The sequence below is a fragment of the Arvicanthis niloticus genome, chromosome 15 (genome assembly GCF_011762505.2).
Source record: "Arvicanthis niloticus isolate mArvNil1 chromosome 15, mArvNil1.pat.X, whole genome shotgun sequence".
NCBI classification, from domain to species: domain Eukaryota; kingdom Metazoa; phylum Chordata; class Mammalia; order Rodentia; family Muridae; genus Arvicanthis; species Arvicanthis niloticus.
The window spans coordinates 47,778,882-47,850,970 of NC_047672.1; the positions used below are offsets into that span (position 1 = coordinate 47,778,882).

The following is a 72,089-nucleotide window of genomic DNA, read 5'->3' on the forward strand; positions in this document are numbered from 1 at the left end:
ACATCTGTGGCAAAGAAATGTTCCTTGATGAGGGATTGAGAATTATCTGTGATTTATTTGTGAATATAAGGACAAATGTTTCTAAAGTAGTTAGGGATTATGTTGGTTTAGTAAAGTGGCAGTTGTAGGTTTTCCAGGGTACTTCCTGCTCTTCCAGGGAACATAATTTGGATCCCAGGCACCCAACACCTTCTTCTCTACTCTGTAGGCATACACACACACACACACACACACACACACACACACACACACACACTGAAAATTCAAAAGGACTTGCAAATAAAATTCAGGAACATATTAGGAAGCTCATATATCAAACAATTGGGCTTCATAACAGAGATAAAAGATTAGTTCAGCATATGCAAATCAATAAATATAATATACCCTATAAGTAAATTGAAAGTAATAAATCACACAAGTATCTCAATAGATTCCCAGAAGGCATTTAACAAAGTTTAACATACCTTCATGATAAGTTCTGAACATAGTAGGAATAGATGAAGTATACCTCAAAATAATAATGCTATACATGACAAACTTATAGCCTGAGCTATAATTAATGCATAAAACATCATTTTATTTAATATCAGAAAGACAAGGATTCCCACTCACCTGTTTTCCTCAGTATTGCACTTAGAGTCTTGCTATGGGCATAGGACTAGAGAGAGAGAGAAAAAAAAAAAAGATAAAAATAGGAAAGGAAGAAGTCCATCTATCCTGGTTTGCAGACAAGATTTTGTACTTGAAATGTCCTATAGTCCCTACCATGATATGTCTTAGATCTTATTAACTCTTTCAGTAAAATTGTAGGATAACATCAATATACAAAACCCAGTAGCTTATGTATATTATACACTAACAGTGAGCTCACAGAGAGAGAATTGCTGCGGTGGAAGGCAGGAAATGCAAGAGGAGTCAGAAGGACAGTAAGGATTCTTGTTTTCATTAATATAGATGGTGAGGTGGATGAGAAGCTCCAAAAACAAGAATGCTGAATCAAAATCCAGCCCTTTGAGCCAGAAATCTCTACATTTTACCCGGCACTCCTGAAGATGGTCACAAGCAAATGCATCATTTGTTCCTGTCCTAGTGGCAGTAATTTTTTTTCTTTAGCCCTTGAAGCTGAGTTGAGAGATAAACTATCAAGAAAAAAAGGTTGAAGGTATGGAATTCTATATCAAGTTGTTACAGGGTTTACATTTATCCCTGGACCTACAAATATCATTTACAGTTCATTCTTGATCCCTTTTTCAAGAAAATAAAAAGAATGCAGACATAATGATGATCATTATTACTTTAGTGACCCCCTCACTCTAGTAATAGGCGTGGTGGTTTGAATATGATTGGTCCATAGGAACTGGTACTGTCAAGAGTTGTGGCCTTATTGGAGGAAGTGTGTCACCATGGGGGTGAGCTTGAAGCTCTACCAAGTGCTGAAAAGTCAGTTTTCTCTTTGCTGCACTCAGATAAAGATACAGAACTCTGGTTTCTCCTGCACCATGCATGCCTGGAGGTTGTCACATTGCCACCTTGATGATAATGGACTGAACCTCTCAAACTGTAAGCCAGGCCCAATTAAATATTGCCCTCTATAAGAGTTGCCTTGGTCATGGTGTCTCTTTCCAGCAATGGAAACCCTAAGTAAAAGGGTTTGCTTGGATGAGTTTTTGAGAGAAGAGAAAATAAGACAGGATGATCAAGTCATCAAAAAAATTAAAATTTTGAAATTGCAACAAACCTTTCACTAGGAAACAGGAATATTGCCATAGCCTGTAGATGAATGATTACTAGACAGAAGAGGACTGCAAGGAGGCCAACAGCCTAGAGATGTCAAAGCTAAAACAAGACCAAAAACTTATATATAACCCTGCTCCTCCCTGCTGAACTACTGGCTGCTTATGGGTTCTGGGGACGAGGTAGTCATTGGGTTTGGTTGTGTCCTGTTTGTTGTGGTTAAGCCTAGCAGGCTCCTATGGTCAGGTCCAAATCCACAATTATCCAAAGAATAATAAATCTGAGTGGGTCACAAAGCAAATTGGAAAAGGCACAAATGTGAAAAAGGAAGGGGAGAGGTGACGTTTGATGGGTGGGAGGGAGAGAGGAGATGGTAGGGTGTGAATAACCAGGATATATCCTATGCATATATGAAATCATCAACAAATTTAGTAAGAATTACATCCGTTCCAAAAGATGCTTATGAAACACACTTGAGGCAGAAATGGCTTACCTGAAAAGTCAAGTACTTTAACATAAACAACAAATGTTTTTCTCCCTGGAATTCTTCAGTATAAGAAACGGCATTTCAGTTCACTGGTGATACTGGTATTATTAATACCATTAATACCACTGGTGAATGTTTGTGTTAAAGATGGGTGGATAGTGATAGTACCATGGATTCACTTCATTTGAAAATGACCAAGTATGTATAGGCCTGTTGTATCATTTCGCATTGTTAGGTAGCATTTCTTAAAACGTAAGAATTGATTTCCAGTACGCATTTTACCTGTTACCCTTCTTCCCCCAATCTCTAAGTATGAGTGCTAAATACTGCATCAAATGGTTAAAAAGCTGGACTGGAGGAATGGATGGAATGTTCAACACTTGCTGCTCTTACAGAGGCCCCACGTACGACTTCGTGGGCACTGGACACATATGATACACATATAAGAAATCGGGCTTATAAACATTTACATTAAAAATTATTAAAAAGCCAATGGCCTATGATCTAAATTTAGATATGGAAGAGTTGCTACACCCGGATTAAACTCTGGAACTCTGGACTATCTGTCCTCTAAGGTTATAGCCAGAGAAGGACAAGATAACTAAATGAAGCTGCCTAGCACTTACCTCTTCCATTAAAAAAAAAAAAATCAAATAACTGTTGGTATAGCAGCAAGCGTTTTGAAGGGCATGGTAGTAGAAATATACTAGAAATGTACACGAGGGAAAGGATCCTTGTAGAATTCTGAAACCTGAAGTAACAAGGGCCCAGCAGTTGCAGCCATGTCTTCACAGTCTGAGCAGATTCTAGGTGTTAGTCTCTCAGTCTTCACAGATTTGCCGCCCACTATGGTAAGTAACTTAAAATCTGCACAAGAGCCATGCTTTGGAAAAAAATCTCACATCCTCATCTCTCACTGATCAGCCATGGCATGGTGATCGGCTAGACAGTCACTCTAGAAACGGCCTTTGTTTCCATCAAGATGTTGTTGGGGACAGAGAGTGCCATGTGTTTTCATTTTTGGGACTCACTTATTCTACTGCATTGAACCAGAGGGAAGCAGCCTTATAAACCCAACATGGTACAGATGAGTGACTATGACTCAAGTCCAGCAATAAAAGGGTAGGCATGGCAACTGGGAGAGAAACTGAAGACCCCCATACTCGGGAGACCCTTTCTCAAGTCTTAGATCAAGACCACCCAAAGATCACAAGAAACCATACCTGGATGCAATCAGCAGAGGCTTTATTAGGGAAGTAAGCCAGCGGTCAAAACTACAAGCTCTTTAGCTCCAAGAGCAAGGTTTTGGCCTAGACTGGTGGGTTAAAGGGTCTTTTATAGCATGGGGTGGGGGAAGGAAGGCATTTTCGTGCGCTTACACATGAATGGTTGCATTTTCGCGTGGTTACACATGATTGGTTGTTTTACAAATTTTGAACATAGCACTGGGAAGACCAAGGGAGGGGTAACCAAGAACAGTGGAACATTTCAGAGGAATCTAGCCCAAATAATCTAGAGTCATGTGAAATCACTCTGCACACTCATTCTTCTCAAAAATGTGGTTTTTACCATGCTATTGTGTCCTATCCTGCTATTTACCAACTATTTCAGATTAACTATCTTTGCTTCTTCCTGCTATAGCCCCACCTAGGTGGCAGCATCTTTTATCTGTGGTCAGGAATGCCTTCCTGCCTTGGGCCTCTCCCACCCAGGTGGGAGAGGCTTGAGGAATGTAATCCAGCAAGTGTCCTTCACCTGGAATGTGAAGGCCTGAAATCTTATTTTCAGTTCCACGTTCTGTAAGGCGAAAAATCTACACATATTTCATAAAATGGCCTTTATAATTTTTCACTCTACAAAACAGTGTCACATTCAAGGTCCAAAAAAAACTGCCTTCAATGGTGTGGGCAGCTTCAATGGAGATTCTTGCAAATGCCAGGTCTAAAGGCTGCCATTCATAGAGTCAGTGTCATCCCCCTCCTTCCTGTGCTGTCCTCAAGGACCAATTGCTGAGAGGGTAATCAAGGAACAGTGTGACTCCAGCTACCCTGCTAAGTGGGATTTGACAACTCTGAAGCCTTTGCCTCAACCTTCCTGTTTATAGCCAAAGGGAACCTCACAAGGGAGTAGTTCTCAGCCTTTCAAAAAAAAAAAAAATCAGATATTTACATTACAATTAAGAACAGTAGCAAAATATTACACTTAGGAAGTGGCAACAAAATAATTTCATGGTTGATGTCACTACGACGTGAGGAACTGTATTAAAGAGTTGGAACCTTAGGAAGGTTGAGAACCACTGAGGGCCTAAAGGAACTTGGCATAGGTCTGGCAGCAGTCTCAGGCCTGAGCAGCCACTGAAGAGGAAGAAAACAACAAAAACTTGTGAGTAGCCATAAAAGTACGGAGGGTCTGGGAGAGTGTGTCAAGGGTCCTCTTTAGCTTAATAATGACTAAGCAGGCTAGCACTGCTCAGGGCAAGGTGCAGGGAAAGTGCTAATCGCTGGGGCCTGTTTCCTGTCTCTCAAAAACTCTGGTTGCCTCACATTTTGCTGTCTCTCTCCTAGTCTCCTAGCAGTTGGTCACAACTGATGGCAGAAGCCAGAGGTCACCAGCAAGTACTGATTGCTATGAAACGTTTCCACACCGCAGCTCTAATGCCTATGGGAGTGCTTTTTTTTTCTGCCACATCTTCTTGAATTAGGACCCTCAGAATGCATGCTCACGCATATGTATCTTAAACTGAGCATGTGCAGGAATTTACCATCCCAAAGGGCCCCTCCCCCATGGGGATTCCTAATAAAGGCCTCAGGTTTTCTTTGTTGGGGAGAGCATCCTATTTTTGGAAGTTGTGCTCTACTGCCTTCAGGTAATGCCATACGTCTTCATTCTATGTTAGCCGTGACGTTTGGCTTGCCACTTAAAGTTATGAGCCCATTGGGTTCCCTTAGAAAACCACATTGTCTGACAATGCATGGCTGTCTTGCCTGGGCATGGTACAAAGAAGGGGGCCCTGAAGTTTCTGCCACTTTTTTTCTTCCATACCTATTGGCCTATGTCATGCCTTCTTGGTGGAACCCTTCAGGTGAGCAGTTCCTCCCAGTGCCAGAGACCCTGCTGGGAGCATCAAGTATGCCTGTGGAGTGACTGGAGAGATGTTCAGCCTAAGTTCATGTCTTGGTCTCACAGAGCATCAGTTTAGTTCTTAGCACCCAAGCTGGATGGCTCACAACTACCTATAACTCCAGCTCCAGGGAACCCAATGCCATCTTCTACTCCACATTCTAGTTCATACACATTCATAGACATATACGTAAGAAAAACAATACTTGAGTGAATTCTGTTGGCCTGCCATTGCTATCTTAGAAGTGGGATACAAGGAGAGCAAACCCACCCATTGCTATCTGTAGCACATCTGTAAAAATTGCTAAAGACGCCAAGGAAAATGGGTCTTTCCAACCTTGCCACAGTAAGTGCCATGCCCAGGATCATTAATCACAGCCAAAGTTGCTATTAAGAGGCCACACTGTAGTGTCCAGAGCAAATTAAAACCAACATTGCATGACACACTGACGCCTGAAGACACATCTTCAAGACAAAACTGCTTACTAAGAAGGCCACACCGTAAGTGGTAAGGCATTGCACAAATCTCAGCATGTCTCATGAAAACATCTTTTAAAAATGATGCCTTCAAAATAACATAATTCTCTAGTGATGTATTGCAAAGACTCTGAAATGGATGAAATGACTGGTGAAGAATGTACCCGCTGCATGTGGTGGAGCGCACCTGTCAGCCTAGCAGGCTTGCAAGGCCAGACTGTGATATAAAGCAAGTTTGAAACCATCCTTGGTGAGAAAGCAAGATATTGCTTAAGTAAATAAATCAAGGCTTAGTGAGATGTCTCAGTGAGTAAAGGGACTTGCCACCAAGCCTGATGACCTTAGTTTGACCCTTAAAGCTCACATGATGGATAGACAACACTAATTCCACTAGCTGTGAATAAAAAATAAATAAACCAATAATGACCAAATAAAGAAACCAACTGAGATCTCAATGATATCTAAAAGAATGCAAGTAGGCAGTTATAAAAAACAAACAGGCAAAACAAGAAAAATAAAGCTGCGGATATGGCTCAGGGAGAATTGAACCAGAGGACCCGGGTTCAATTCTCAGGGGACCACAGTGGTCTGTAACTTCAGTTCCATGCAATCCATTGCTCTCCTCTGCCATCCACAGCCTCCAGGCACTAAAATAGTGCACAGCCATGCATGCAGACAAAAACAGTATACACTTATAAGAAATTTAGAAAAAAAATAGGAAGACAATTCATACAGGGTTTGAATGAGTGGAGTGAGATTTTTAAAAGAGGAAAAAAAAAAAAAAAACCTCAGTAGAAGTCACAAAAGTGAAGAATTTAACAAGCCAAATAAAAATACTGTTATTTTTATATCTGGAACAACATACTACAAGAATAAAGGATATCTGAACTTGATGAAATAGTCCTTTGAAATAGTCCAACCAGTGAGGGGTGGAGAGGAAGTGCAGAGGGGGAGGGGGAGGGGGAGGGGGAGGGGGGAGGGGGAGGGGGAGGGGGGAGGGGGAGGGGGAGGGGAGAGGGAGAGGGGAGAGGGAGAGGGAGAGGGAGAGGGGAGAGGGAGAGGGAGAGGGAGAGGGAGAGGGAGAGGGAGAGGGAGAGGGAGGAGAGGGAGAGAGAGGGAGAGAGGGAGAGGGAGAGGGAGAGCGCCTATAATCTATAATCCAGGATATTGTTAATAACTATAGTCACCTTCCCTTCCTTTGCTGAGTTCTGGGCATTAAGGTGCTGATCTTCAAAGTATGAGAAGAGGAAAATGATGGGAGTTAATGCTGTTCTGTTGATCTCTACAGAAAACCAGAGAACTTGAGGAGTTAGCCATTGGTAGAGAGCTTACCCAACTTGCATAAAAGCCCTGGCTTTCATCAGCTGCCCTGCATAAACTCAGTATGGCAATACTCTACTGAAACTAGCCCTGAGGGCAGAGGCAGAAGAATCAGAAGTCCAATGCCATCCTTAGCTCCATACAGCATTTAAGCCCAGCCTCTTGTACATTAGACCCAGTCTGAAAAGACCAAACAAACCCAAAACAGCTACAACAACAACCCTTTTCTCAGTACACCTGTCCCTCCTCTCCCTCTCCTCCCCATCTCTCCCACTGTCTAATATTTATGCTTAAGTGGAAGCAGGAAGTAACTTTTTCTTTACAAGCCTCCATGCCTTTCTTAAGAAAGCCTAACTTTGCTTCTTAAACCACAGAACAGAAGGGGACGGATGGTTGGGAACTTCCAGACACCGTTCTACAGTCTTCATGTACATTACTTCATATTGATTTTCCCGACACTGTGACTAAACACTGATAGTGTTTTCATTGTGTAGACACATAAAGTCTTAGGAGATGGGCTTTTTAGTACATGGAGAACAAGAAGAGAATTAAGTCCCTGCTCTGTGATGGTTAATTATAAGGACCTGAAGCCATGCAGTTCCACTGGATGGTGGATACTTTATTCGTAAACCGATGAAGCTATTTATAGCACTGGATTTTTATAAAGGTTATATAATATAGATGAAAGCACTTTGTAACCAAAATGGGATGGTGCTGCCATCCCTTGGAAACCCAGACTTTAGCCTTAGGTCTAGACTGAGGAATTTAAAGGAAGGAAACCAACATAGACTGTAAGGAAGGACTGATGAGGATTCATTGCTGGCTTCCTGCCACACAGGATTGGAGTATATGAGGGAAACAGCCATTCTTCCTGTGACACAGGTGCTGTTCTTTCTGCCCTTTCTTACTTTTTTATTAACATGGTTCTACTTTTAACAGGTGTTTTTGTCTGAATCAAGTCCTCTGGGTGGACTTCTTGGCATGGAACGCATAGACTGTGCCTGCAAAGAAGCATGTGTCAGAGAACATCTGTTCCAGCTGTTAGGATCATTACACTGTCATCAATAACCATTGACTGAAATCTCATGACGCTGAAAAGATTCCCAGGTGACCGCCTTATGTCCAGGTGTTTGGCTGTTGATGTGCCAGATGCCTGGGGTTGAGTACTGGCATGTGCCTGGAGGTCAGAGGATAAATTGCAAGACATAGTCTTCTCCCTCCACTTGTGGGTTTTGGGGAGGACTCAGGACATGAGGCTTGGATCCAGACACCCTGGATACAGGCACCTCATTGCCCTCCTGCCTTTTTTTTTTTTTTTTTTTTTTTTAAGAAATAAATTTCATGTAGTCCTTCATGATTATTAGATACTCTGGTAACATAATAAGATTAATATAGGTGATCTTCTAAAGGAAACAGGGAGATGATTAATAAGTACTAAGACAGCCATATGAAGCCCAATACTTTTTATGCTAACTTAAAAAAAAATCTGTAGATGCTGTCACCTCCCTCACTAGTATGTGGTACCTTGTAATGAAAGCAAGCCTCAGACAGAGTGCTATACACAAATTCTATCCAAAAGGAGACGTGAAACATTGTTCAAGCAGAACTTTGTGGAAGTCCTAAAACATTGTCTAGATGCATGGAATCATTCTGAAAGGAGTCATACTGCTAGCAGAATACTTAAAAAACAGTGTTTAAAAAAATCAATTTGGTTGATATGTAAATGTTTATTTTTTTTAAATTTCATTCAGTATATTTTGATCACATTTTCTCCTCCTCCAACTCATCTTAGATTCTCCCTCCCTACCCAACCCAATGTTGGCTCTTTCTTTTTCTTTCCTCTCAACAAAACAACAACAGCAAAAAAAACAAAACAAAAACAAAACAAAACAAAAAACAAAGACCCTTCCTCCACACACAAAAAGATAATCTCCAAACAAAATTTAAAGCAAACAGGCAAAACACTAATAAGGCAAAAAAGAAAGAAAGAAAGAAAGAAAGAAAGAAAGAAAGAAAGAAAGAAAGAAAGAAAGAAAGAAAGAAAGGGAAAAAAGAGGAAAGGAAAGGAAAGGAAAGGAAAAGAGAAAGAGAAAGAGAAAGAGAAAGAGAAAGAGAAAGAGAAAGAGAAAGAGAAAGAGAAAGAGAAAGAGAAGAAACCCCATGCATTTGTTTTGTGTTGGCCTGCTACTGGGCATGAGGCCTACCTTGGAATGTGGTTGATGTATCCAGTGACACTCCACTGCTGAACACTGATACACTGATCTTCCCTTTGCCAGCAGGTGTCAGATACAAACAGCTTCTTGATTAGGGGTGCCACTTTTCGTCCATTTCCCGGTCTCTGTGCTGAGAGCCTGTCTGGCTGGTACCTGTGTGGGGCTTGTGTGTGCTGCCACAGTTTCTATGAGTTCATCAGTACCATCAGCAACACTGTGTCTGGAAAACACTCTTTCCTTGCTGTCATTTATCACCTATGATTTATAATCGTTTGATCTCCTCTTTCTCATACATTTCTAAGCCTTGATTCTTGGAAAGGAAGAGTTGGCTTTTTGATGTGATAGTGAGGCACTTATCTTAAACACTTACCACTTCCACAGAATATTAACATAACCCTTTATGTTAATTAATATAAAATCTGTAGTCAGATTTTACATTGTGACATTGAAGAAGTACTTGTGTATTCAACTATCCAAGTTAACAGCCCTTACTGTACAGATTAAAGATTTATGAATCTTCAAACCAAAATATTTTAAAGTACACAGAAATGATAATTAACATCAAGAAACAATGTGGCAAGGCAGAGGGTCATTTTCGAGAAGGAAGAAGTCTGTTTTAAAGACTCTTAGTTCTGAGCAACACAAAACAGCTATTGCTATTTAGGTAGAAATAGGTGATTTAAGTAGAAAATAAATTTGCTAGAGGATATTTGGTAACTCAAAGGACTCCTGGGGATCTAGGTCTAGAAATCTACAAACAGAAACTACAATTGGAAAATTAGTACAGGGGTCTATAATTGGCCCTGAAGCTATTCACAGACTGTTTAGTAGCCTATAAAAGTGATTGAAAGACGATAACAGGGTTATATTTGTAAATAATGAAAGCCAGATGCCACAACACCCGTACCCCTCACTATTGTCCTAAGAACTTAGCTCCATCCACTCCACTCCTGTAGCTGGAGCTTTTCTAAGTTATCATCTTCTCTCTGGTGTGGGGAGCAAATAAAGTCCTGAATGAGTGTGTACTGTTAAAATGGGCGTGTCCACGTTAAGAACCACAATGCTTCAGACCCAGGGGAATAGCTAGACCTTCAGCAAGTCAGGCTCAGAGGACTGGAAAGCCTTCCTCTGGTTCAAGTACAGATGGTTAAGAGCTATTGACCTTTAACTAAAATTAGTGTTTACAGAAATTATCAACCACAGGTTCCCCTTCTGGGATGACTACAACCAGAAACTATTCACCAACAGAGACCTCAGTTAACTAACTGGACTACTCCAGCACACAATCAGTATACAGTAGGTCTACTTCTTGTTCAGAGTTATATAATAAATGCCCCAACTTTTGAGGCTCCTGTGCATTTCCATCAGAGCACATGCCCTGCCTGAACCCAGCTTTTCTACTTGTCTGTCCTTTCTTCATTCCCTTGCCACCCACAGCAGGTCAAGTCTGAGAGCCAGGCAACTGAATAGTTTTTGTCATTTCAGCTTCAGCCACTAAACTCCTACGGTAGGAGTTTCTCCAAAGTACTCTCAGATGGTGGCATAAAGCAAATAAATGAAAAATGTTTAAAGTGCCCACAAAAGGCAAGTTGAATTGGAAGTAAATATGGAGGAATTGTTGAGGCAGGGAGACCCAAAATTATAGATTTGGTAGTCTGGTTAGGAAGGAGGATTAAGTCTACAGCCAATCATTTTACTCCATATGTGAAAGCTGAATCCAAGAGACTGGTTCAATCCTATAGATATAGCAGCTGTCACAACCACTTTAATAAATTGCACTTATTAAACGAAAATGATGAGATCCACACTTTATTGATGTTACCAAAAAATCTGGAGAACTCCAGGTAGAGCACCATTTGTTCCCAGGGAAATTGGGGTTCCTTCTTTGGGTTCTCAGTTTTGTTAACAGAAGGATTTAAAAGTGCATTCTGAAGCCCAACTACAATTTTATTAAAGTCAGAGAGAAAACAGGGCAAGCAGGTTGGTAGCTACTAGGAGGAAAGAAATGGCGAAGACAAACAGAGAAAGCCAGGCCACTTAAGTTAAGGGGACATATTCGGGAATGGAGGCCAGCAATAGCTCATGGCAATACTCAATTCCATGGAAAAAAGGGGGACCGCTTCAGAGAAACAGTGAAAAATCCCAAACCTGAGAGAAAACATGTGTAGACTTTTGGCAGTATCTGAAAATAAAAGAAGAGAGAAAACTCCTAACTCAGAAAAGCAGCTAAGCCACAAGGCAGAGCTCAGGGAGCAGTGAGATGGCTGGGGAAGAAAAGCACATTAGCTCACTAAGAGGATAATTATTCCTCCCATCGCCTTAGCACACAGTTTTCCTGAGGGATGGTCCTCTGACCAGATTATAGGCAGGCCCAGCTCCACTGACTCCTAAGGGAGGAGACAATGGCATGAAATGTTCCAACATTTGGAGCAGATCAGAATGTCAGGTCTCCAACCAAGGTCAGATGCAGATTCCATTCTTTTGACCAGGAGGAAACAGCTTTCCCTTAATGGGGCTCAACAGAGCGCTGGTGTCCTCAGTGATCTCCAAGGCAACCATAACATGAAGAGACATGGAAAAAAATACACAGATAACACTAATATAAATTAAGTGTTGAGAACTAGTGAGGGCAAGTAGGATTTGATCCCTTCGTGTTAAAAACATTAAAACACTAACTCTCTATCAGGAACTAAGCTGATATAACAGTGAGAAAAACTGGACAGGTGGGGGGCTACATTTGAGGAAATGAAAGCAGGCCGGGGAGTGTGTGGGAGTTTAAACTGGAGGTCGAAAGCACACAATTTGTATTTATATAAGGCTCTCTCTCTCTCTCTCTCTCTCTCTCTCTCTCTCTCTCTCTCTCTCTCTCTTCCTCCTCCCTCCCCCCCCCTTGCTTCAAGCCATCAGGCAAGCTAGGCAAGCACTCTACCACTGAGATAACACCCACATGCCCCTATTTAAGGATTTTGAGCTTTATCTGAAAGGATAAGCCATTTAAAGGTTGTAAGGTATTTTTAAAGCACACATTCTCCCTAAATCCACAGAAGAACCTTGTCGGATAGATGTTATCAGTATTTGTTTACACATGAGAGGACTAGGGTTTTGAAATGGTTTGACCTATATGAGGGGCTGCAATCAGTCGGAAATGGAATCAGAATGCAGGCAGGGACTTTTCGGAAGGAAAGGGCTTCTTGGAAAGGAAAGGGGGCTTCATGCTTCTTGCCTGGCCTTATTCTCTTCGGGCTTCACTCAAAACCTGTTGTGTTAGCAACTATATTGTTATGCCTCTTAAGTCATTGTCCGCCTTAATGCTAATGCGAGTCTCCATCCATCCCCTCAAGCATCCGGATGCCCTGATCCTGATCTTTAAATTTCCACTTGTACAAGTCCTCAATTGAATTGAAACCATTTTCTCCTCTCCATTGCAAGACGAATTTATAGCGGTCCGTACACTTACGGCGACTGTTTTAAACAAAGCCCTCCTTAACAACGTGTTCTTACACGTGTTGAATATTTTTAAAATTAATTCTGTGCATGGAGGGACACACTGTTTCCTTGTATATTCACAGTCTTGTGAGAAAGGTTTTGTTACCGTTTCATAGATGGAGAAACCAATTTCTACCCCTAAGACTGCTGCTCCACAGCACCTGTGAAATGCGGCGCTCATGTGTATGACTATGTTAATTCAAGTGCCATAAGAGTGCGAATTTAAATCATCTGTAGTGTTTGAAGGTCCGCTTAGGGCCAGGGAAAGCTAGGACTGTAGGTAGAATAAAGATGCTCAGGATGGGGATTAATAGAGGACTTAATTAGAAAAGCAGGCTGAGGCAAAGAGAGAAAGGCTTTGAAGGTTTGGGTCAGCATATGCAAAGCCATATATTATACCACCTATATGAAAGAGCAGCAACGCCTTCTACATATTTTTATAGTCCACTTGCAATTATCCCACTCTAGCTGGCCCAGTTTCGGTCCACCCCTAAGCGGTGACCTTGCTGCTTTCGGGGCTTGATCATCGGTGGTCTTCCGATTCCCTGCTCTTGCTGCTAATCCCGAGTGTGAGTTCAGCCAAACCCAGGTTAGAGCTGCCCGCCTTCCCGCAGCGTTGGGAGCACTTGCCTCCCTGAAGCTCGGGGCTGGGCGTGGAGAGACGCTAGGAGGCTGGACCAGGGAAAGGAGGAAGCGCGCGGCGCGCGTTGACCCTGACGGCGATCCGTAGCGCCGGGAGTCAGCGGCGGAAACATGGCGGCCGTGTCGGTAATAGAGAAAGTTTCTACCGAGGCCGTGTGGTGCTAGTGCGGGAGGCTTCGGGCTCACGTTCCCAGGCCACCTCTAGGTTCTGGCTCGGAGGCTCCGAACCCCTTTGCTTTGTGAGCTTCTCAACGGACGGAGAGAGGCTCGGTGGCGACCGCCGACTCAGGTATGGGGCATTGGAGGGCCGCGCGGCGGCGGAGGGCTGGGGCGCCGCCCAGGGTCCCGCTGACCCGGCCAGGCCCCGCCCCGTCGGGCTCCTGGTGGGAACGATGCCAGTTTGGGACTGGCGACCGCGAAGAGAGGGCTTCTCGGTGTCCCTCATCACCCCGACCCGGGAGTCGCGTTGGGTCGCCTTGTCCCAGAGCTAAGGGGTAGCAGACAGCCAGGGTCCCGGCCCCACTTCTCCATCTCTCCCCATGTGGTGGCCTAACGGGAGAAAAGTTACTAGAGCTGCTCAAAAGTGAGGCACTTAGGAGTCCGAGTTGCCATTCTTATGGCTAAGAGGTGGGCTCAAAGAGTTATTAGCAGGAACTCCGAGAAACAAAACTGCAGTTCTCCAACTCTTGACTGCCCAGTGTTGTTCTTTCAGGTTTTGACGCTTCCCCTACATGGAACAGAAATAGATTTCCACTGAAAGATTATGAAAGCGATACATTGTGTCTTGAAGTCCATTGCCTTAGATAGGACACGGGGAGGGCACTTTTCTGTTTTGGAAGAAATTTGGTGAATTACGTGAAGGCTGGAGTAAAGCCAAGAGCAAACAAGCCAAAAATTCCTGGAATCTCCCTTAACTACTAGTACTAGCTGTAGCATATTAGAAATTTGTTTATTTTATCTGCATTTCTTATGTGGTTGTTTCTATATTAGTCTCCCCCCCTCCCCCCTTAACAAATTGAAAGTTAACTTGACTCGGCTAGGTTGCCACTCACTGAGCATGCATTGTGAAAGACAGATCTCCCCAGAGACTTTGTGACCTAGTGAAGAATGCAGACATTAAACAAATACATGGTGAAGAAAAAGAGTAGTTTTCCTTTTCTGTTTCAGAGGGAATGGTCAAGAGGCTGTTCTCCTAAGAAAATAATTGAAAGCCTGAAGAGATTGACAGATAAAGAGCAGATAGGGGCAGGAGGAGGAGGAAAAGGAATGTGTCCAGAGAGGGCATGGCACTTATGTAGTTCCTAATTGAAGTATCAGTGTGCTTGGAATAAAAGTGAGAGGAACAGTGTTAACAGATGGGACAGTTACTCCTGTCCAGTGTGTAGTACTTTATAAAGGCACTGAAGGGGTTTAGACTGTAACACTGTGATGGGTGGAAAGCCATTAGAGACTTTTGCATAGTGGAACACAACACGGTAAAATTTATTCTTAAAAACACACTTTATGTAAGAAGGGCAGGAGTTGATAGGGAAGAAAAAACAACAACAAAGGAAACCATTCAAGAATGAGGTCATTGTCGCCAAAATTTAGGTGGTGATTTTGGATTTAGGGAGTAAGAAGTAGAAGAAATTTGAAAGAGATTTTTGAAAAGAAAAATCATGAACTGGTGAGGATTAAATCAGGGGTGAAAAGGGTTAAAATAGTAGGTAGGATTGAAGGTTGGGGTACTACTGTGGTCAAACCCAGCACCTCCCAAATACTACATATGCTTTCTGAGTTATAGCCCCAGCCTGAGATTTCTTTTTAATGGACTTCAGCAGTGATTTGCTGATTGGCTCCATTCTGCTTTTATTTGCCTCTGGAGTTTTCCATCAAATCATTAGGGAAGGCAGCTCAAGTAAAAACAATTAGAATGCTTTTTAAATGTGTTTTCATTTCTAGTTAAAGCTATTTTTAAAAGTCAGAATGGGTAAAACTAAGGCCCTTAAGAATGTGGCTGCATAGCATTCCGTGATACAGCTGTATTTGTGTCTTTCAACATTACATAGTCTATGGGAGCAATTTAGATTGCTCACAGCCTAGGGTTGGGATTAAGTTATCAGAGCATGGGTTGAAAGTGAACAACTTTCAAGAGAATCATGGAGAAACCACTGACTTGTGAAAAAAATATGGATTCTTAGACTTTAGAAGCCAAGGGAAGTTTCAGAAGGTGATAGTATTCATCAGTATGAAGGCTTGTAAAGAAAACATGCAGGATCCTGTAAGGGTTCCATCATAGTCAGGAACTTGCAGATCATTCCAGAAGTTACCAGAACAGTTGCACTGAGGGAATCCCACCGTTCAGCATTTTGAAGCGAGTGTCTGAGAACTTAATCAAACATTAGCTGTCAAGAGGGAAGAATGCTGAATGTGGTAGACGACATGGGAGAGCAAAGACTTTGTTGTCATTGTTTCTTTACTCTTTGGTAGTTTTAAAAACCGACCCACAAATGCTTACATACTAATGAGTAAAGGAGAAGTGAGAGTTTGGAGAGAGAATGACATTCTGGAACAGGAAGGATTTATACCAGGAAGGGGACTCTCTTTGACAGGCATGCAGAGACGCAGAGAGAGATGGATTTGTGCTATTGGAAACTTAAGGAAGTTTTTTTTTTTTTTTTTTTTTTCCCCCATAGGAAGCAGTCATATGGTTAAAATGCATTGAAATGTGGGTGTCAAGACATTTGAGAAAAAAGAGAGGTTTGCAGGGTCACAGATGAGGAAAGAGTGTTGACCAGGACACAGAAGGGTGTTTCATGAGTGTGGAGTGGTCCTTTTAGTGGGGTGTGGGAATTTTTCTCCCTCTAGTAGTACTTATTCTGAGCCTATATTCTACCATCAGTATTTTAAAGATCTCTCTCCCTCTCTCCCTCTGTGTGCTATAGGAGTAATATTTCATGAAACTTTTTTGTAGTCCATATTTTATCTGTTTGTTACACTTATGTAAAATATCTACTATAAACAACAACAGAATACTAGACATTTTTACTCCACATGGCAAGAAGTGCTTACATGGAAACATAATAGAGGAAAGTTACTTTGGGTACCTAATGAATATATTTAGAAATAAAAATATGTTTTGGAACATAAGAAAGTAGAAATAGAAATAGCACTTGAAATATGCTTGAAGTCCTGCTATTATTCCAGAAACATTCCTCCCCAGCCAAATGCTAGGTAGGGGTTAATTCTAAGTTATCTCATGTTTCTGTTGAGAATGTCCTTTATCGTGCCTCTGTTAAGAAAGTTTAAATAAACTGATCCCTGTGTGTGTTTTGGTGATGTGATTCAAGACTAATGCCTTGTGCATTTTAGGGAAGCACTCTAGCGTTGATATGCAGCCCTGGACCACAAACTATTTCTTTTCTGAGTATATGAGTTTTGGAGTATTGTAAGGTTATAAGCTATTGCAATAGATCTGTTCTTACAGTATACTGGAAACATTGAAGAACTACCTACTGGATGGATCAGTACTTGTGTGTGTGTGTGTGTGTGTGTGTGTGTGTGTGTGTGTGTGTGTGTTGTGCTCATGCTCAATATGTATGCATGCTTGTAGTGGTCAGAGAACGACTTATAGGAGTTGGTTCTTGTCTTCCACCATACCGCCATTTGAGCCTCAGTGATGGGACTCATGTAGTCAGGCTTCACACATGAGCCATCTCATTGACCCCCACAGTATATTTTTTTTAACTATTATTGTATTTTTAAGTCAAAGTCTTAACTTTGGCCTGGTAAGCATTCTAGTATTTGGGTTTTCAGAAAGAAGTTCAGCAATTGATTTACTAAATAGATAGTGTTTAGATGTGAAAAGTGAGTGATTATCCAATTAATTCATTTTGGTAGTAGTGAAAGTACAAGAATTATGGCTTAGCTTTTTGGACTGAATTACCATATAGAGTTAAATTTTACGTCTAGTTAAGTTTATTAGCTAAATAATGTAAAGACTGAAATTTTATAGCATTTTAGAATGCTCTTGTAAAAAGATGTGGAAGATTACAATAGTAATAATGGCTACTGCCTTCGTGCACTAGTGCTTTCCAATTAGAAGTAATAATGAAGTCCTTCATTTCATTTAAAAGTTGAGTGACATTTCATTGTGTCAAAGCCAAGTGCTTATGATCTAAGCCAAACTCAATATTCAAATAGGAATAGATTAGACAAGTTTAGCGTTAATACTGACAGAAACTTCGCTGATCCTTCATGATGCAGTTTTATCAATATAAATAGAAGTCATGGCATTTTCCTTTGTGTAACTTGGAGAGTGTGTAAGCCAGAAAAAATTATGATTAAGATATATGCAATTAGTCTTTGAACTGGATTTCAGAAGAACCTCTAGTTTTCTCTGATTAACTTATTTAGTATAAAGATGGTACAAAATAGTATATACAATTAACTGTGAAATATCTTTTCTTCTCTTTAGGTCACTATAAAGAAAACTTCTGAGAAAATGTTAGAATAGGCATTACCAACACATTGGATTTATTGGATGAAATACAAGAAGTTAATTTTTGTGACCCGTGGGAACCCCTCCAGTGCCAGAGTACATGTGTAAATCACTGCGTTACTGCTTCAGTCATTGTCTCTATCTAGCAATGACGAGGCTGGAAGAAGTAAATAGAGAAGTGAACATGCATTCCTCCGTGCGGTATCTCGGCTATATAGCCAGAATCAACTTACTGGTGGCTATATGTTTAGGCCTTTATGTAAGATGGGAAAAAACAGCAAATTCCTTAATTTTGGTGATTTTTATTCTCGGCCTCTTTGTTCTTGGGATTGCCAGCATACTCTACTATTACTTTTCAATGGAAGCAGCAAGTTTAAGTCTCTCCAATCTCTGGTTTGGATTTCTGCTCGGCCTTCTGTGTTTTCTTGATAATTCATCTTTTAAAAGTGATGTGAAAGAAGAAACAACCAAATACTTGCTTCTCACATCTATAGTATTAAGGATATTATGTGCTTTAGTGGAGAGAATTTCTGGTTATGTCCGCCATCGGCCTACTTTGCTAAGCACAGTGGAGTTTCTAGAACTTGTTGGGTTTGCCATTGCCAGCACAACTATGTTGGTGGAGAAGTCTCTGAGTGTTATTTTGCTTGTCATGGCTTTGGCCATGCTCATTATCGACCTGAGAATGAAGTCTTTTCTAGCTATTCCAAACTTAATCATTTTTTCAGTATTGTTATTTTTTTCTTCATTGGAAACTCCCCAAAATCCAATTGCTTTTGCATGTTTTTTTATATGCCTGATAACTGATCCTTTTCTTGACATTTATTTTAGTGGACTTTCAGTAACTGAAAGATGGAAACCATTTCTATACCGTGGAAGAATTTGCAGGAGACTTTCGGTGGTTTTCACTGGAATGATTGAGCTTGCATTCTTCATTCTTTCAGCATTTAAACTTAGAGACACTCATCTCTGGTATTTCGTGATACCAGGTTTTTCCATTTTTGGAATTTTCTGGATGATTTGCCATATTATTTTTCTTTTAACTCTTTGGGGATTTCATACCAAATTAAATGACTGCCATAAAGTGTATATCAACCACAGGCCAGATAACAATAGCCTTGATAGAATCATGGCATCCAAAGGAATGCGTCATTTTTGCTTAATTTCAGAGCAGTTAGTTTTTTTTAGTCTTCTTGCAACAGCAATTTTGGGAGCAGTCTCCTGGCAGGTAAGCTCATGGATTTTTGTTTATTTTCTTATGTCAGTGCCAATGATACCTGATAAGATCCTAGCTAGAGGTTCTGAATACTGAAGATCTCAGGATATCTATGCCCTTAAAAGCAATTATTTCTGTAATGAGAGGAAGAGACTAGCATGAAAAGAATTTAATCATAAACTGTTTATATTGTGACAAACTGTATAATTTGAGTACTTCAGGCTGGGATGCGGGCATACAAGAGCAACTCTTCTTGCTTTGTACCAATTTGTTGCTGCTTCTTGTATTATAGATATAAGTGTTAAAAGAAGATATAAAGACTTGCCTGGGCATGGTGCTTCTTTTCAGTGTGGGCTGCCTCAAGGAGCCTGTGTGGGAGTCAACTCAGTGGTGAAAACTTCTTTGCTGTTGCCCCGGGGCAGCTTCCTCATCCTGCCAGCTTGCTGTAGCTAGGGACTTTCAGAGTTAGATGATGTCTGACTTTAGCAAGACCTTCCCCCTCTTCCTCTTCTTTCTGGGTTGGCAACTTTCCCAGTCAGAACTACTTTTTCTTTGCCAAGTCAGCCTCATTCATGCAGGGTTGCTTTCCAGGTCATGAAATTCTGTTAACCAAGTACTTTCTTGGCCACTAAATTTTTCTGCTCTGCATATATCAGTGGATTTCAAGTAAAGTATATGTACCAATGGGAGTACACACAAGCTTTCTAAGGAATCTCTCAGCAAAGATAATGTTAGAACAGTCAATCTCCAGGTTATAACTTTCAGTGGGAGTGTTTCCTAAAGTTGACCTATTTGAGAAAATCACTTAAGTTGACCCTTAAGTGGTATCTCATTTGGGTTTTTATTTATAGGTGCCTAATGAAAGTTGTGTCTTTTTGTACATTCTTACACTTCAACATATTTTTCAATATTCCTTCAGATTTCTTATTTGACCCCTAGGTTATTTTTATCTTTATTGTGGGAAATCCTAATATTTGTGGATTTTCCAACATCAGTCTTGTTGATTTTTGATTTATCTTTATAGTTGGAGGACACAATTTGTATGAATTTAGCTTTTTAACAAAGACTTGTTTATGATCTAAAAAAAGATTACAGTGCTATTTGGCATACTATAAATACCAGCCAAGTCAAGCTGGGTAGGGATGTTGTTCTTATATCAATATCCTTCATGGTTTCTATCTAATTATATCAGTCCCGAGAGATATTAAAATGTATATTTCCTCATTTACAAGGTTAGTGTGCGTGTGTGTGTGTGTGTGTGTGTGTGTGTGTGTGTGTGTAGGTAGGTAGGTAGCTATAGATGTAGCTGTACATGCTGTACATGGGTGTTAGAATCCTTAGAGCTGGGCTTGTGGACACCTGATAATAGGTTTTAGAACTGTTTGTTACTTGATTTTACCATGATAGATGGCATACTTTAGTAGTTTCAATAAAAACCCTATTACCTGCCTGCAAAGCTTAAACTATTAACTATAGAAAAAGTGTACCAAGCTGGGCAGTGGTGGTGCACGCCTTTAATCCCAGCACTTGGGAGGCAGAGGCAGGTGGATTTCTGAGTTCAAGGACAGCCAGAGCTATTCAGAAAAACTATGTCTCGACACCCCCCGCCCCTCCCCCCCAAAAATCTTGAAAAAGTGTGCCAAACCTTGTTCTTAGTATCTGAACCTTTGAGTCAAGTTAAGTTTGTTAAAGTTCTGAAGACTGGCATTCAGTGATTGGGGAAGAGGTTAGGATTATGCTTTGTTAAAAGTCTTAAGGGATAACGTGGGCAGTCTGCATCAGCAATATACCTGTTAAATGCTTGTTTTTTAAAAATATTTTATTTATTTATTTTATATATATGATGAGTACACTGTAGCTGTCTTCAGACACACCAGAAGAGGGCACCAGATCTCATTACAGATGGTTGAAAGCCACCATGTGGTTTCTGGGAATTGAACTCAGGACCTCTGGAAGAACAAGCAGTGCTCTTAGCCGCTGAGCCATCTCTCCAGCCCCTGTTAAATGCTTGTTAACTTAGCTCTTCAAAACTAATGTAAATCCACCTGAATGGATTTACATTTCCCAACTGGCCGCTACTTGATAACTGTTGTATGTGATGTTGACATTGTGCCTTACAGAAAATTAGACTTTTCAGCATAGTTTTCACTTAATTGATCATAGAAAGATTCCAAACCCTTTACTCTGCCCAGTATTCTGTGAAGTGTAACTATACTTAGAGCAAGAAGAGGAGGAAGAGGAAGAAAAGGAAGAAGAAATACTGAAAGATATATCTTTCAGTATATCTATATCTGTCTATGAAACCTTTGTCTCTAAAGCTCACATGCCTTTAAACCTCAATGTGTGAGCTCTCCTTGGACTTCTGCTGAAGAGCAAATGTAACATTCATATGAAACATAATTTGGGAAACACCTACTGGTTCCACACAAGTTCCAGATATTTTGAATGATTTCGAATCAGAAAATTACACAGTGAAAGGGAAACAATTAAGGTCTTCATTGAGGTAAAACTATTTTGGAGAGAGTGACATTGTCAATCCAATTACATTCTCAGCTATTACAAATTATTTAAGTTGGATTTTAACAGATTTTTAAACTGAACTATTTTTACTTAACATTTCTAAATATAGCCGGCGGTGGTGCCGTACGCCTTTAATCCCAGCACTTGGGAGGCAGAGGCAGGCGGATTTCTGAGTTTGAGGCCAGCCTGGTCTACAGAGTGAGTTCCAGGACAGCCAGGGCTACACAGAGAAACCCTGTCACGAAAAACAAACAAACAAACAAAAATTCTAAATATTGTTCCTAATATTCTTATTCTCTCTCTCTCTCTCTCTCTCTCTCTCTCTCTCTCTCTCTCTCTCTCTCTCTCTCTCTCTCCCACACACACACACTCCACATGTCTGTAAGAATAATACTCAAGTGTTAAACTTTTTTCTTATGTTTCATTATTCTGTCCTTCAATTGATATCTACTGGAAAGTTTTTCACTGGTTGGGTGGGGACAGACCTAATCCAAAAAGCAAAGTAAGAAGTTAAAGTCAGCAGATCAGTTTGTCATCTACTTTCAGGGTACATAAATATAGAGATGGCATAACTAACTCCTCAGTTATTTTTCTTTTATGACTTTTTAAAATTGTAACTAAGAAATTGTCATAAACTCCATTTAAGTAGGTTTGCTTTTAGTTTTCCACTCTAATGTTGCCAGACGGAGTCAAGAGTTTCATTTCAAGTTACTTTTATTAAAGAGTTGGAATTTCATATTAGCTACTTTTCCTTTAAATAAGTCAACTAGAAAGGCACAGTATCATAGCATAGCTAGTGTTGCTGTTATGGTAATTGATAATTCACAGAAGGCTAAAAGGGAGACTGCATCTCACTTAAAATTCACTCCATTATTAGAAATGTTTAGACATGCTCTCTGGAATATTTCACTTAAGCTTTCATATGCCATTCCTTGCTAACCACTGCCATTTGAAGATTCCATGGGGATTTGATGCAGCTTTTTGTGGAAGCCCTTTTCACACAAACTAGAAAAGCCACAACACTGTTAATTTCACTGTAGGTGAAAGAGGGACCAGTCCTGAATCTGACGGAGTCTTAGTATAAGCCTTGCATTCAAAGAAGAGAGGTCTGTCTGTAGGATGACTTCACTTCTAGCAAAATGGAAGGACCAGCCTATCGTCTCTTAGCATGGGGAACAGGGAGCTTCCAATCTGCTACTGAATTAAAAGTGCACAGTATTTACATTTTTTTTTTTTGTTTCACTTATTTGCCTCAGTTTAGTCTAGGTTACAAAGGGGACATTATTTTTGTTTAAATTCAAAATTTTATCATGTTTTCTAGAACACTAAAACGGTATGAGCTATGTGTTCCTGTGGCAGTAGCACACAGTAGGAAATTTATAAAGAAATGCCATTTATTTTTGCACAGTTAAGATTGGGAAGCCCTGTTTCAATAGTAGAAGTTGGGGGGCGGTGTGAAAGGGAAGGGTTTAGAAACATCGTTCACAGCTTTGAATCCTCACATAAGAATCATCAATTCATCTGTGAAAGTCTATTGTAAGTTTTGTATCCGTACACTTCCAATTAGACCTCATTTCCTAAGATTGCTGTATTGAGGATTAAGTTTCCAGAGTATGCTTTGAGGGAACATTTTGAACCCACTTCAAAACAGTAGGTGTTCTTTCCCCACTAACCCACCCCAAACAATGGTCAGAATAGTGTTTTCTTCGTAAAGCATGAGTAGATACAGTTCCCAGCAGATAACTTCTGAGCAGTGCACTGTGAGCATCATAGCATACGCTTTCACAAATCTAAGTTACACGTCAGTCACTCTGTCTGGCCTGTTGATGCAGTCAGCAAACACAAAATGTGGGGCTGTTGCTGGTCAATGTGGCCTACCACTGTAGGTGAAAGAGAGACAGTCCTAAGTAATATGCAGTAAACCTTTTGATATGTAGGAAGTACAGGTAAATATGTGGAGCACTAACACTCCTTTACTCTTGGCTGTGTGCTGCTCTATGTAATTATAGGACTGACAGTGCAGGTTTGTTTACATACAGCACAAAAATGCATTACACTGTGTTACAAGATAGGAAGAAATGTTCAGTTTTGTTTACATGCACACAATTGGTGTATATGGTCAATAATTTACTGAAATGTTACATTGTGCATAACTCATTTCTTCTTCACCTGATTTTCCATCCTTTAAATGAGTGCCATGTGTGATAGTGTATGCTGTTAATCAGGGTAGAGGTGGGTGGACCTCCATGTGTTAGAGGCCAGCCTTTCTAAATGACAGTCAAGCTAAAACTACATCCTGAGACCCTGTTTCAAAAAACAACATGCAAAACAACTCACCAATCAATGAGGAAAAAAAAACCTACTAGATTATCTTCTCCATTTTAATAAGACCTGCCCTTTAAAAATTGTTCTGGGTGTGCTACCTCTGTTCTCTGTACTGTGTATGTATAAGTGTATTGAATTCTTGCAGCTGTTGGAGGTAGCTATCATTACTGTTCTCCTTCTGGGTCAGAAATGCTCTTGAGAGATTAGGAAGCTTGGCCATTGTAACAGGTTTGAATCTAGGAAGCCTTCACTCAGCCTTTACTCTCTAACAGACCATTGTACTTAGTTTCCCATGCTTTCACACTTGGCAAGACTATAGAATCACTTCATCTAACCACTTTTGCTGGTTATAGAGAAACCAATATAAGTAAGTAGATTTGCTTGAGATTATTCTGTAACTGCATTTTCACTCTTATAAAGGCTGTGGCTTTATATTTTGTGGTTTTATCTCGTTTGAGAGCACTCAGTCACAGGATAGATTTCTAATGCTTCTGTTAGGAATTTGATGATTGTACATCAAGTCTCCTATGTAATAATTAGACATTTAGATAAAAAGTAGTTTTCTAGCCGGACAGTGGTGGCACACATCCCAGCACTTGGGAGGCAGAGGCAGGCGGATTTCTCAGTTCGAGGCCAGCCTGGTCTACAGAGTGAGTTCCAGGCCAGCCAGGACTACACAGAGAAACCCTGTCTCCAAAAAAAAAAAAAAAAAAAAAAAAAAAAAAGTAGTTTTCTAGATTTCTGTTCTTCTGCTTCTTAAGACTTCTGAATTTTGTTTAGGGCTAGAGAGATACGGCTTTGCTATTAAAAAGTGGTTACTATGTAACCATGAAAACAAGAGTTCTGATCCTAGCTTAACAAATACAGTGTCTCTCAAACCCTATGAGTCCAGCTTCAAGGAATCTGACTTTCTGGCCTTTGAACACATAGGTGCATGTAATCACACACACATGTATACATACACTCACATGGACACACGTATACATAAACTAATGTATTAAAAAGATAAATCTTTTGTGTAGTTATTTTTAATGCCACAAGCACAAGCACTTTAATCCAATAAGAGCAAAGTCTTTTGAAATTGTGACATGTATTACATAAGAATTATGTATAAATTATACAGCAATTATATAAAGTGCAGTATATTTACACTGAAAGGGTTTCTGATACCATTAAGGTGGCAAATGGGTATGTAAATATATATTCAAATTAATGGCCTTCCAGAAATGTTATGTATTACTTTTTTTAGTAAAACAGACCTATATGTACATGCAAATATATATTTATGATTAAAATACTAAAAAAAAATTATGTGTGTGTTTTGTTTGCATACATGTCTGTGTACTGTGTGTGTATCTAGTTCCTGTAGAGGTCTGAGGAAGGTATTAGATCCCATGAAGCTGGAGTTACAAAACATTGTGAACTGTTTTGTGGGTGCTGGAAATCAGACTAGGGTCCTATGTAAGAACAAGTGTCCTCAACTGCCCAGTCACTTTCCCAACCTCTATGTTTGTGACTATATACATATATATATACGTAGTATATAATATATATTTTATATATATGTATATAATGAAGTATGGAAATAGTCTAATAGACTATTTGAAGTGATATAATCATTTATACAATTCATATTTTACAATGTTCATAATTGATTAAATAATCACTAAATGATTATAATTTACTATAATCTATATTATACAATTGATAAACTACAATGTACCAAATTGGTCAGTGTGTCTGTTTTTTTATTATGAATACATTTTCTCCTTTTGATATGATGAGCAACTCCTTAGTGCTGGCATTTGTTCCTGCATATAGGCTTACTATTTATGCAGCAGCAAGAATCTGGAATCATGCCCATATTAAAAAGATACAGTAAGTGAGTACTTCCCCCCCCTCATTTTTTAATATTTAATTTTGGCCTGACACTATTACGGAGGCTATGGAGTGCTCACAAAAAGGGACTTATCATAACTACCCTCCGAAAGACCCAACAAGCAGCTGAGTCAGATGCAGATATTTACACCCAACCAGTGGACAGAAGCTGCTGACCCCTGTGGTTGAATTAGGGAAAAGCTGGAAGAAGCTGAGGAGGAGGGGGACCCTATAGGAGGACCAGCAGTCTCAATTAACCTGGACCCCCCCACCCCCCCGAGATCTCTCAGACACTGGATCACCAACAAGGTAGCATACACCAGCTGATATGAGGCCCCCAACACATACAGCAGAGGACTGTCGGGTCTGGGTTCAGTCAGAGAAGATTCACTTAACACTCAAGAGACTGGAGGTCCCAGGGAATTTAGAGGTCTAGTGGGGTTGGGAGTGGGGTGGAGACATCATTGTGGAGACATGGGGGCAGGGAGAAGGTATGGGGTGTGGAACAGTTGGAAGGTGGACCAGGAGGGGAATAAAATCTGGAGTGTGAAAAAAATAAATAAATTCTTTCTGTGTTCCTGCTGATATAAATGTGCTTAATACTTTTTTGTTGTTATGATCTGCAGTTTAGATAAACTGAGTTTGGGGTTTTTAAAAGGTAAACTATTATATAAAAATGAAATTAATGTTTAAGGCTTAAGGTCTTGACTTTCCTTAAATTTTATTCTCATAGAGTCTGGACACTCTGAACTCTTGATGGGACAGGACAGAGTCTTTCCTGAAGTACTCTTTGATAACATAGTAGTCATGGTATTTGGAATAATGATGCATATGTGGGTTGAACATGGAGAAATGGTTTTTGCATTTTCTCTTTCATATTAGAGTTGTTATATTTTTGTTTTCAGCTTGGATGGAAGGTTACTTAACAAATTTTTAAAAGTATGTGCTGTGCTTTGCTACAACTTCCAAAAAACTTAGAGTTCTGTCATTGCTCTGGTAACTCATCTGTGTCTACAAATGTGTGCTTTTACTTACAATTGCTTTTAGTTTATGTCATCAGTTGTTTTTTTTTTACTTTGTGAAAATAGGGGTTGAAAACTGAGTCAATACACATGTATATAAATATCCACAAACTGTATAAACCTGTTGTTTTCTTATTTCCTTAGCCCACAAATGGGGTCTTCTTGAGCATGTTTCTAATTGTTTTGCCCCTGGAGTCCATGGCTCACGGGCTCTTCCATGAACTCGGTAACTGCTTAGGAGGAACCTCTGTTGGATATGCTATTGTGATCCCTACCAACTTCTGCAGGTACTGTGATCTGGTAGACTTGATAATAACTGCTTGACTGGTGGCATTCTCTCAATGATTATGATAGATTATATTTCCAGAATTTTATTGCTGTGGAATATAGTTCTCCTTCAATTCCTCCTTGTGTAGAAAGCTTGACTCTAAACGATAATGTAGTTTTCAGGATTAAATATAAATATGTCAATAGATATATTTAGCCTTGTATTTTAACTAGGGCTCAGAAAATCTGGATGAGCTTTTAAAGGAAAGGCCCTTCCTTAAATGGAGTATCATGAAAGTTCCTGTGAACCAATGTTACAATAGAATGTCTGATGGATTTCCAGTTCTCTTTTCCATGAACAGATTGTAATACTTTTGCACCTCAGTGTCCTTATCTAAAATAATAATGGTAATATCAAGCCTCTGAAAGGAAATTTTTGGAGAGCTGGTAAAATTTAGGATGTAGAAACACTCAGTTCTATGAAAAATTCTGTAAAAACATGAAAGATTAGTAAATAAGTTTATTAAAAACTTATTTTATTGTAATTTAATTCTTATAATTTTTTCCCTCAAATACAGGAGGAATTTGAAATTACTAACACTACTACCTTTAAATCCTTTAGTAGCTAACTATACTTACAATAGAAAAAATAGTTTCTTCCATAAATGAGTTCTGATGACTAAATTTTCTTTATAGTTCTTTTGGTTGGGGGGTTGTCTTGAAACATTTTTTTAAAATAATCTGGTTTCAGATATTTCATAGAAACCCCGAACTCAATTTGTAACTGTTCTGCATTGAAGGCTTGCTAGATGTAAAGGGGTCTCTTGAGAAATGAAACCATTTAGGAACGGTCTCATAAAGTAAGACACGGCAATTCTGCAGAAAGAATTTGTAGAAAGAGTAAGACATAATTTTTGCCCTATTAAAATTTTAATTTATGTGACTTAATTTTTTTGTTACCATTAAACTTCAGAAATATGTGAAAGATTCTATTTTAGTAAACACTGAAGCATTACTAGGATAGGACTGCTTGTACATGAAGTAAAATTTAGAGTTTCAAAATTTCTGAAATTTTGTTTTGGAAAGGAGAACAGTGATGATTTTCTTCCATAGCACGAAAAGCTTTTTAATGTCTGTCAGTTGTCGGGCAGAGTTCAATGTTTCCCAGGGTACCATTTGCTCCAGGATCAGGTCCATGTCTTCAGTTATTGTTCAGTACTATAGTGACCTATGTCTTAATACTGTTTTAAAGTGATCTTTGTTAATAGGTAACATCTGTTTAAGATTGTACTTTGAGTTAGTCAATTTGGAATGCATTACAATGATCCTGTGTTTTTCACTATAGAAATTAAATATATAATCATACTATATATTGCTTCCCCTGTTTTATGTGTAAATTTTTCTCCAAAAGAAAATATCCTTTCCTTTGTTCTTGAAACAGTACAATCTTGATTTTAAAAATTCTTATTTGTATCTGTCATTCAGTAAGAAAATACAAATGAGGCAAAGACTAGTCCTATTTATTTCCTGAGGTGTTATTATCAGCCTTACTAATAAGGAATACAAGTTTTAGAAATCATGTTTGATTTTTTAAAATTTACCTGTTAACATGAAAGGAACAGACCAAGCCTCAACGATTCTCCTTTTTTTTGTCTAAATAAAAAAGGCTCTTTCTCATAAACAATATACCCTAGGAACAATTATGAAATTATTATTAAAATTACTTAGTAAAAGTTACCTTAAAAAAGTACAGTCTGTTAATATTTTACAACTCAGGGAAAGTATTCTATTATCTTTCCTGTCTGGTGAGTTTAGAGGTCTGCATCTATATCAATTTCTATCCCAACCTATATTATGCTCCTAAAATTACTGTCTTAGACTTAGAATATCTTTTTAAATCCTAAATAGCTTAAGCTTTAGTCTTCAACCCCATCAAAGGACTGAGAAGGAAATAAGTATTACTTGTATGCAGGAAGCACAAGTATATAGCTTCCAAAAAAATAAAATGACAAGAGACAGCTGACCACTTGGACAGTCCCCAATATTCTCTATAACACTGGAACATCTATCTTCAGCCTTGTGGCTCAGAATATCGAACAGATCTTTTGTGAAGCAGGAATTATGAAGGACTGGCTTACCCTGTATTGGCAGAGCTTGGAAATCAAGTTCCAGAATTCTTTCTACAGATAAAGTTAGAACATTTTCTTTCCCAGTGGCTAGCTTGCCACAATTGAAGCAGTTTCATATGGAGGCCTTTCAAAGCTTATCATCTGTTTCTAAGTTGAGTGGGGCTGCTGCCAGGAGCTGCTAATTTCAAATGTCTCACTGTCAAAGAGGCCTTGCATTAATAGAAAACATCTTAAATGCCATATTCTGTGAGTCTCTGAGGTTTTGAAGACCATCTGTGTATTCATAGCTTATCTGAACAAGTGAATGTTGCTTGTCTCCACCTTCCTATTTTCTGTCCAACCGAGGATGCATGTGTGTAGTAATCCAAACTATAGTTTAATGTGTCTTAAGTTTGATTGGCTAGTAGCTTGCATTTCCAAATTATCCTAGTTTGGGTTTTTTTTTTTTTTTTTTTTTTTTTTTTTTTTTTCGAGACAGGGTTTCTCTGTGTAGCCCTGGCTGTCCTGGAACTCACTCTGTAGACCAGGCTGGCCTGGAACTCAGAAATCCGCCTGCCTCTGCCTCCCAAGTGCTGGGATTAAAGGCGTGTGCCACCACCGCCGGCTCCTAAACAGTTTGTAATAGCAGCTATTAAAAGGACTGGGATTAAACCTTGTCCTTTTAAATGAGCTGCATAGTCACAATACCTACCTAAGAGTTGAAACATACATATATTATGTTGTAACAGAATTAATCTTAAATTTGTCTCAGTATACAAAGATTTGTACCAATGAAAAACCTTAAACCTGTATCAATACCCAAAATTCTGTACCAGTGTAACAAAATGTAACCTTATTTTTATATCAATATACAAAATTTTGTACCATTGTAAGATTATAGCTATAAAATGCTTTTACTTTAAGAGTAGATTCAATAATGAACCTGTATTTGTCTAATTTCTTATATTTATATATTCCCCCTTCTCTTCTCAACCTCCTTTTTCTTACCTAGGAAAGAAAGATAGAAATCCCTGAGTCTAAGCTTCCTATTTTGTTTTCTCCCTATCCCAAAACATAATTATTTGTAATACCCCTTAACATGACAATATATTTATTATTCATAAAATAACCAAAACCATCCACCCTAACTTAAGGGACTGGAAGGACAGTCTTCTTATAATGCTTCCTGCTGATTTGTGGCAAAGAATTTCTTTTGGGGGGACCCAAGAATGTTAGAAAAACTGTTAGAGTCTAAGAATACAGCAAAGGCTGTAGCTTTTATTTTCAAGTATTTATTGTCTGTATGCTGAGAAAATGCAAGTATAAATGAAGTCCTGATTGGAATAGTCTGAAAGTCTGGACCAACTGAGCTAGCTGAAAATGTCCCAGAAGCAAGTCTTTAGAGGAAACAGCTTCGATGCAGTTGAGGCAGGATCAGGCAGGGAGCTGGAACAGCAGCTCTCGTTTCTCAGCAGCCCCAAGGCTAAATTCTGTCAGGGCTGCCCTCCTCATCTTCTACTCTGTAATATACAAACTTTACAAGCAATACATAGCTCTATAAAGACATCTGTATGAAATATGCTGGTTGCTCAGAACAATTAAGTATTATTTACTGCTCTTTGTTTGAGCAGGTAAAAAAACAATTGTATTTCTTTAAAAGTTAGTTTGATCATATAATCAAACCACAATATAAATAAATCTCCATTCATGCCATATGAAAGGATGGTATGCAATAATATGTCTGAGAATTTTGTAGCCAACAAGACTTATTGGTTATGCAAGATGAAGTTCTGGCTGGAGACATATATATGTCCCAGTCAGTTCCAGAATAATATTTTCTAAAAACCAGAATATTTTTTTCTTACTTTTGCAGTCCTGATGGTCAGCCAACACTGCTTCCACCAGAACATGTACAGGAGTTAAATTTGAGGTCTACTGGCATGCTCAATGCCATCCAAAGATTTTTTGCATTTCATATGATTGAGACCTATGGATGTGACTACTCTACAAGTGGACTGTCTTTTGATACTCTACATTCCAAACTGAAAGCTTTCCTTGAACTTCGGACAGTGGATGGACCTAGACATGATACATATGTTTTGTATTATAGTGGGCACACCCATGGCTCAGGAGAGTGGGCTCTAGCAGGTAAGTTTACTTTTTTCAGTTGTATACACACACACACACACACACACACACACACACACACACACACACACACAGAGGGAGAGAGAGAGAGAGAGAGAGAGAGAGAGAGAGAGAGAGAGAGAGAGAGAGAAACAGAGAAACAGAGAAACAGAGAAACAGAGAAACAGAGAAACAGAGAAACAGAGAAACATTAAAATTCTCAATTGGCTGCTTCACAGATGACCAAAGTCCAAGGTTATATGATTACTTTTAATTTTGCCAGGAATACTTACTTCATTTTAGTAAGCTGTAACTAGGATTTGAGAGTGGTTTCCTATATAGTATTTAGAGAAGAAAATAAAGTGATTGATTTGAGACTTAGAATCTCTCTGCCTTTAAAAGTGTTTTCATCTTTGGTACCTGGTATCTGTCTAGAAAATTGTCCATTTAATCTAGCGTTTTTAGTTTTGTTCAGTTTAGGCTTTTGTAGTAGGATCTGATGATTTTTTGAATTTCCTCAGTTTCTGTTGTTATGTCTCCCTTTTCAGTTCTGATTTTATTAATTTGGATACTATGCCCTCTGGTTAGTCTGGCTAAGGGCTTGTCTATTTTGTTGATTTTCTCAAAGAACCAGCTCCTGGTTTTGTTAATTCTTTGTATAGTTCTTTTTGTTTCTACTTGGTTGATTTCAGCCTTGAGTTTGATTATTTCCTGCCTTCTACTCCTCTTGGGTGTATTTGCTTCTTTTTGTTCTAGAGCTTTCAGGTGTGCTGTCAAGCTGCTAGTGTATGCTCTCTCCAGTTTATTTTTGTAGACACATAGAGCTATGAGTTTTTCTCTTAGCACTGCTTTCATTGTGTCCCATAAGTTTTGGTATGATGTGTCCTCATTTTCATTAAATTCTAAAAAGTCTTTAATTTCTTTCTTTATTTCTTCCTTGACCAAGTCATCATTGAGTAGAGTGTTGTTTCAACGTGTGTGGGCTTTCTATTGTTTTTCTTGTTATTGAAGACCAGTGTTAGTCCATGGTGATCTGATAGGATGCATGGAATTATTTCAATCTTTTTGTATCTGTTGAGGCCTGTTTTGTGACCAATTATATGGTCAATTTTGGAGAAGGTACCATGAGGTGCTGAGAAAAAGGTATGTTCTTTTGTTTTAGGATGAAATGTTCTATAGATATCAGTTAAATCCATTTGGTTCATAACTTCTGTTAATTTCACTGTGTCTCTAGTTTCTGTTTCCATGATCTGTCCATTGCTGAGTGTTGGGTGTTGAAATCCCCCACTATTACTGTGTGAGGTGCGTGTGCTTTGAGCTTTAGTTAAGTTTCTGTTATGAATGTGGGTTCCCTTGCATTTGGAGCATAGATGTTCAGAATTGAGAATTCATTTTGGTAGATTTTTTTTTCCTTTGATGAGTATGATGTGTCTTTCCTTATCTTTTTTGATTACTTTTGGTTAAAAATCGATTTTATTTGATATTAGAATGGCTACTCCAGCTTGTTTCTTGGGACCGTTTGCTTGGAAAATTGTTTTTCAGCCTTTTATTCGGAGATAGTGTCTGTCTTTGTCACTGAGGTGAGTTTCCTGTATGCAGCAAAATTCTGGATCCTGTTTATGTATCTAGTCTGTTAGTCTATGTCTTTTTATTGGGGAATTGAGTCCATTGGTGTTAAGAGAAATTAAGGAAAAAATGATTGTTGCTCCTTGTTATTTTTGTTTTTAGAGGTGGAATTATGTTTATGTAACTATCTTCTTTTGGGTTTGTTGGAAGATTACTTTTTTGCTTTTTCTAGGGTGTAGTTTCCCTCCTTGTGTTGGAGTTTTTCATCTGTTATCCTTTGTAGGGCTGATTTGTGGAAAGATATTGTGTAAACTTGGATTTGTCATGGAATATCTTGGTTTCTCCATCTATAGTGATTGAGAGTTTTGCTGAGTATAGTAATCTGGGCTGGCATTTGTGTTCTCTTAGGGTCTGTATGATATCAGTCCAGGATCTTCTGGCTTTTATAGTCTCTGGTGAGAAGTTTGGTGTAATTCTTATAGATCTGCCTTTATATGTTACTTTACATTTTCCCCTTATTGCTTTTAATATTTTTTCTTTGTTTTGTGCATTTGATGTTTTGATTATTATGTGATGGGAGGAATTTCTTTTCTGGTCTAGTCTACTTGGAGTTCTGTAGGCTTCTTGTATGTTCATGGGCATCTCTTTCTTTAGGTTAGGGAAGTTTCCTTCTATAATTTTGTTGAAGATAGTTACCGACCCTTTAAGTTGGGAATCTTCACTCTCATCTATACCTATTATCCTTCGGTTTGATTTTCTCATTGTGTCCTGGATTTCCTGGATGTTTTGGATTAGGGACGTTTTGCATTTTGCATTTTCTTTGACAGTTTTGTCAATGTTTTCCATGGTGTCTTCTGCATATGAGATTCTCTCTTCTATCTCTTGTATTCTGTTGGTGATGCTTGCATCTATGACTCCTGGTCTCTTTCCTAGGTTGAGTGGAACCTGACACTGGAGATGTGCTTCTTCACACTCAACTGGCTAAGAAAATAATTTTTGGAATAAGTGTTTTACATGTACTTCCATTAAGGATTTATACCTAATATAAATGTTTTTCAAAAAGGCTACATTTTCTTCTTAAATATTTTAAAGTTTATTTCAATCCCCTCTTTAAAAATAAATGGTACACATTCAGCTTACTAATATTTATATAACCTTTCTCTTTTCTGGAAGGAAAAAAATATAGATAGTATCTAAATTTGATATTGTTGAGTTTTATGAAGTTAGGAACAATTTCTGAGAACTTAATTTTAAAATAGAGTTATAATTTTGATAAATATCTAGATGTAGCATTATAGAGTAATATCTTTGTAGTCTTTGAAATATACTATAAGTAAATTGGCCATTATGCAATTTCTTTGTTAGCCAAAAAGTTTTGTTCTAGAGTTTATCATACAGAGCAAAAAAGGAAACTGCAAAGGAGAAATGAGTGGGGGGTATAGTGTAGTGAGACAATAACTACCCTGTGGCATCTCATACCTCAGGAGTGCATCCAGCCTTGGGCCTAGCCTGCAGCACCTATCTCATATGCAAGTAGTCAGGTTGAGCCTGGACCATAAACTCTTCAGATTGAGTTCCCATACCTGCTTGACACAAGCCTTCTAACACTGATTTTGCCTTGAAATCTGAATAGAGCACCCCTGCTGTGTGGAAACATTTCCACACAGGGAAACATTTTCCTGTGTGGAAAATGTTCTCATTTGTTCCAAATCAAATGCCAAAGAACTTAAACTCTGATAACTTATTAATAGCTATCTCTGGAAGTCTTGAAGTATAATCCATTAGCACTAGATTTTACTTGGGTTAACAAATTACCTTCAAGTTCAAAACAATATTACTTTGGGAACAAGAATCTCAATGTGTGTCTGTTCCATACTTTAACAGATACTACTTAGAATGTGTAGTCTTTTTAGATTATAGAGTTTTAATTTGTGGAGTTTAACCTGATCATTTCGCCTCCTTGCTTTAGGGCGTAAAACCATTAGAATAATTATCAGAGAGACAGAAATAAACAAAAAGTAGGATAGTTTATATCAATTTATCATGCATAGAACCTATAAAAAGCAGTCTCAGTTACTTGAAACATAGTGAATTACTGTTATTGGAGATAAAAGTTAAGTGCATTGAATCAGTGTCGAAAGCCAAGTATAGGATAGAAACTACAGGAAAGCAGAGGAAACACTACTCACAAGGCGTTAGTGCCACTCTACATGTCTTGTTGATGTTACAAGAGAATTAGGGTAGAATGTCCTGAAAATATTGAATATCCATGTGTGCCATGGTAGGCAGTGATGTTCTGTGCAGGGTGGAATTGTGTTATTGCTTGTAGTTTATGTTGTCTGTGTAGTCTGATGTCCAGAGACATTTAATAGGTCTGGAAATTATGAAAAATTAACTTTTGGATATTTTCTGAAAAACTAGAAGAATACTAGTAGTACATGGGAGCCATGGATTGAAGTCTGGCCTCTAAAACAGTGTGCATAAGTGTGAGAGCAAGGTGTGCGTGTAAAACAGTGTGCATGAGTGTGAGAGCAAGGTGTGCGTGTAAAACAGTGTGCATGAGTGTTAGAGCAAGGTGTGCGTGTAAAACAGTGTGCATGAGTGTGAGAGCAAGGTGTGTGTGTAAAACAGTGTGCATGAGTGTGAGAGCAAGGTGTGCGTGTAAAACAGTGTGCGTGGGTGTGAGAGCAAGGTGTGTGTGTAAAACAGTGTGCGTGGGTGTGAGAGCAAGGTGTGCGTGTAAAACAGTGTGCATGAGTGTGAGAGCAAGGTGTGCGTGTAAAACAGTGTGCGTGGGTGTGAGAGCAAGGTGTGCGTGTAAAACAGTGTGCGTGGGTGTGAGAGCAAGGTGTGCGTGTAAAACAGTGTGCACGAGTGTGAGAGCAAGGTGTGCGTGTAAAACAGTGTGCACGAGTGTGAGAGCAAGGTGTGCGTGTAAAACAGTGTGCACGAGTGTGAGAGCAAGGTGTGCGTGTAAAACAGTATGCATGAGTGTTAGAGCAAGGTGTGCGTGTAAAACAGTATGCATGGGTGTGAGAGCAAGGTGTGCGTGTAAAACAGTGTGCATGAGTGTGAGAGCAAGGTGTGCGTGTAAAACAGTGTGCATGAGTGTTAGAGCAAGGTGTGCGTGTAAAACAGTGTGCATGAGTGTGAGAGCAAGGTGTGCGTGGTGTGCATTCTGGCAACCAGCTGATGATTAGTTACACATAGATACTGTGACATAGCCTGGCTTCTGAAGTCCTATTATCAGCAGAGTTGCAAATTATGAAAGATACTCTTACTATTTTGATAGTTTAACAAAGATGATACTTTCTCTTAGTAGAAAAATATATTCCAAATATAGTTAGTTGGATTTTTGCTGGTAATTTTAGCATGTTAAAGCTTTTTCTAATTGTAAAAGTATCAGTTGTTCTGTGGAGAGTCCCAAGCAGGCTTTGCAACAGGCAAGGAACTAATCCTTGAAAAGATAAGAATGAAATTGATTCTGCCTGCCTTTGGTATGGGTGCTGGACAAAGGCTTCTAGAGTTTCACATCAGTTTCCATGTTTTGTTATATCTAAGAACACTTTTGGAAAGAAGTTTTCAGATAACAAACAATTAACTCAGTTCTGTGAGCACAACAAAGCTGAGGCATGCTACAGTGAAGCTGCAAAGTCCATATGGTTCCTCCACACTGGGTTCTGTTGCCTTAGAAACAATGCTCAAGTCGAGGGACTATGGAGGAAGATGGAGATCAACTTAATGCTGGCCCTAAGATAACATAGAGATCACTTAGATTGTTGTGAAGTACAGATAACATCTCTCACATGGATGACTTTTATGGCCTAGAAGTATGGGGCAAGTTTTTAGAGGGAAAGGATAAATAAAACAAATTCTGGAAGATATGGGTGGGGCCTGGCTCATCAGACAGCGAGGACCACCAGGTTCTAAACTACATACATTCCCAGCATTCCAGGAAGAGGACAGATTAAACATCTCTTTCATTTGAAAGATGCCTGGGAGTTTAACTTTTCTGCCTTCTCCAGTGCTTATATGCATGCTCAAGCACGTTTTGCCCTCTACAGTTGCTCCATCTAAAATTTTTGGAAAACAGAAAAAAAGTGTTTTGTGTTGGGAAAGGCAACAGGTTTCCAAATACCCAGTAATCCTTCCTGTTATAATTTCTGCAGATAGCTTCTGTGTTGTCCCTTGCTCTCATAATAACATAAAAATTCCCTCATAAAATTTTTGTAAGTTTTATTTTATTATAAAAATTTTTAAAGATTATTCTATAGTTTATTTCTGTCTTTCTTGTTGTAGAGTTTGTATTACCTTAGACAACAGTGGTAAATGTAAGCTTGCCTCTACTTCTTTCTGTTCTTTCCTTGGGATAGATTACTAGAATTACAATGATTGTGTCCTTTTGTCATCAAGACAGCCAGGGTAAGGTGAGGAAAGCTGCCTCAGGCACATAGCTGGAGCGAGAAGTGTGCAATTCTTTCATTTCCTATACCTAGAAAGACGAAAGACTCTACTAAAGACTCATAGAGCTGACAAAAATAGAGCATATTTGCAGGATTCAAACCAGCATACCTTTTTGTGTATCAGTAGTGAACTAAATCAGGAAAATATTATCACTGACTAAATAGACTCAGAAGAAAAAAAGAAGAAAACAAAACTGTAGGAATAATCCTACACAAGGAGGACAAAGACTATAAACAACTAAGAAATCAATTGAAGAAAGCAGTTAAAGATGGGAAATTCTCCCATGTTCATAGATTGAAAGAATGATATCACACTGCAAAAGGAATTTACAGATTAATCCAGTTTCCATTAAAATACTAATGAAATCCTATATAAATAAGAAAAAAATCTAAATCCTAAAATTTGTAAGTGAGGGCTCAGTGAAACCACGTAACTAGACATTTTGTGGGTAGAAATAAGGCTATATTGAGGAACTCAAACTGCCAGGGCAGAGAGAACAAATGCAGAAAGAGCTTTGCCAACTTCATGGGGAGCAGGCAGCAGTTGCGGGGAGGTGTCTGACAGAGAAGTCTGGGAGTTTGAGTAGCTGGTAGTGGGGTGGGGGCCCCAACAGCATGGGAGCTAGTGTGGGGACTTTGGTCTGTTACAGGCTTGTGTGAGTTAATCAGGAACTAGACACTCTTGCTAGAGGTAGTCGACTGGGGTGGAGGTGGATGGGGCAAAGGATAAGGGAAATCATGACTTTCCTGACAAACAGAAACTCACTTTATAAGGTTTCTGACAACTGCTAAGTTTGTTTTGTTTAATTGCTAGTCATTCTTCTGTTTACTGGGTCAAAATCCAGCAGGCAAAAAGCACTGACTCATTCAGGACAGCAGCAGCTGCAGTGTCCTGCACTTGTTGGGCCTGCTTTAGACCAAACAAAATTCACATGAAAACACAAATACTTTGAATAATCAAGCAGGCTGAGCAAAAGTGAGATGCCTACAGGCATGGAACAGGTGCTGGAAATGTAAAGTGCGTTGTATCAGCTTTACATATGCAACAGTGACTCTTCCTTAGCAAGTCGTTTCCAGTGCTGTGCACTCATGGTTTTTCCTTCTAGTGACTGAGAAGCCCCGCACACAGCAGGCAGCAGGACTTACTTGCTCTGTTTTTGTATTGTAACAGCCCCCAGTGTCTCTCCTTTTTATCCCTCTCCTCTCTTCCCTCCCATCTCTCCATCCTGTCTTTTTTGCCTCCATTTCCCCATTCCTAATTCTTAGTAGAATATTCCCGTTTCTGTACGTTTTGTTCAGGTAACCTCAGAACTTGGAAGGTTGTTATGTTGAGTCTTGGCATTATTAAGCTGTACTATCAGTTTGGAGGGACGTTCTCTTCATTTAGTAGGGGCCTACTTTACTTATTAAGATAAAGAAAACTTGTTCTTTTTGTTTGTTTTGTTTTTTCAGTGATATGCAGTGGGGATTAATAGACTATGTATAGGACCAGTTTAATATGTTGAGTTGGCATTTTCTAGAAATTAACAGCTACGTTAGTTTAAATTTCATTTTTTTTCTGATTTGTAAAAGAGTCATATGCTGTATTAAATATGCAAGGTTTTATCTGTGTGGATGAGATCATAGAAACTAGTGAAGTCTTTTCTAAATACTGGGAAAAACTTATTCATAATAATAATGTTTTAATGCTGTATTCTTAAAAAATGCAAAAAATTCACAGTGAGCCAGATAGAAACGTATTTACTTTAGAGTTTTGGACCTGGGGGTTTCTGTGTTCCTTGGGGGTTTTTCAGGTATAGCTCTGCATTAAATATAAACACACCATAAACTCTTGTCTAGGCTTAGGAAGTGCTAAGGATTTCTGAGGAGTGGCCCTGTCCTTACTCAGGAGCTGCTTGCTTTTGAAGGCAAGGAAGGGTTGGATTACCAAATGATTTTTGTATAGAGCCAATTATTTGAAGACTTTTACATCTTGAGCTGTAGAACCCCTGTAACGATAGTAGTTATGAGAAGCAAGAGGCAACAAAACTGGAAAAGGTGTGCTTGTATTCTGATGAAGTGATCTTTTTGGGAATAATTATGAAAATTGAATTTTTCTATATATTTAATGTTCCATAAAACCTTTGGATTTTTTTCCTATATAAAAATGTAATATCAATTCTTATGTCATAAAAGCCAGTTGACAGCTTGCATTTGACATTAAGAGCTCTTGTTTCTACCCAAGATTAGAATGTTTGCTTTCTTGTATAATTTCACTTTTCTTTTACTAAATTTATCTACAGACAGTCTCTAGCTTACAGTAGTTAAGCGTAATGAATTTACAGTGGTGCAAAAGCTGGATCTAGTCATTGAAAGCATTTGTTTTGTTTTGCTGTTTTACCAGACCGTCAGTGTGATACTAATGCAGGGATGCTGGGTAGTGTTAGCTAGCTTCAGCCGCTGCCAGTCCCAGTCCCAAAGGTAGACAGCTAGTGCTGGAAAAAGAAGTATGTTTAGATATTACAGTAAGAAAGGCATGGTGACAAGCAGCTCTGTGATAGAAGAAGCATGGGCTGTGACTCCTCACCACCTCTCATGTTAGGAGAAGGGGAAGCAGAGACAAGACAGATTATTAATGTTGAGTTCTGCCCCTAGGGAACTGCTTTCTGCAATGAGACCATTGAGGCTCTGCCTCATTGCCGTTGTATAATTTCCCAAAATAGTGCCACCACCTGAGGAACAAGTGTTCACACACATAAGCCTGAGTCCCTGTCTTAAAGAAGTTAAATGAAAACCAAACAAATATACATGACCTTGTGGGAACATGTCTCATTCAGACCGCGGCAAACCAATTGTGGGGTTAGGAAATGAAATAACTCACTTAAAATTACATAGCTGGTAAATGAAGAAGAGGAGAACTAGGATTGAAGAAAGATTACCTAATGTCGTCCTTAATTGATCCAATGTCCTCCAAAAGAGATTAAAGAATTTATGGTTTTTCCAGTGTCAGCTAATATTTTTTTGTGATTTTCTTCAAATTATTTTCTGCATAGACATTTCATTTTTGGTTTGGTTGTGATGAAGAATTTTGTTCTTGTTATGAAATAATGCCAGTGTTTATAACTTTTTAAAAAAAATTTTTAATCTTTTTTACAGTCCAGTCTTTATCCCCTTCCTGGTCCATTTTCTGACTGTTCCTCATCCCATACCTCTTCCCTCTGTCTCCAAGAGGATGTCCCCTACCCCCACCCCACCAGACCTCTCCACTCCATGGGACCTCAAATCTCTCTAGGGTTAGGTGTGTCTTCTCTCACTGAGGGCAGACCCGACAGTCCTCTGCTGTATATGTGTTGGGGCCTCATATCAGCTGGTGTATGCTGCCTGGTTGGTGTCTCAGTGTCTGAGAGATCTCAGGGGTCCAGGTTAGTTGAGACTGCTGGTCCTTCTATAAAGTCGCCCTATTCCTCAGCTTCTCCCAGCTTTTCCCTAATTCAGCCAAAAGGGTCACCAGCTTCTGTCTGTTGGTTGGGTGTAAGTATCTGCATCTGACTCTTTGAGCTGCTTGTTGGGTCTTTTGGAGTCATGCTAGGCTCCTGTTTGTAAGCACACCATAGCATCAGTAATAGTGTCAGGCCTTGGAGCCTCCCCTTGAGCTGGATCCCAATTTAAGCCTGTCACTCAATCCTTTTTCCCTCAGTCTCTTCTCCATTTTTGTCCCTGCAGGACTGTGGAGTGGTAACTACACTTGATGCCCTGTCTTTTCTACTTGAGGCGGACTCTCCCCACTATAGGACATTTAATCTATGGTTCCTACTTTGAGTCTTGAGAGTCACTCACCTTCCAGGTCTCTGGTACATTCTAGAGGGTCTCCCCACCTCCCACTCCCAGGGTCGCACATTTCCAAACATTCTGCTGGCCCTCAGGGCTTCTCTCCTGTCTCTCCTCTTCCCATACCAGGTCATGTTCCTTTTTTCTTCTCCTTCTTCCTTCCTACCCACGTCCCTCCCTTCCTCTGCCCCCATGATTGCATGACCTTTGGCTTTTTAACCGTCTTGAGTTCTGTAGACTGTATCTTGGGTATTCTGTACTTTTTTGGCTAATATTCACTTATTAGTGAGTACATACCATGCATGTCCTTTTGGGTCTGAGTTATATTACTCAGGATCATATTTTCTACTTCTATCCATTTGCCTACAAAACTCATGATGTCTTCATTCTTAATAGCTGAGTAGTATTCCATTGTGCAAATGAACCACATTTTCCGTATCCACTGTTCTGTCTTGGGACATCTGGGTTGTTTTCAGCTTCTGTCTATCATAAACAAGGCCTCTATGAACATAGTGAAGCACGTGCCCCTGTGGTATGATGAGGCAGAAAAGTTATTTTTTTAAAAGGTATTTTTGTTGTTGTTATTGCTGTTGTTTAAGTATTCTAAAAATTTAAAGAAATATACTTCAGAAATCACCACTGTTCCAACTTTTTTCTTGTCCACAGGTGGAGACATACTCCGCCTTGATACACTTTTAGAATGGTGGAGAGAAAAGAACGGTTCCTTCTGTTCCCGGCTTATCATCATCTTAGACAGCGAGAATTCAAGCCCGTGGGTGAAAGAAGTGAGAAAGATTAATGACCAGTATGTTGCAGTTCAGGGGGCTGAGCTGGCGAAGACAGTAGATATTGAAGAAGCTGACCCACCACAGCTGGGTGACTTTACTAGAGACTGGGTAGAGTACAACTGTAACTCCACAAACAACATCTGCTGGACTGAGAAGGGACGCACAGTGAAGGCCGTGTATGGAGTGTCAAAGCGCTGGAGTGACTACACGCTGCACTTGCCGACAGGAAGTGATGTGGCCAAGCACTGGATGTTACACTTCCCTCGTATTACGTATCCCTTAGTGCATCTGGCAAACTGGTTATGTGGTCTGAACCTCTTTTGGATCTGCAAAGCTTGTTTTAGGTGCTTGAAAAGGTTAAAAATGAGTTGGTTTCTTCCTACAGTGCTGGACACAGGACAAGGTTTTAAACTTGTCAAATCTTAATTTGGACATCAAGGAAGGGTATTATTGAGAGTTCATGTTACCAGTTATCAGTAACTTGCCATTTTTTTGTATGCCGTATTTTTATTTGTGGAAAGTATCTTGCTACATGTGTAGCTGCTCTCACTTTTCTTAAGTAATTATGGGATGTGTAAGATATTGGGAATATGCATGATTTTATACTAAAAGTACACAGAGGGTCATAAAAATGCTGACTGTAAATGTGTAAGAGATGTTAAAAGTAACAGTGCACTTTCAGATAATTCTCCATTTGTCTCCAGTGAAAAGAAACACAGTTGTCTGTGCTCGGACATGGCCAGTGGACAATTCCCAATGCCTTATTTTCTAGGCATACATGAGAGAATGTAGACCAGACAAATGTGTTTTAAGAGAACTACCAATTTACTTAATAGAAGATTCTTTCATGTGTGTGATTCATATAGGTTTGACCCCAAGACTGTTTGCAGAAGTATAAACTCTTGGAGCAGGAAGAGACCTGCTCATAATGACTGCAAAATGCCCTTTCTCCACCACACCCAAATGTCTTGGCTATGACCTTTACCAGTACAGCAGAGCAGCCCCAAATGCCTTTGAGATGAAAGCATTGTTAATGTAGGTTACAATAAGAGCTTAGAGTCTACAAAGTGTTCCTTCATGGGTAGTGAGGGACTTTGAAATACTGGGAATTTTAAGAGTCCTTCTCAGGGTAATTTTGTTTTTTTAATGAATAGTATTTCCAGCTACAAATTTCTTTCAAGTAAATTGCCATTCTTTTAAAAAAGTACACTTATAAAATAAATTTAGCCGTTTCTCATTGACCATTCTGTCTTAAGTATTTCTGAGGAGTTAGCGCTCTGCCATGAAAATTACTTTTCAGATCCTACTGTAATAACTTTTTTCTGCTGAAGGTCAAAGGATGGGAACAGATCATTTTGTTGTTGTTGTTGTTGTATACCTGTATTGTATTATGTAAAAAAGTATTCATTTTGGCAATTTTAGGTAAGCATAATGGTGTGGTTGTAATTTGTAAACTTTAATTCAGTGTTTTGTTGAGTAAAGTAGGCACTGATCAGGATATCTCTTTAAGAGGTAATTCACTTCCTGTTCCCTTCCAATAATCCTTACATTCTAGATTTTCATCTTGGAAAGACGGAGGTATAATTAAATTGGAGATTAGACTTTGTTACCATGGTGACTTCTTACCATTGAAGCCATTTGTCCATGCCCAGAGAAAGAAGGTAAGGTATCTACCATTTTCTACTGATGACTTGAAAACTGACGTTTTATTTAGAAAGAAGTCACACCATCAGGGAACTTGTATTCCGCTATCTATGCAGCATTGCTACAGCCTATTTCTATGTTTTGAATATTGTACTCTTAATACTTTGGGATAATATTTTGTTAAAAATTAATTTTTCATTTAATGTGAAATTAAGAGTTCTTGAATATTTTATTGTATTAAAAGTGGAAGTTATAAAAAATGCATTTGTTTTAGAGTTTATGTTTTGCGACAGGTTGACTTGAAAATACTTCCTTATTCCAGAATACTGAAGAATTGATATAACATTAAAAGTTAGTGGCATTCTATGCACAATATATTTTTTTAAATGGATAGTAAGTTCCATTGAATAAATCATTCATCTGTATGCATCTGGAATTTCAGATGGGTGCCATTTCAAATCAGTTTGGTATGATTTTGAGGTTCCTTTGGTCCACAACAAAATAGGGAAAATAGCGTTGAGATGTTAACTGGCTGTGCACAGTTATGTATATCAGTAGCTGTTCTTCCCTCCCTAAGTGGAAAGCATCGCTCTCTCTAGTTCTAACCTTTCAATTCCTTTCTTCCTTTACATATGAAACAATTTAATATGTGGCTATGGGTATTGCTTATGATTTTTAAATTATTGTTCTAAGTATTTTTCTATAATTCATTTTATTACATCTTCCCAAACACTCTTAATAATTTAATATAAAAATTTCTATTTTATAAATGATGAAACTATGACAGTGGACTCATACAAAAATGACAGAATAATAAACTGCTCTGAAGCTAACTTGAGACCCAGATTGTGTCCCAGACTCAACTCTGGCTGGAAACACTTTACTACTTTCCAGTCAAATGTGTATCTGCAGTGTCTGCTGTCATTTTCCTCTCACGACGGGATGAGCATTCTTGAGACTGATAGTGAACTCCTTCAGTCCTACATTATGTGGGTTATAAATGTATGTAATTTCAGTATGTACACACACATGTTGCTTGTGTACAAAATCTCACATTTTGTTTCAACTTTTTTACTTTTACTGTATATCAAACCCATAGCAACCCATGTCCCCCACATAGCAGTCTGCTGAAAATACTCCTGGAAACTCACCAGTTATCTCCCTATTGTCAAGTGAGTAGACATTATTTCTGTTGCTCACCATAGCATTTATTAATTACTTTCTCCCTTATGCTTGGTTTCTGCTGTACTATTGATTTTCTATTTGTCATGATGGCCCTTGGTATGCTCATGTATTTTCTAACCCTTCTCTTTATCGTTAGTAAATTCACCTGAAGGTATCACTACCTGTTCCTTCAGCTCTGTGCAGTAGTCTTATCCACGTGTGAGAGTTCAGCGGTAATTGATTATCCTCAGATGTCTTCCTTCACGAGTTGTCTCTGCACATGTGTTTAGCATTCATGTACTGAACAGTGCCATTCACAGATTATTCAGTTCAGCAAGTGCCAGTCAAGAGTCCAGCTTGCCTGTCACATTGCTTTATTCCCTTAAATCATATATATATATATATATATATATATATATATATATATATATATATATATGTATGTATGTATGTATGTATACCACTGGTTACTCAGAGCTTTCCCCTTGATTTTCCTGCTTCCTTATTCCCATAACATATTACCAGTGCTTTCTGGGATTTGCAGATCTCTCCCCTCGCCTCCCCTCCTACTGCCTTTGCCTTATAAAATCCTTTCACTTTCTCAACCATCTCAAGGCCTGGTTTTTGTCTTCTTTTAGCTTTGGTTTTGTTCATTTCTAATTTAATCTCCATATATTTGCCAGAGCTAACCTATTCCTTTTACTCTAAGATCATCAGCCTGGTTTCCCACCTCTAGTCATCCCTCATTTTGTACTAAAAAACTGTTTGCAAAATCTTCAGGAAAAACTATCCGGTTTCAAAAACATAGTTTCATGTGGACTAACACCATGCTGTGACATTAGTCCCAGTTAGAACATTAGCCTCCTTGGTAGAGGAGACAGACAGAGGTGCTGGCATAAATCTTGTGTGAGGTGGATTTTTCCCATGTCTATATAAATCACACGCATCCAGGAGAGGTAGAGTAGATGACAGGCATGAGCAGAAGTTAATGAGTATAACAGCTTGAATTATGAATATTGATTGTGTCATTGGCACCCATGACATGTTGGCGGTGGAAGGATCCTGATCAGGGAGAGGAAGAACTTAGATCTGGTGGAGAGATAGGCCTGGAGGACCAACCTTGGTCTACAGAGCTATGCAGCACCACCAAGTTCCAATTTACTACAGAAGCAGGAATACATTCCCCGTGAGCTTCAATAAAACATGTGGTCATAGCTATCATCTAGAGTGTGGAAAACAGAATAGGAACCACCGAAACCATGGATGAAATAACTCCCTTGCAAAACCAGGCTTGGAGATTTCTTCTTTGGCCATCTGTATACAGCTATGTTTCAGCAGAGTGGGAGGTGGAACGATCTGGTCAGCATCTGTGAGGTCCCTAAGTAGTTCTCACATGGACTCACATACTCAGAACAAGACTTGTCAGTTCATAAAATCAGAGATTCAGGGCATTTGCAAGTTAAGTGGTATTCTTCCCACTCTTTGATATCTAGTAACTAGACCCCGATATCCACAGTGGAAGATCTGGTCCCTACTCTCACCTTAGATCCTTTTAAAAGTTTGTCATAGACCTGAGTCATCAATGTAGTCAAGAAATAACCCAACTCTACAAAGAAGGGGATCTTACCCTACCATGCCCTTCCAGTGGTGTGAGCAGCTTCTTCTCAGAAGCATGAGCAGATTTGAAGTTCAGGCCTGCCAGGAGCCTCAAATATTCTTTTGTTTGTTTGTTTGTTTTTTGTTTTGTTTGGATATTTTATTTACATTTCAGATGTTATCCCCTTACCCCATTCCCCTCCCTGCCCAGGAACTCCCTATCCCATCCCCCCCCCCCCCCCCCCCCGCTTCTATGAGAATGTGCCTCCACCTACCTCCCCACTCCTACCCCCCCACCCTCAAATTCCCGCCACACTGGGTGCCCAGCCTTTCGTGGGACCAAGGATCTCCTTTCCCACCTATGCGGACAAGGCCATCCTCCACTACATATACATCTGGAGCCAGGGGTCCCTCCCTATGTGCTCCCAGGCTTGTTTAGACCCTGGGGAGCTCTGGTTGGTTGGTATTGTTGCTCTTGAAGCCTCAAAACATTCTTGGAGACATATTCTTACATGTCTCTTGCTAGATGACTTCAGACTGGAATCAGGCCTGTGTTCTTCTACCCTGTGGATTTGATGTCTAATGTGTCTACAGCTTTGATGTCCCACTGTTATTTTTTTTTAATTTTATTTTTTATTTATTCACTTTACATCCTGCCCACTGCCCCCATCCCGGGTAACCCCTCCCACCGTCCTTCCCCCATCCTGCTCTCTCCTTTTCCTCTGATCATGTAGGGGCTCCTCTGGGCCTCTCTCTCTCTCTCTCTCTCTCTCTCTCTCTCTCTCTCTCTCTCACACACACACACACACACACACACACACACACACACACTCCAGTCTCTGTGAGGCTAGGCACTACCTCTCCCACAAGGCAGCCCAGCTAGAAGAACATATCCAACATATAGGCAACAGCATTTGGGATAGCCCCCATTCCAGTTGTTTGGGACAGACATGAAGACCAAACTGTACATCTGCTACATGTGAGCGGGGAGGCCTAAGTCCAGCCTGTGTATGTTCTTTGGTTGGTGGTTCAGATCCTGAGAGCACCAGTGTCCAAGTTGATTTTGTTGATCTTGTGGAGGTCCTTAGCCCTTTTGGCCCCGCAATCCTTCCTCCTATTCTTCCATAAGAATCCCCTGGATCCATCCACTGTTTGGCTGTGGGTGTCTATATCTGTCTGAGGCAGCTGCTGGGTGGAGCCTCTCAGAGGGCAGCATGCTCCTGCCTGCAAGCATAACAAAGTATCATCTGTAGTGTTAGAGATTGGCACTTCCTCATGGGATGAGTCTCAAGTTGGGCCCGTGATTGGTTGGTCATTCCCTCAAGTCTCTGTGCCATCCCCTCGCCTAACAGGATAAATTTTGGGTTGAATATTTTATGGGTGGGTTGGTATCCCTGTTGCTGCATTGGGATCACTACCCTACTACAGGAAGTGTCTTCTTCAGGTTCCATATCCCCAATGTTGTGAATCACAGTTAAGGTCACCCCTACTGATTCTTGGGTGCTTCTTTTAACCCAGGTCTCTGTCTTATCCTGGAGATGCAACCCTCCCTCCCACCTCACCCCCATCAGTTTCAGATTTCCATTCCATTTCCATGTCCATCTAACCCATCTCTCCTGTCCTTCCCCACACTTGATCCTGAACCCCATTCCCCTCTCCATGTCCTCTCCCTCTCATTCCCCTCCCTCCAGCTGCCTCTTATGAAGATTTTTATTTTCCCTTCTAAGTGAGATTCAAACTTCCTCACTTGGGCCTTCCTTCTTGTTTAGCTTCTCTGGGTCTTGGGGGTCCCTCTGTTTTCTTAAGTTTATTTGATAATCCTTCATCCTGAGAGGCAGGGTGAATATTTAAGCAACCGCATGTTTTCTTGTTCACGTTTTTTTCTAGGCATAATCTGATAAATATAGTTTCAGTATACTTATAAAATAATGATCAAAGACCTCAGCTTCCCCAAAACTTTAGTTACTCCTACCTTCCTTATTGGGCAAGGAGTTAAAATTTATGTTTTCTCTAGTTTTCATTTCGCCTTAATGTTGGAGCCTTCAAAGGATGTGAGGGGGTGAGGTGAGGTAGGAGAAGTAAAGAGGCTGGAAAACTTCAGGAGTCTCTAACATCGTGACTTGGCTCTGTGAATCTGGGCAATATTTCCAGCTCAGTTTCACCTGCATTTTTTTTTTTTTTTTTAATACTCTTCTGTTTCGAACTCATCTAACACCATGCCTTCTCTCTGCTCAGATCTGTTTGCTCTTGTGGAATACTCTTACAGGGATGACCTATGTGATCACATCCTGATCCTGTGTTCAGGACCTTTGTTTAGTCAAGGGAAAACCAGTCAACCTTGCCCTGACAAGTCTGTGCATGCATACAGATCTGAAGCTACCCTTCAGCACATTCTTCAGCACCCACCCAGTTCTGCTCTGCTTCAGATTTCTCAGATGTGAATCAAAATGAATCAGCTGTTCTGTAATCAGCCATGAACTATTTATTGGAAAAGCCCTTTATTTATTTATTTTTATTTATTTATTTATTTATTTATTTATTTATTGTCACTTGCTATCATGGCAACAAAATACCACACAATTTAAATGGAGAAAGGAATTGTCTCCTGGTTGTAGTAAAGGTTTCTGTCCATGACAGGCTGGTTTCATTGTCTCTGAGCCTTTGTTGAAACAGCCATTATAGGGTAAAGGTAATTTAGTCATTCATTTTGTGGCTATTTATTTACTTACACAGGATCTCACTAAGTAGCCCTACCTGACTTCTGCAACTTGTTAGGAACACTATGCTAGCCTCAAATTCCTAGAGATCCAGAGATTCACTGGCCTATAATACTTACTGAGTGCTGGGATTAAAGGCTTGGAGCCACCACACCTAACCTAATTTAGAAAGTTTTATGTGCACAGCAAGTCCTTTTCGTTTGAAGACTTGTATCTTCTTAGAGCTGAAAACTGTAATGTTTTCTCTCATTTATCTTCAGGCTACTCACTTGGTTAATGCCCTGCTACTGGAGTGGGGTGTGGAGCGTAGGGTATTTGTTCTTTTTGATGTTGTTTTTTAGTTTGAAAGATTTCCTTCCTTTATGTTCTAGTATTTCTCATGGTACTTTCTCCTAAGCAATTACATTTTTAACTTCCAAGAACTCTTTCTGCTTGTTTACAACATATTTTAATATGAATTTAGTGTCATAGACTTTTTGAAATAATAATTGAGACTTCAAAAACAAAAACAAATCTCGTTGGATTTCCACAATGCTTCTCCTGGGATTGGTGTCTTTCTTTTCCTATTTGCAGTCCCAACTTCCTCAAACATCTGAACTCCATTGGCTGCCTGTTGGTGTATAAGAAAGAGTGATAGAAAGTGGATGGCTTCAGTTTCCTAGTCCATGGTAAGACCTGATAGCCACTGAACTTCACAGTTAAGTAAAATTATGGAAAGTCAGTTTGTATATTTTGATGATCCCATACATGGTAAGAAAAGGAAGATTTAGCCCCTAGGTGAATGCAGATACCCCTTGTAGAACTATTAGTTATTTTGCCTAAAATGCTATGAGAACAGATGAGATGGGTTACTGATTAGTATAAATAAAGACTTTTAACTATTAACTACAGAATTATGAATCCCCTTTGCTAATCCCTTTCTTGAATTATGAAGCCTTTCTTAATTCCTCCCTCAGTTTATCAATAGTCATTGATACAGGCAGTGGTTCTCAACCCCTTTGGGAGTGATGAAGAACTTTTCACTGATGTCTTAAGACCATCAGAAAGCACAGATGTTTACATTCCTGTTCATAACCATATCAAAATTATAGTTGTAAAGTAGCCACATAATAATTTTATGGCTGGGGTCTCCACAACATGAAGAACTAACTATATTAATGGGTCACAGCATTAGAAAGGTTGAGAAGCCCTGTGTTAGAGCCTTTCTAGAATTGTACTGAATGTCACTGACTCAAAGAAATTTCTTGGAGGCTGCTCAGCTACTACAGCTTGTTCCTCTCTCAAATTTCCCTTTGTGCTCCTCTGTTTTTATTGTCTAGGTATGTACTAAAGCCTCAGGTCTAATGATAGATTGTCACATTTTTTTTTTACATTTGATAGTGTAGTCAGTTTTTATTTCCTTGATAATTTTAATGTGAACTGGAGGGGAAATAAACAAAGTCATTGGGTGCACTATATTGAAATGTAAGTTGATGTCATCTTTATTTTCCACAAAATATGGTAAAATAGACCTCTATTCCTAGTCAGAATGTGAACTGCTAAAGAGCTTTCCTCTAGTATAAGTGTAAGGGAAATTCCAGATGAAATCAATGTGCTCTTTAGTGGAGTGATTACACAGTAGTTTGTACAAGCAAGTTCGGGTGAAGTAAGTGACAGAGATTTGAATTTCTGTCAGTAAGCAGGGGCCTATAGCAACAAACATATGGCCAAATGCATACCTGTATCTCTCTCTCTCTCTCTCTCTCTCTCTCTCTCTCTCTCTCTCTCTCTCTCTCTGTGTGTGTGTGTGCTAATAAGGACTGAGATTGCCATTATCTCTGAGAAACAAATGATGAAATGGGTTTTTAAAGTTTGTGTGGATCATCCAGTTCTCTCAATTTTTCTCCGGAACACTGGCAAGATGATCACAGTGGAGGAGGGCCTAGTATGCAGAGATTCCATGCAACTTTATACACTCTCATGTTGTTAGGATTCTAGTGTTTGCATTGTTGGAGGAAGCTAAATATGAATCAAAATGACCTAAAATTGGGCCCTTACTCTTCAAGTTCGAACACTGAAAACAATAAATTGTTCAGTCTCTCAGCAACCAAAGCCTGGAAGGTTAGGGACTTAGCTAACTGAAAGAGAACTCAATCTAATTAAAGCTGCAGCCTACCTCTGGCTCATTTTAACTTGCAGGGTATTCTAAAGGTTACATTTCTCATTCTTATCACCCAGAATAAAAAAAAAAAAATACGTGGTTCTGTACAGATACATGAGTCCTACACAGTCATGGAAGGGATGGTGGGACATAGTTCTAACCTCTGGAGCAAAGCCAGTAGGGTATGGGCCTCCACAAGTGTTAACATTTACTGGGCATCAGGATTATATATATATAATTCCATGTTCCTTCTTCAGGAAATATTCTTCCTGCCAAAGTTAATGACTCCATGGTAATCAGAGACAGCAAGTCTGGGAGTCAAGGGTGTGTCTGTGTCCTTACCAAAATGATGGTAGATGCTGACAGACCTTCAGAACAGCCCTTAAAACTGCGGGAAAGAATTCTGAAAACATGAATTCAAGAACACATAATATCTCAACTATGCAAAATATAAGGATGCAATGTGAATTATATAAAGGGTTTCACAGACCTAAAAGAACAGAGACAGCTGCACTATAAGCCAGCTTGTCAGAAAGATACAAAGGCAGCCAGATATAAAGGCAGGCCTGAGTTCAAGGTCAGCCTGGGACAGAACGATTTAAGCAAAGGCATGGTCCAAATGGTAATCTCAGAAAGGGATCCTACCCAGCTAAATGTATTGGTTATGCTTACACAGGCAGGCAGATCTCTGAATTCATTTGCAATGATTAAAAAAATAAAAAAGAACTTGCTGTCTTTTTCCAAGAATAAGGGAGCTAGAGTCAAGGGATACTGATTTGTGGAATAATCAAAAAGGAACCTGAAATAAATGACTGAAATAAATATGTAAATATGTAAATAAAAGATTGGGCCTTAGTGTGTGAGAGCTGAGGTATCTGGATGAGCTTCCTGGAGAGCTCCAGAGAAAGCTGTATTGAGCAGACTATACACCATCAGCTGGTACCCCACGATTTAGTTTGAAGCACTTTGTTTGTTTGTTTTCCGACACTCTCAAACACCCCTTTCTCAGGAACTCTTCTCTAAGCTGAGGCTGGTCCTTGGCACGTGTGCACATACATGTACATACTAGATGCTACTCTGCAATGTTCTTGGACTGTCAGGAAGAATACACCTAATAAAGGAGTGATATCAGACCTTTTATCAAGAGTATAGGGTCAATAGTAGTAGTGCTTTGAACATCATTCCCTATCTGGTACTCTAAAAGTTATCTTGCTTTCATTTAAGACCACAGCCCCCACAGTCTAATCAGAATACATGCTAGCCAATGCTCCATTACTGAGCTAAACAAAAGTCCTTGCCCATTTATTATTATTTTTTTGCTATGAACTAATTTCCAAATATTAATAGCTCTTGATTAGCACTGTATCATTTGTCATGTGGCATATGGGTATTTCTCATCTGGTTATTAGCCTTTTCAATTTCTTTTTTAAAAAATTTAGTGTCAACTATCTCATATCTTTTTAATTGTACTTTTAATTTGTGAAAATTCATTAAAGTATATGTTAGTTAAATTTTGAGGAAAAGGATTAAGGAGACATTAAACATAAATATCAGGAGGTAAAAATGAATTAAAATTTATTTTAAGAAATTTATAGGAAAAAAAAGATGTTAGGGTTAATATTTATAATGGCATTTTCTTGGGCTGACTAAGCGCCAGTGGCTCTGCTTAGCTCAGGCTGCCATGCACCGGCCTGAAGCCAAGAGCTCCACAGCTGGAAGCAAACACCACAGCTAGAAACAACCAGCCAGAAACACCGGCCCTGCCACCCACCACCCACCATCCACCACCCACAAGATGCCATCGTGGGAGATGGCTCTGCCAATCTCCCAGGCTGTCTCCACAAGGCTGGGCTGAGCCCAGGCCATCCCACCATCCACGCGGTACCCAGTAGAAATGAGACTCAAATGTTTAAAGATTATCCAATAGCTTTATATATTTGGTAATACTCAAATAACAAGAAGACCACACAATTAGAGGTGTTACCCAATACCCAACCTAGCTATTACAACTACCTTAGACTACTAGAGATGTGCATACATCCACCGCCATTTTCCCCTCTCTCTCCTGTCCTCCCCCTTAGCTCCTCCTCTTCCTTCTCCTTCCTGTCTTTGCTCGTCCCAACTCCTCCCACATTACCGAGTTTATTGTAAAATATCCAGCTATAAAGATATAATAGAAAGGAGATAGAAAATTTCAGAACCAAATGAAAAATTTAAATGAATAATTAAATTAAAATTTATAAATATATTCATATTTTATATATATTTAAATATTTAACCATTTAAGAGTAAACAACATTGTTTCCAAGAAGCTTTGATGAATGAAGGTATCTGATGTGGGGTTTTAAGGCATGAAACAGTATTCCACAAAGAGGAGTGATTTGGCATAGGGTGAGGAGGATGTGAACATCAAACAGAGGGTTGGAATGATGGGAGATCCACAACATGACAGGTAATATAGCTAAGATTAAAGCAAAGATAATAAAGGTAAATTCTACTGAAAAATTTGAGATTATAGGAATAGAGCTATAATGATCCCTAGAGTGCTGAACTAAGAGAAATGCAAATGTAATTGTTTCCCTGGCCTAGACCCTTTGTGGATACCCCAGTCTGTCTATTCCCAAGTTTCTCTTATAAATGTAGTATTTGTCTCTGCTATATACATACTTTTTTATCCTTTAAGTTATTTTTACATTACCTGTAATACAAGTAATTACATTGCATTGTTTAGGGAATAATGCCATATTTGGGGTAGACTCATTTTTGTTGCTGTTTGTTAGTTTTGTTTTGTTTTACCAAGTATCTCAACCTCTTAAGTAACCTTGAATACTCAATGCTGAACCTAGAATAGAGAAGATGACAATATATTTGTAAGGACTATAACTGGATCTCAGATCATGGCTCTTTGGTATTATTTTTTAGTAACAGGGTTATTTGGATATAAAATTACTTCTGCATACTTTTGTTGAATGTCAGAAGTACAAAATGAGTTTGGAATATTTTAATTCAAGAAATCTTCTTGAAGGAATTACCATTCTCTCTCTCTCTCTCTTTTTTTTTTTTTTTTTTTTTTTTTTTTTTTTTTTTTTTGGTTTTTCGAGACAGGGTTTCTCTGTGCTGTCCTGGCTGTCCTGGAACTCACTCTATAGACCAGGCTGGCCTCGAACTCAGAAATCCGCCTGCCTCTGTCTCCCAAGTGCTGGAATTAAAGGCATGCGCCACCACTGCCCGGCTGAGGAATTACCATTCTCAAAATCTCATTTGATGTTGTCAATAAGATATGAAGATCAGTTTGGAACAACTAAAAAAAGCAGGGGTGGGAGAATTTGAGCAACAGATACTGATAGAAATGATTCATAAAACCAAAAACTCTGTGATCATATTGATATAAATGAATAAGTATGAAATTTATTGAATATTCATATTAAAACAAAGGCATTAAAATCAATAAGAGAAAAATAGAAAACTTCAAAATTATTGGGTAGGTTTAGCAGAAATCAAGAATGAATGCGTAGGTTTAATAGACATAGCAAATAGCAAATAACAAGATGATAGATTTAAAATCAACTTTATTAACAATTTATAGAATAGTGCTTTTGATTTATAACATGAGAGATTGTCAAACTACATCAGAGAACTTTTTTACCCTTAATAATTTTTTTACATGTTTTGATATTTTGATTATATGTTCTTTCCCCTACTTCACCTCCTCCCAGATTTTCTCAACCTTTCTACCTACACAACTTCATATTCTTTCTCCTTCTTGCTAAAATAATAATAATAAAAAAAAAAACCAGACAGACAGACAAAAAACCAAAAAGACAAAAAATAAATACAAAACCAAATTCAAAAGGACACAAAACATATGGAGTCCATTTTGTGTTGGCCTACTCCTGGACACAGGGACTGCCCTGGAGTGCTGTTGATGTACATAGTGAGACTCCATTGGAGAAGACTCTTCCCTTTCCCAGTATCTATCAATTGTAAAGAGCTTATTGGTTGGGCTGGGACTTTGTGTCCACTCTCCTTCTCAGTGCTTGGCTTTTGTTAGTTGAACTTGTACAGGTCTTTTCAGACTGTTAACAGTTTTTGTGAGTTCATATATGTATCAGTCCACTTGTGTCTGGAACATGCAGTTCCTTATAGTCACCCTCCACCTTTGGCTCTTAGAGTTTTCTACTTTCTCTACCTACCTATATCTACCGTATACGTCCATCAGGGATATATATATATATATATATATATATATATATATATATATATATCCATGTGTAGCAAATAGCAAGGTGATAGACTTAAAATCAACTTTAGTAATAATTTACAGATTAATGATTTTGATTTAAAACATCAGAGATTGTCAAACTAGATTGGAGACAAGATTGAGGGGTGAGAACTTTGATGAAGATGTCCCATTTTAGGGTTGAGTGCTCCAAAGTGTATCTCTCTCTCTCTCTCTGTCTCTCTCTGTCTCTGTCTCTGTCTCTGTCTCTGTCTCTGTCTCTCTCTCTCTCTCTCTCTCTCTCTCTCTCTCGTCCAGTTGTAGGTCTCTATTCATTATATTGTCTACTGCAAGAAGCAGCTCGGATCGGGCTTATGCATTAATTTATGGGTATAGCAGTGTGCCATTAGGAGTGACTTCATTGTTATGTTCATTTAGCAGAATAATAGTAGTAGGTTTTTCTCCTAGGGCCCATGACCTGTTAGTCTTGGGTTCTTGGCTTTATTAACTGTTAGCTTTGTGTTTCTTCCCCCAACCAAATCTACCCTCTTTCTCCCCACCTGATAGTTTAGCATATTTTCATTATCCACTTATCAGTTGATGGGTATCTATGCTACTTATAAATTCTGCTTATTATGCACATAGCAGCAATAATTAGGGAGGAATTTGTTAATTAAGAAAAGGCATGTTTTAAATAATTAAATCATAAGAGTTCTTAAAGAATTAGCAAATAAGATACCTGAAATTATTTTAACCAAACCAGAGGCTCTAGGGTCCCCCTTGTGGAAGATTGTAGAATTTTGAAATATAAAATCTTTATTTTTAGAAAGAACACAGACCCTATTCACACAGATCCATTATCACCAGTATAGATGAAGGGTGATGTTTCAGACAAATGTTTGCAATGACGCCAAGATGCTGCTCTTCAGCTGATAACAGTTACTGTTGTCCCTTGAACTAACAGGACCACTGGCCACAGAGTTGTAGCATAGCTTCTCTGGATATTTCTACTTTAGATATGAATTACAGCTTTGCATTGGCCAGTTCAGATTCCTTCATTATAAAACCTTACCAAAATTCATGATTGCTTATGAGTGCCATGAAGTTCTTAACGTGTTTGTTCAGTTATTTGTATCTGGTTCATACAAACTGATGTTTGGATTCTTAAACAAGAATCCCTCAGAATATAACAGACATTTTCAATTATCTAACCCTAGGATCATAGTTTTGTACTCTTTTCTTGGTCAAATCTGCCATAGAAGACCAAAACTAATCTTTTCTCAGCTCTAGGATGTTTTTGGATAGTCAAAAGAAGAGGTTTGTTAAATCGTCTAGTTTTTTTTTTTTTTTTTTTTTTTTTGGTTTGTTGGGAAGTTTTCATTTTCTCTTTTACTTGAAGGAATGGAAAATTAAAGCAAGTAATGAGTAACATTTATTATCTAGGAGATACTGTAGAGGAATTTTAATCCAGCAACATGGTTACTCTGGCAAGGGTCAAAAGACCAAGGTCTTTGTGATCTAGCTGAAATACAGACAGGCCCTTGATCCTAAACCACTAATCCTAAATGAGAGGTAGACAAAGTGATGTATTAAAGAAATATTTGACAAGATGAGTCAGAGATAGGATATGCCCAACTCTCAAGAGAACAGCACAGAGTAGTGATTTAGGAGCAATGCAGGGAGAGAAAGGCAGTTTTGTTCAGTGAGTGATTGCAGTGCTGTGGAGTTGAGTTCGTTCATGCAATGCAGTGAGTGTCTGCAGAGGCAGTTGAAGCCAGAGAATGAGAAGAAGCCAGAAAATTAGAACAAATTGCCAGAAGTAGTTTGAGGCCAATCAGAGCAATTTAGTGAGACACTGAGAGAAGCCAAATTGAATCAGTCAGCTTGAAGAGGAGTCTGAGCTAGAGCACCTGAGTTGAACCAGCCACCAGAGTTCAGAAAGAACTAGAAAGCATAAGCTTATTCAACAGTAAGCCTCTGAGTTGTCAATTACACCAGGAGAATAAAAGATACAACTACATGATACAAAATAAAAAGCTCAGTGTTTGCACATTTTATAAATTCAGATATTGATTTTTTTCTCTGTGTATGTATATATAATCAGTATTGAGACTATAGTGTGGCCATGACTGTTATTTTGTTACTTATTTTGTTTGTGTAAATATTATAGTATAAGTAGGACCGAGCTTATTACTTTACCTCTGTGTCAAAAGAGATAATAAATAGTAGTGAGTATATATATATATATACATATAATATATATAATATATAATTATTAATTATATCTATTTAAAGCCCCAAGCAGCCATTTTCCCTTTTAACTCAGAAGAGATTGTCTTCAAAGGGTGATATATACTGAGAGTGCTCTGGCTTACCATTAGCAACAATGAGAACTACAGACAACAGAATTAAAAAATCAATATGCTGTAAGCAAATAATGACCAAAAATAAATTCTATACCACTAAAAGTGCCTCCTCAGAGATGAGGGTGAAATAAAGACAGTCACTGAAAAGTTTTACAGGTTTGCTGCCAACAGACTTGCTGGAAGAGAATAAGCATGCTCTTTGGGCAAAAGAAAAATGTTATTAGATTAAAGGTTATCTATGCAATCAGGAAATAATAACACCAAAGTAAGTTGTTAATTATAACTTTTAATCATAAGTGGGCACATCTAAATGAACATCAATTCTCTAAAATAGTATTATAAAGCTTCATAAAGTTCCATATATGTAGAAAGTTAAATAGTGTGTTAACCAATCATATATTATCTCTTTGTGTGATGAAATTAAAGTAATAATACATCATTTCTAGGATACACATAAACCTTTCAGACCAAGAAAAGAGAGGAAAAAAGTGAAATGAAATTATCTGCTGGGTAAGACAGTGAGAGAGGAGGGTGCACAGGAAGAGGGGGGTTATGCAGAAAGCTTGGCAGGAGAGCAGATACAAACCTACACTCACTGTCTGAATACTTTTGAGAATAATATAGAGGCTGGTGGGAAGGGTGCAGTCCATTTTGCCTTGCCTTATGGCGTCTTATTCAATAAGTTTTTCTAACTAGTAGTCTGAAGTCTACTTTGTAGACACGTTAGTTACTAAGAGCCTGTAAAGGCATTCTGCATCCATCATGTCCTTAAGGACTCACAGTGAACTTTCCTGATAGATTTTGAGGCCCCCTTTTAGAGGTGGGGTTTACCTAACATTTCTCTGGCAGTAAATGAAAAAATAAGAGAATAAAGAAAAGTAAGATCTGTTACCCCAAAGCATAACACATCCCACTGAAACAATTATGCATTTATTACCATTCAGTTTAGTCATGCCCAAATATATCCTAGGTTCTTAATTATCCAGAAGAAACAGATGGACAAACCTTTTGCCACAAACTTACCTTATTTTAAATGCAAAAACATTGAGATTTTTCAAGTTATAAAAATACATCTTCAAAATGAATATACTAAACTTAACCTATATCCTGCATATAGCCACTCATCTTCATATTAGGTATTCATGGCTGGGGTGTGCATCCTATTTTCTCATCTGTGCTCCTCAATGCCCATGCAGTTGAGCTTCTGCTTAGGTTGTCATTTAATTCTGCTTAAAACGGGCATCCATTTCTTGATTAAGAATTAGAGTTTTTATTTCCAAAATGATTTATAATAGACGACAATGTAATTATATTAGAAGACATTTTAATTTACAATTTCATTTTCAGCTAAAATTTATGCAAAATAAAAATCCAATTTATTTTAAAGAATATCAAACCTGCTAATCAATTCTCTTCTAATGAATTCCTGGGAAGAAACTAGAGTTGGCCATGATTCCTCACAGAGTTATCTTTTTACCGTATTGCTTTTTGAAAGTATTCAATCTGTTTTCAATGCTCTTTTTGGAGGGAAAGTTGTATTATTTATTTACCACAAAATGAAGACTTTGGAGCCTGACCTATAAAAAGGGAGAATTTTTGTTGTTTTCCTGTGGCCATGTAAATTCAGGTGTGTTCATTTAAATTCCCTTCAGATGAATTAATTAATACTCAAGTTCTGATAGTTTCTAGTAAAAATACTTTCTAGCTTAGCTGTATTTTAATATACAATTTAAAGCTGATGTGACCATAGCTTCTCTGAGGACCATTAAAAGAGAATGTGTTGAAGAAAGAAAAATTATTACAAAAAAAAAGATAAATGAACAGTGGAGTGGTTCTGAAACCCTGCTTCTAGTGGAAAATCTCATACGAGAGATGAAAAGTTACCAGAAAACATGAGTCAACTCATTAACTTTATGCATCACTTCCATCAGCAATTGATTTTTAATGTTTGCACTTATTATTTATGATCCCCAGAACTCTTCATATACATTTTAAATTAAGCTTAATAACATGAACTAGTTACATCACGATGCTCACTGCATCATCTATTTAAAGCATCTTAAAGAACAATCCACAGAGGAGAAACAGAAAGCTGATGGGCCCATGTTGTTTTGTGATGCAAATTACTAATTATTAAATGTCAAATGTGGCAGCTATAATTGCCACTTTATTTGAAGTGACCTAAAAACTGCTGACACACTATGAAGTGTACATTTGGAAAAGCAAGTTAACATTGCTTTCTTTTATTGTTGTTCAGTGAGATCTTTCTGCTTGGTCTCCTACCAATACACAGGTACACTGTCTGAACAACAGCTTATTTATGACTAATAGTAAAGCACACATTTTAGAAGTTTCTGCATGTGAAAGCAAAGCAGATTAAAATGAGCAAGATACATTAGTTTTCAAAGGCTGCTCTAGAAGTGCCAATTCAGTAGCACATTAAACAAGCCATTGAGTTTTATAGAATAGTTGAGAATAATTAATTCTTTCTAGTGGGAAGCAATTTCATTTCCAACTGAACATATTTTTATTTATTATTTGGGAATTTCTCATCATGCACCCAAAGCACACTCACTTCCCTTTCCTTCCAGGCCACTCCTTCACCTTTGTGATTTTCCCCCAAAGGAAAAAGAGACAAAGTTCAACTTGTGTGGCCCATATAATCACGGGAGCAGAGTTAAACTCCTAGTGGCCAGCTCCTTAAAGAAAACTGAATCCCTCCATACCTGAACCTCAGCCAGAAGTCATCAACTGTAGAGATCTCCACTAGTATCCTTATCACAATCTGTCAGAGTTCTCTGCAATGGCTTTCTGTTTAGGCTGTTACCTTTTTTTTTTTTTTTTTTGGAGGATGAAGTAGGGGTTTGGTAGGGGGGTAGGGGTTGTCTCAGAAGCTTTCCATATTCCTCTTTTTCAACTGTGTGTTTGCAGTTGAAACAATTAATAAGTAGTTTCCTTGTCATTTATATTCCTATAAATGGGAGTATGGATCATGGACTCTGAATATATCTGTTATTCAGAAGTGTACCTGTTTAAGAATCCAGCACAGCCCTCAACATGGCTTCAGGTGGCAGCACGAAGTACAGAAATGTCAATGGTCTTTGTTGGTAGCTCAGCCACAGACAACATTGATGAAACAATTAAAAAATACTGTGTTGTGGGTAATGATTAGCTCGCGCGTGGGTGCGCGGGTGTGAGTTCTGTTGGGTTGAGTTGTGTGGTTCCTGCATGTCTGCCACAGGTCAGAGAGGCAATTGTCATGTTAAAACACCATGAGCAAAGCAACTTGGGGAGGAGAAGGTTGATTTGGCTTACACCACTATATCACTTTTATTATTGAAGGAAGACAGCACAGGAACTGAAGCAAGGCAGGATCCTGAAGGGAGGAGCTGATGCAGAGGCCATGGAAGAATGCTGCTTAGGCTGACTCAGAATGGCTGGTTCAGCCTGCTTTCTTATAGAACCCAGAACCATCAGCCTAAAGTGGTACCACCCACAATGGATGAGACCTCTCCATCTATTGCAGATTAAGAAAATGCCACATTATAAGCTTGCCTACAGCTAGATCTTATGGAAACATTTTCCCAACTGAGGCTGCCTCTTCTAAGAAGATTAGCTTGTATCAACTTGTCATAAGACTAGCCGGTACAGTTGGAATCTCCAAATCTGTAGGTCCAAAATAAATCTTTGCTCTTTTTAGGGTGATCATCTGTGTTATTTTTTTTACTGCTATAGGAAGCTGACAGACACACACAGAATTCTATCAAATGAAGACAGGGTCACCACAAATATTAATTTTCAAAAAATTAAGGGCTTAATATCATTCCCATACCCCTTTTATGGACTTTTTAAAGTGAATACTTTGTCTTAAAAAGTTAAGAACACAAGTTCTAAGTAAAAGTTCTGTCGGTAGTCTGTTCTCTAACATTTTCTAGCACAGATAAGTTAATATAAAAGATTTATAGGTGATGATATTCAGATAATGTGGAAAATGGGTTGGGTTATAAACCGCTTTTCCTTATCAACAGCATCGGATAGAAATAGGATTACAAATCATAGCAGAAAAGATAAAAAGGCCTGGGTGGATGACCTGGTAGCATTAACCTTTTAGCTACATTGAAGGAAAATTAGAAATAAGATCTTATACCAGATTTTTCCCCCCAAAAGAAAAAGTGTCCCAGCTCTCTATTCCTGGCACAGTGACTCTCTGTCATGCCTATCTTGAAAGAAGTCTCATGCCCTCTGATCCATATCCACTGGCCTTGACTCAGCCCCGTCCAAACCCCTCCTGTTGCTGTTGTCACTGTGCCTATTCTGTCACTGTGTTCAAGTTTCTGCTCCTGCTGAAAGATCTGGCTCACACAGAGCAATTTGCCTTCATATGTCATTGAAATTCTCGGATACAAATAATACTTTTTCTGGTTGTTATTACTGATACTTTATTTATCATCATTTAAAGCTACTTTATGACATCACAAAGTAAACAATCTTAGATATATTTAAGTGCAAAAGATCATAATGTTTTTCAATTTCTCCTTGTTATCTTATATTGTATGTAACAGAGGGTTCCATTATGACATTCTTGTAGGCATACTTTAATTATATTCACATCATTAACCTTCCCTGTCCCCTTTGTGTTGCTAATGCCCTTCCTCTCCCCAACCAGGTCTCTTTCTATTTCCAAATGTCTCTTATTTTACCTTGTGGCTTAATGACTTTCATTAGGGTTGTGTACAGAAGCACAGGTGAGAATAGAACACAGGACCATGAAGACCTCACCAATGATTACAGCACTGAGAAAAATGGCTCCCTCCTGCCCTCCACCCGCTTCAAGCAACTGTTAACTGCATACAAATCTTTAGGGAAGGCTGAAACCCCACAGGGCCCTCCCTAGGGCCATAACATGGCTCCAATCTTGTGCACACAATTACATCTGCTGTGAGCTCAAGAGTGTAACAGCCATGCCACGCCCTGACTTCAGAATTGCAATTATTCAGTTTCTTGCCAGATGTTCCCTAAGGCTAGTAGTCAGGTGATGCAGATGTTCCCTCTGACTTGATGACCCACAGCCATTTATTCTCAGCAGTTTGGTAAGCTGTGAATCTCTGCAGTCTCCATTGTCCATTGTAAAGTAGAACTTACCTGACCACATTTCATAGAACAATTATTCTATGGACATAAATACAATTATTTCTCAGGCAGTTCGACAGACACATCATGTTCATTTAGTAGACTAGCAGAAGCAGCTTTCCCACTATGATCTATGGCCTCTCTCCTCATAGAAAAGATCACAAACACATAGAAAAGATAACACACAGACAGACTCACTCTTAGTTACTGTTTTTAGCTTAAATGTATATTTCTTTGTCTTTTACTCTACTTCCCAAGGAATTTTTCATCCCGAAAGGCAATGCCATGGGGCTGGTGATCCTCTGAATAAGCAACACAATTGAGACTGGAGAATTTATATTCCTGTCTGCTCTGTCTCTCTTTCACTGTCTTCTGCTTCTAACCTAAAGTGTACACTATTTAAAATTAATGCCTTTTCAGGTTAGACAGTTGAGAGATTATGTTATTCATTGGCATAGATGAATTGTATTTTGTTTATTTATGATTGGAATTTCATGTATCTATAACTTATTTAAAGGAATTAAAAGAAAAATAAGGAGTCCCAGTCCTCTCAGGCACCCTAAGCTTCCCTGAACAGTCTGCTATCCCTGTTGGACCTCCATTATCCCCCAACCTCTCTGTCTACTTTCATCTGACCTGTGGAGCCAGAACCATACAGGTTAGCTTCCATTCCCCACCCATCTTCCCTGCTTGATGAATACTCTCAGGCATTCTGAAATGCCCTGAGCAGTCTGCTATCCCTGGCAGACCTCCAATCTCCCACCACCTCTCTGCCTACCTTCATCAGACCTAGGAATCCTAAATCATACAGACATGTGGATTATGAACCATACAGACATACTTATCCCAAACCATACAGCTCAAGGATACCCATTACTGGCCTGCCACATAAGGACCACTGGGGTTAACCTCCCTCCCAATACCTATTAGAAGAGGAATATCCAGGGACCAGCGACATTCAGAATGCTAACTGTGGTTGAAAGAACACAATCAACAAAAACCAACGTAATATTAGATCTTCAGAGAATAGCTACCCTATGACAGCAAGCCCTGGATATCTGGACACAACCAAAGCACAAGAAATATAAATCCATAAATCCAGTCTTATAAATATGGTAGAGCCCTTTGAAGAGGAGATAAATAAATTCCTTAAAGAAATACAGGAAAATACAATCAAACAGATAGAGGTCTTTAAAGAGGAAAAAAATAAATCCTTTAAAGATAAACAGGAAAATCCAATTAAACAGGTGAAGGAAATAAATAAATCTGTGTAAGACCTGAAAATGGAAATAGAAGCAATAAAGAAAACATAAACTGAGGGAATCCTGGAAATGGAAAACATAGGGAAGAGAACAGGGACAGATGCAAACATCATCAACAGAATAAAGGAGATAGAAGAGAGAGCCTCAGGAGTAGAAGATATAGATGCAAGAACAGATGCAAAAACAACAGATGTAAGCACCAACAGAATACAGGGTATAGAAGAGACAACCTCATGCATAGAAGATATGATAGAAAAAAATGTATACATCAGTCAGAGAAAATATTAATCTAAAAAATTCCTGGTATAAAACATCCAGGAAATCTAGGATACCATGAAAAGTCTTAACCTAAGAATACTAGAAATAGAAGAAGGTGAAGAATCCAAGCTCCAAGGCACAGAAAATATTTTCAACAAAATCATAGAAGAAAACTTTCCCAACTTAAAGAAGGAGATACCTATAAACACCAATTAGACTAGACAAGAAAAGAAAAGCCTCCCACAACATAATAATCAAAATACAAAATCTACAGAAGAAAGAGTATTAAAAGTGGTAAGGGAAAAAGTCAAGGTAACATACAAAGGCCAAACTATCAGAATTACACCTGACTTCTCAACAGGTAGAAGGGCCTGGACAAATATCTTTCAACCTCTACAAAACCACAGATGCCAACTGTCTTAGTCTTGGACTGCTGTGAACAGACATTGTGACTAAGGGTACTCTTATAAGGACAACACTAAATTGTGGCTGGCTTGCAGGTTCAGAGGTTCAGTCCAATACTATCAAGGTGGGAACATGGCAGTGTCCAGGCAGATGTTGGGCTGGGGGGAGCAGAGAGTTCCACCTCTTGTTCTGAAGGCAGCTAAGAGAAGATAGCTTCCAGGCACCTAGGACAAGGGTCTTAAAACCCACACCCACAGTGACAGACTTTCTCCAAAAAGGTCACACCTACTTCAACAAAGTCACACTTCCTAATTGTGCCACTCCCTGGGCCAAGCATATTCAAACCACCATACCAACCTAGAATACTATATCCAGCAAAACTTTCACTCATCATAGATGGAAAACAAGATATATTTCAAGACAAATACACATTCAACCAATATCTATCCACAAAGCCAACCCTACAAAAAATGCTACAACTTCAACCCTGGAAGGATAACTATGTCTAAGCAAACACAGGAAATAAGTAATTCCATACCAACAAAAACAAGGGAAACACACACACACACACGCACACGCACACACACACACACACACACACACACACACTTTCTCTCTCTCTCTCTCTCTCTCTCTCTCTCTTTCTCTCTCTCTGTCTCTCTCTCTCACACACACACACCACCACCACCACTACCACCACCAATATCAAAATAACAAAAATTAACAATCACTGTTCATTAATATTTCTCAACATCAGTGGACTCAATTCCAAAAAACAAACAAACAACAACAACAACAAAAAACTAAACAAAAAAACCCCACAGGCTAACAGAATGGATGTGAAAACAGGATGGATCATTCTGCTGCATGCAGGAAACACACCTCAGCAATAAAGATAAACATTACCTCAGAGTAAATGGCTGGTACAAAGTTTTGCAAGTGAACAGACACAAAAGGCAATGTGGAGTAGCCATTTTAATATTTAACAAAATAGACTTTCAACCAAAATTAATCAAAGAGGTAGAGAAGGACACTTCATACTCATCAAAGAAAAAATTCACCGAGAGGATATCTCAACTCAGAACATCTATTCCTAAAACACAAGGGCACACACATTTGTAAAAAAAAAAAAAATTGCAAAGCTTAAATTGGTCATCAAACCCCACGTGTTAATAGTGGGGGACTTCAACACCCCATTCTCACCAATTGAGAGGTCATCCAAACAAAAACTAAGCATAGAAATAAGGAAACTAGTAGACAGTGAATCAAATGGAACTAACAGACATCGACAGAATATTTCACCCAAACATAAAAAATATATACCTTCTTCTCAGCACCTCACAGAGCCTTTTTCAAAATTGACCATATAGTCAGTCACAACGCAAGCCTCAACAGATACAAGAAAATTGTAATAACACCTTGTATATTATTAGACCACTGTGGGTTAAAGTTGGATTTCAAGAGCAGCAGAAACAGCAGAAAGCCTACGCACTCGTGGAAATTGAACAATTCTCTCCTCAGTGGTCTCTGGGTTGGGGAAAAAAGAAAGAAAGAAATTAAAGACTTCCTAGAATTCAGTGAAATCGAAGACACAATATACCCAAATTTATGAGACACAATGAAAGTAGTGCTAAGGGGAAAGTTGATCAAACTAAATGCCTCCATAAATAAATTAGAAAGTTCTCATACCAGCAGTTTCAAGGTATTCCTGAAAGCTCTAGAAAAAAAGAAGCAAGCACACCAAGAAGAGTAGAAATCAGGGAATAAGAAAAATTAAGGCAGACATCAATCAATAAAAAGAATCAATGAATCCAAGAGCTGATTCTTTGAGAAAATCAACAAGATGTACAAACCCTTAGCCAAACTAACCAAAAGACAGAGAGACAATATCCAAGTAAACAACATTTCATTTGTGATTACAAATGAAAATGGATAAATAACTACAGACACAGAGTAAATTCAAAGAATCATTAGGTCTTACTTCTAAAGCCTGTACTCCACCAAATTGGAAAAGATTCTTAATGAAATGGATGATTTTTCTAGACAGACCCCACTTACTAAAGTTAAATCAAGATCTGGTAAACTAAACAGCCCTATGACCCCTAAAGAAATAGAAGCCATCATCAAAAGTCTTTTTGTGCCGAATTCTATCAGACTTTCAAAGAAGAGCTAATACCAATACTCCTCAAACTATTATGAAATAGAAAGAGAAGGAACAGGGTTCAACTCACTCTATGAAGCCCTAGTCACTCTAATATCAAAACCACATAAAAACTCAACACACACGGAAGAGAGACTATCCTCCCAATTTCTCTCATGAACATTGACACAAAAATACTCAATAAAATACAACCTGAATACAGGAGCACATCAAAAACAGCATCCACCATGATCATATAGGCTTTATATTCTTGATGCAGGGATGATTCAATATACAAAAATCCATCAACGTAGTCCACCATATAAACAAACTGAAAGGAAAAAATTACATAATCTCATTAGGTCCAGAAAAGGCCTTTGACAAAATTCAACACCACTTCTTTCTAAAAGTACTAGAGAGACCAGTGATACAAAGCACATACCTAAACATAATCAAACTAACATTTAGCGAGCCAATAGTCAAGATTAAACTAATGGAAAGAAACTTGAAATTCTACTAAAGTAAGAGACAAGACAAGGCTGCCCAATTTCTCCCTACCTATTTAATACAATGCTTGGAGCTAGAATAATAAGATGACTAAAGGAGATCAAGTAGATACAAATTGGAAATGAAGAAGGGAAAGTATCACAATTTGTAAATGATGTGAAAGTATACATAAGTGACCCCAAAATTTCTACAAGAGAAATCCTACAGCTGATAAATACCTTCAGCAAAGTGGCTGGACACAAAATTAACTCAAAGAAATCAGTAACCCCCCTTATTCAAATGAAGAACTAACTGAGAAAGAAATTAGGGAAACAACGCCCTTTACAATAGCCACAAATAATATGAAATATTTTAGTGTAGCTGTAACAAAACAAGTGAAAGATTTGTATGACACAAAATTCAAGTTCATGAAGAAAGAAATTAAAGAAGGTATCAGTAGATGAAAAGGTAGGTTAATGCTATGGATAGGTAGGATTAACATAGGCAAATGGCTATTTTGCCAAAAGCTATATACAGATTCATTGCAGTCCCTATCAAAATTTCAACACAATTTTTATAGATCCTGAAAGAGCAGTTCTCAACTTCATATAGAAACACAGAAAGTTGAGGATAGCCAAAATAATCCTTAACAATAAAAGAACTTCTGGAGGTATCACTATTCCTCACTTCAAGCTGTATTACAGAGCAATACTAATAAAAACTGCATAGTATTGGTATAGAAACAGACAGGTGGATCAATGGAACCAAATAAAAGACCCAGTAATAAACCCACACACCTACTATGGACACTTGATTTTTAACGAAGTTGCCAAAACCACACAATGAAAAAGGGAGCGCATCTTCAATAAATGGTGCAGTATAACTGGAAGTATGCATGTAGTAGAATGCAAATAGATACATGTTTATTACCCAGCAGGTCCAACTAGATCAATAACCTCAACATAAAACTGGACACACTAAATCACATAGAAGAGAAAATGGGAAATAGCGTTGAAAGCATTGATATAGGAGACAATCCTGAACAGAGCAACAATGGCTCAGGCTCTAAGATCAATAATTGATAAATGGCACCTCATGAAACTGTAAGGGAAAGGACACTGTCAATAGGACAAAACAGAAGCTTGCAGATTGTGAAAAGATCTTCACCGACCCTACCACTCCTGGACATATACCCATAAGATGCTGTACCATCCCACAAAGACAGTTGCTCAACTATGTTCATAGTAGCTTTATTTGTAATAGCCAGAAACTGGAAACGACCTAGATGTTTCTCAGCTGATGAATGAATGAATAAAGAAAATGTGGTAATCTACACAATGGAATACTACTCAGCTATCTAAAACAAAGTCATCATAAATTTTGCAAGCAAATGGATGGATCGTGAGAATATTATTCTGAGTGAAGTAACACAGTGCCAAAATGATGTCATGCATTCTAAGTACTCACTTAAAGTAGATATTAGCCATAAAATGGAGGATACACATGTTACACTCCACAGACCCAAAGAAACTAAACAAGAAGGAAGGCCCAAGTGCAGATGCCTCAGTTTTACTTCAATGGGGGAATGTTAAGGCCTAGGTAACAGTTACCTGGATAGCTTGCCATTATAAGGGAACTTTTTCCTATGTTTCTGCTGTTACTAGGACACTTTCTTTCTTTCTTTTTTTTTTTTTTTTTTTTGCCTTTGTTAGTTTAATCTTTTATTTGGAAATATTTTGAAACTTAAAAAAATGCAAGGAAATCTAGTTTAATTGTTACACGAATTCTCTAATTACTGATATTTTAGTTTTTAGTGTACCTGTTTTCTTTCTTTTACCTATTTATTTTTCATCAATTAATCATCTATGTATCTATCCTATCTATCTATCTATCTATCTATCTATCTATCTATCTATCTATCTAATTCCTTTCTTTCACATTCTATAATCTATCAGTAACTTATCTATTCAATTATCACTTATTTACCCTTTATCTGTTTATTATCTATCTTCTATTATCTACTATCTACTCTTTATTTTTTTTTATTTTTTATTTTATTTACATTTAAGATGCCATCCACTTTCCCCATTTCCCCTCCCTAGAAAACCCCTGTCCCATGCCCCCCCTTCCCTTTTTGCTTTTATACAATTTTTTAAAAATGTTAATCAAAGGATTTATAAGTTTGGTAATGCTCAATCGGAAGCGTAACCCAATACCCAATCTAGATATAAAAACTATCTTTGACTGGTGGAGACCTGTGAACATCTGCCTCCATGCCCCCTCTCTCTTTCTCTCATCACCTAGCTTCTCTCCTTCATCTTCTCTCCTTACTCCATCTCTTCCTCTCAATACTTCTTCCCACTTAGCTCCACTAGGACACTTTCTAATGCCAAGATTGTTTACGTATTCTGTTACATTCTGTGCCTTTCTAACCAATCATGATAGAAGTCAGTAACTGTTTTGTATAAGCTTGGACCTGAACCAACCACCCAACAGCACTTCCTGCACTTGTGTATAAGCTTTTATGATATAAGCTGTCCCTGGGATGAACACCAGTATAAGAGAGATGCTTGCATCAAAATAAGAAACTATTTGGAGTAAGACTTTCATTATGAGTTGTGGTTCAGTAAAGTTTAAGTTCCCAAGACCTCCCTAGAAGCTGACATCCTACTTGGCAGAAAGAAACATGTACATGGGTAACTGACATCCTGGTTGGCAAGTTAAGATATAAACGCTAGACAAATCCCATTCTGGTTGACAAATTAGAGTAAGAATATTAGACAAGGCAAGTCCCCTGCCACAGTTGAATACTCCAACCAATGGAAGCAAGACAAGTATACAACAAAGACATGTTCCCAAGGAAATCCTTCTATCCCTAAATCCTGATTGGTGAAATAACTTGGCACAGATATTTGTGGATTTGGGGCTTAGAAACACTCTAACATCTTAACTCAATATTATGGTTCAGTTTTTGGAATTAAGGAATGGGCACAGTTACTAAGTTTTGTATCTCAGCACCCACTGTCTCTTTCCATCTGCTACATGATGCAGGTGCTTCACAAACCACAACCACGGGTTACCAGCTGGTTTACTATGAAGCTGTATCAACTGTGTGTGTGTGTGTGGTGGTGGTGGTAGTGGTACAGGTGATTAGAAGGTAAGGGCAAGGTGTAGGGAAGAGAAAGGAACTATGTGAAGCTTCCTATTCCTGGAAGCATAAAAGCCTTGCCTTCTGCTGCTCTCTGAGATGGCAATTTCCTCCCATCACATCATGGGCAGATACTGTCTATGCCTTCTCAGAGAAACCAGGACCAGCTGTCTGGAGAGATCTGCAGAGATGGGAGTTTTAGCTCTGTGGGGTTTCTTCTCCAAGCTTCTAAGTTTTACTATGGCCAGCCTCTTTCCATTGTTTCCGCGCCCAAGGGTGGCAGCTGGTTCTTGTGGTTGCTATTTCATGTTTCCTTTTTGCCTTTTCAGTCACTTAGTTAACAACTCCTTCCGCTATATTTTCTCTGTTAAATACCTAGTGTATAACAGCTGTAGCCTGACAGGTTCTTACTGGAGACAATGCATGTAGACCAAGTCTCTTATTATGTTCCTTATGCCTCCAAAGTCAGCCAATCAAACTTTTTTTGACCTACTGAATATTTACCATCACAGTTAATTATTTTTGTTAGACCCGAAGTTTCTTTTAACAACAAGAATTGAAAATATAGTTTCATACTATTTTTGGAGGAGGGACAAAATATGTTTGTTATAAAGCTTTTAATTTGCTTTCGTTAATGGTAAAGACGAACAGTTAGTCAGACTCATTACTTCATGAATTATGTATTAGTTAGAAAAACTCCAGACCCCAGGTCTACTTTCTCTATTTTTTATCTGGATAAATTACATGAAGATAGCAGTGCTCACAGCTTAAATCTCAACAGGAAGGATTTGTTTCTGATAATTTGCTATTAGAAAGATTAAGAGGGGTTTAGAAGGATGGTGAGACGTCGCTAGTTCTATAAAGAGAACAATGGTTACTTTGGGAGCCAATGATTCTATTTTCAAATTAGACTTAGCTGTTGGCTCTCTGAGCAAAGCAGTAATCAGTTTTTTTTTTTTTTTTTTTTTTTTTTTGAACAAGTGAAATAAAGTTGACCTTTTCTTCCACATATCAGTTCTATAATAAAGGGAGCATGTAATCACCAAGACCCAGGGGTGTCTAGGGTTAGTCAGAAATGTCAGGTCAGGAGAACCAACCACAGTGAAATAGAAAGGCTGAGATCATGAGGCAGAAAATACCTGAAATTTGATCTTAAGAAGGCATAAATCAGATCTGTTCAGGCTTACTTTAAGAGAAGAGAGTAGACAATGATAGTCAAAGTACTGGAAAAAAAACCTGTCAACTAAGGTTTGTGTATCTAGAAAAATCTGAAATAATTTAGATCTGCCTTACAAAAAATACTAAAGAAATTCTTTGGATTAATAGAAAATAATGGAGGATGATAACTTGAATCCATAAAATAAAATG

At 38.6% G+C, this 72,089-nt stretch overlaps 1 protein-coding gene across 1 annotated transcript; it reads left to right on the forward strand.

Annotated features, from left to right (window-relative positions):
- The first annotated feature begins 13,571 nt into the window (after positions 1–13,571).
- Tmem168 (transmembrane protein 168) lies at positions 13,572–43,527 on the forward strand. The gene is made up of 5 exons (XM_034519294.2): positions 13,572–13,768; positions 17,936–19,187; positions 27,065–27,207; positions 31,169–31,443; positions 41,925–43,527. Exons 2-5 carry the CDS (start codon positions 18,060–18,062, stop codon positions 42,470–42,472), a joined length of 2,094 nt encoding a protein of 697 aa, XP_034375185.1. The 5' UTR covers positions 13,572–13,768; positions 17,936–18,059; the 3' UTR covers positions 42,473–43,527.
- Positions 43,528–72,089: the final 28,562 nt, after the last annotated feature.

Coding starts and splice junctions, on each gene's coding strand:
- Tmem168 (XM_034519294.2), top strand. CDS start 18,060: ATGTGTAAATCACTGCGTTACTGCTTCAGTCATTGTCTCTATCTAGCA. Junction 19,188..27,064: donor TGGGAGCAGTCTCCTGGCAG/GTAAGCTCATGG, acceptor TTATTTCCTTAG/CCCACAAATGGGGTCTTCTT. Junction 31,444..41,924: donor AGGAGAGTGGGCTCTAGCAG/GTAAGTTTACTT, acceptor TCTTGTCCACAG/GTGGAGACATACTCCGCCTT.